Genomic DNA, 55,360 nt, shown 5'->3' with positions numbered 1-55,360 from the left:
AGAATACAAATATCAAATTCAGAATAAATACGTAATTGAGAGCTCATCTTCCCATTATGACACAAGTTTCAGTTTTAAAAGTCAGCACACTCACACAACAGGAAACACAAAAAAATTACCGAAATCAAGAATAGATAGTTCAAACTTATACAATTTCAAAATGCAAAGTCATACCGTATTCAAATAATGATACTGACGTACCAAAACTAGGTTCTTTATAAAACAGATCACAAATCACCCCATATCAACGTTATTAATAGTTAAAATATTAAAACTAGGTCCTTTATAAAACAACATACCAAAACCTTTATCCTTGGCACTTTTATAAACAAAACATACTGAAATCCAGGTCCTTAAGAATAATCCAGTTCAAAATCTAAACAATTAAGATGATATTACAATTTCTAGTTGTTCGCAACATATCACCGTCAATCAACGTTACTGATAGTTAAAATATTGATACAGACATACAAAAACTAGGTCCTTTATAAAATAAAATTCATACCAGAATCTGAGACCTTTATAAAACAAAAAACATCACCAAATCAGGTCCTTAAGAATAATCCAGTTCAAAATTCTACACACACACACGATGTCATCACAATTTCAAGCCATATTCTACCTGTCATTCAACGTTGAATCCTACATGCTATCACCGTTAATCAATTGACAACGTTACTGATTGTTAAAATATTAATAATATCTGAAGAGCTGTCTGGTCACAGTGTCATTCTATTATACTCTACTGGTTGATAAACTTCACCTTTTAACTACCTAGCTACCCATACTGCCATCAGCATCTAGTTAAAGTAGCACTGGCAGGTTTCAATAACAGACAAAAACAGTCACTGCCATCAGCATCTAGTTAAAGTAGCACTGACAGGTTTTAATAACAGACAAAAATAATCACTGTCAGCATCTAGTAAAAGTAGCACTCACAGGTTTTACTAACATACCAAACATAATCACTGCCATCAGCATCTAGTTAAAGTAGCACTGACAAATTTTAATAACAGACAAATACAATCACTGCCGTAAGGATCTAGTAAAAGTAGCACTGACAGGTTTTAATAACAGACAAAAATAATCAATGCCATTAGGATCTAGTTAAAGTAGCACTGACAGGTTTCAATAACAGATAAAAATAATCACTGCCATCAGCATCTGGTAAAAGTAGCACTGACAGGTTTTACTAACATACCAAAACTATCACTGACATCAGCAACTAGTTAAAGTAGCACTGACAAATTTTAATAACAGACAAATACAATCACTGCCATCAGCATCTAGTAAAAGTAGCACTGACAGGTTTTAATAACAGACAAAAATAATCACTGCCATCAGCATCTACTTAAAGTAGCACTCACAGGTTTTAATAACAGACAAACATAATCATTGCCATCAGCATCTAGTTAAAGTAGCACTGACAAATTTTAATAACAGACAAATACAATCACTGCCATCAGGATCTAGTAAAAGTAGCACTGACAGGTTTTAATAACAGACAAAAATAATCAATGCCATTAGCATCTAGTTAAAGTAGCACTGACAGGTTTCAATAACAGACAAAAATAATCACTGCCATCTAGCTAAAGTATCACTGACTGGTTTTAATAACAGACAAAAACAATCACTGCCATCAGCATCTAGTTTAAGTAGCACTAAAAGGTTCTAATAACAGAAAAAAAAAACAATCACTGCCAGCAGCATCTAGATAAAGTAGCACTGACAGGTTTAACTAACAGACAAAAATAATCAATGCCATCAGCAACTAGTAAAAGTAGCACTGACAAATTTTAATAACAGACAAAAATAATCACTGCCATCAGTATCTAGTTAAAGTAGCACTGACTGGTTTCAATAACAGACAAAAATAATCACTGTCATCTAGTTAAAGTAGCACTGACTGGTTTTATTAACAGACAAAAATAATCACTGCCATCAGTATCTAGTTAAAGTAGCACTGACTGGTTTTAATAACAGACAAAAACAATCACTGCCATCAGTATCTAGTTAAAGTAGCACTGACTGGTTTTAATAACAGACAAAAACAATCACTGCCATCAGTATCTAGTTAAAGTAGCACTGACTGGTTTTAATAACAGGCAAAAATAATCACTGCCATCAGCATCTAGTAAAAGTAGCACTGACTGGTTTTAATAACAGACAAAAACAATCACTGCCATCAGCATCTAGTTAAAGTAGCACTGACTGGTTTTAATAACAGACAAAAATAATCACTGCCATCAGTATCTAGTTAAAGTAGCACTGACTGGTTTCAATAACAGACAAAAATAATCACTGTCATCTAGTTAAAGTAGCACTGACTGGTTTTAATAACAGACAAAAATAATCACTGCCATCAGTATCTAGTTAAAGTAGCACTGACTGGTTTTAATAACAGACAAAAACAATCACTGCCATCAGTATCTAGTTAAAGTAGCACTGACTGGTTTTAATAACAGACAAAAACAATCACTGCCATCAGTATCTAGTTAAAGTAGCACTGACTGGTTTTAATAACAGGCAAAAATAATCACTGCCATCAGCATCTAGTAAAAGTAGCACTGACTGGTTTTAATAACAGACAAAAACAATCACTGCCATCAGCATCTAGTTAAAGTAGCACTGACTGGTTTTAATAACAGACAAAAACAATCACTGCCATCAGTATCTAGTTAAAGTAGCACTGACTGGTTTTAATAACAGGCAAAAATAATCACTGCCATCAGCATCTAGTTAAAGTAGCACTCGCAGGTTTTAATAACAGACAGACATAATCACTGCCATCAGCATCTAGTTAAAGTAGCAATCACAGGTTTTAATAACAGACAAACATAATCACTGCCATCTAGTTAAAGTAGCACTGACAGGTTTCAATAACAGCCAAAAATAATCACTGTCATCTAGTTAAAGTAGCACTCGCAGGTTTTAATAACAGACAGACATAATCACTGCCATCAGCATCTAGTTAAAGTAGCAATCACAGGTTTTAATAACAGACAAACATAATCACTGCCATCTAGTTAAAGTAGCACTGACAGGTTTCAATAACAGCCAAAAATAATCACTGTCATCTAGTTAAAGTAGCACTCGCAGGTTTTAATAACAGACAGACATAATCACTGCCATCAGCATCTAGTTAAAGTAGCAATCACAGGTTTTAATAACAGACAAACATAATCACTGCCATCTAGTTAAAGTAGCACTGACAGGTTTCAATAACAGCCAAAAATAATCACTGTCATCTAGTTAAAGTAGCACTGACAGGTTTCAATAACAGCCAAAAATAATCACTGCCATCAGCATCTAGTTAAAGTAGCAATGATTGGTTTTAATAACAGACAAAAATAATCACTGCCATCTAGTTAAAGTAGCAATGACTGGTTTTAATAACAGACAAAAACACTAGTTAAAGCGGCACAGGCTGGTTTATGTTTCCACACCGTTTAAGGACTCCCTTGGAGAGGTTACTAATATAGTGTCATTTTTCCCTCCATGACTTGATATGTTTTGTCTAAAATATATTCCTGGCAATACTACTTTAATTATATTTATATGTCAAAATGACAATATAACCTAAAGCCATTGACAAATACAGAAGCTAGACTATTTATAGGTCTGAGTTGCATATAGACATTATCAATATAATATTATTCTGTATCAGATCCAGGGATAAAGAACTTTATTACCAGTCCTGTCTCATAGAACCTTGAGAATGTCCGGCTATGAATTTGTCTCTAGGACATCTTTTATCATTTTGTTATTATTATTTTAAGAATTTTTGGTAAGGTAAATTACTTTAATTTAAAGTACCTCACTCACAGAGACAACCTTAGGCCCCTTGATTCCTAATGAAATTAAGGTTTAAAATATTGACATTTTCCTTTGTTTGAATCTCAAATTGACATTTTAACAAATGAAAAGTAAATAAGAAAATCAGAGTTGTCAGAAAATCTACAAGGCAACAGGTGGCTAGTGTCTAGTTTACACTATTATTAATCAATTTATCAAATATTTCATTAATTACATCAATTATACAAGCAAGGGCTTCTGATCAAGATGAATTTACCAGTCATGCTTGACTTCAGCTATAGGAATTAGTCTACCTTTATTTGTTCATTTCACTATTATTTTGTCAGTCATATCCGAATTCAGCTCTAGACTGTTAATTTGTTGTATCTACTACTCATGGTTGAATAGAGCTCTAGACTTAATTTTGTTGTATCTACCAGTCATGGTTGAATAGAGCTCTAGACTTAATTTTGTTGTATCTACCAGTCATGCTTTAATAGAGCTCTAGAATTAATTTTGTTGTATCTACCAGTCATGCTTTAATATAGCTCTAGACTTTTAATGTTGTATATACCAGTCATGCTTTATTAGAGCTCTAGACTGTTAATTTTGTTGTATCTACAGTCATGTTTTAATAGAGCTCTAGACCTTATTTTGTTGTATCTACCAGTCATGCTTTAATAGAGCTCTAGACTTAACTTTGTTGTATCTACCAGCCATGCTTTAATAGAGCTCTAGACTTAACTTTGTTGTATCTACCAGTCATGCTTTAATAGAGCTCTAGACTGTTAATTTTGTTGTATATACCAGCCATGCTTTAATAGAGCTCACATAACTTTGTTGTATCTACAGTCATGTTTTAATAGAGCTCTAGACTGTTAATTTTGTTGTATCTACAGTCATGTTTTAATAGAGCTCTAGACTGATAATATTGTTGTATCTACCAGTCGTGCTTTAATAGAGCTCTAGACTGTTAATTTTGTTGTATGAACCAGTCATGGTTGAATAGAGCTCTAGACTGTTAATTTTGTTGTATGTACCAGTCATGCGAGAAAGAGCTCTATACTGTTAATTTGCCTATTTCACCAGTCATGAATGACAATCTCTATACTGTTGATATGACTATATTTTACCAGTCCTATCTGACTAGAGCTCTAGATTCTTGATTTGGTTATATTTACCAGTCATGTCTAACTAGATCTCTTACCGGTAACTCCTGATTTAATAGTACAGTAAAAACTGTATTAACTCTTACTGGAGGTGGTCTCTGGAGAATTGAGTCGGCTGAAACAATTTCATTCATTTCCTCTATTTCATTCTATGTATTAGAAATCCTCGCGTTCAACACTCATAGCACCAAAAACAATGTTATTCCTTTAACAATGGTCCATTTACTACACCATTCTGGGAGCATCTCACCAATGTGTGAAAGAACGAGATGTTTAATCAAGGGAGTTAATAAGTGTCATGGTCGCTTAATTGACTCAATATGATTACACGGGAGTGTAAATACATGGTCGCTGGTTGTGTAATGAAGGTGGTCGCTTATCAGTCGTTAATTATATTGAAAACTCGTAGGGGGGATTTTATTGTAGTCGCATATTGAAGGTGATTGCTTAATAAAGGTGGTCGCGTGAGCAGGATATACTGTATTTAACAGTCATGTAGAACTAGCTTTGGACTATCGAATTGATTATTGAACTGATCTACATTTATATTTCAATGAGATTGTAGAAATGGTCTATCCTCTGCCCCATGTTAACTATTGTTTGTGTGTATCAGTTAAAAAGTCCACATTTACTGCAGGTGTATAAATATTGACAATCAATGACACCATATAAGAGAGACAAATTATTCTTAAAATAATCAATATAATAAAATAATATTGTTATAATATCTTGGCAAATCTGATTACCTAAACCTTCCAGATATATTCTAAACTTATATACCACTTTACACAGATCATCAACTAATTAGGGGGAAGGGTATGGGTGCTGTCTTTTTAAAATATTATCTTGGCAAATTTAATCACCTACTGTCTGACTAATGCCATGTCTGAATCGCAATATTTCGATTTTGAGCTATTTAGTACTTGATAATTTTGACAGTGCATTCAACTAACCCCAAATACCTTCCAGTCCAATAAAATTGGCTCTGGAAGCTCAGTTTTATCTTGTAAAATAATTTCTTCACTTGAAACTTCACTAACACAGAATGGTTACTCTCTTAAATTGCCTGCATGGAAAATGGCAATCTTTCATTTCCAGTGGAAAATGATACTTTTCATTATTATTATGTAGTCAGTGGTGTATTATTTAGTGAAAATTAAACTCTCTCAATGCTCAAAGTCTTTCTCAGGCCATCTGAATTCTGTGGGACTTTTGAGAGATTCCTCATTTTTTGCCCCCTTCCCCTCAGGCATTTTCTAGATAAGAATATGCTAGTACTATACATTGCTGTCAAAATCATTTAAAAACTATTAATTCTAGAGTGTTTTACAAGGGCAGGTGGATGAGGATTGGTGCTTTTGATTTTAATTTGAAAGAATCTAAGTTTCAGGATTTTATAAATATTTGGCTCGCATAAAGTAATCTACTCACTTATAATTCTAGGTCTGTCTCTCTTTTCTCTCAGAACATATCAGTCATGTTCTAGACACATCATCCCAGCTTTTTCTGTAGAAATTTATAATGGAATCAAACTTACCTGGAAAATGAAATGAAATTTTACATTCTACTTTTCATTATAACATAAGCCTACTTCATTTATATTTTTAATTTTGCAAAATCTTTGGGATGTAGAACTCAGTGCGGTTTTCAAAGTTCTAGATTTTTCGGCTGACATTCTGATTTCAGAACTGGGAAGATTTACTTTCAAAATGTTGAGTAGGCTAATCCTAACTTACTTTTAATTGCTCAAAGGAGTAGATCTATTTTTTACTGCAGGTAGAATGGAGCGAGAATGTAGAAAAACTCTCTCCCGCCATTTTGAAATGCAGTGGTCCAAGATCACTCACATTTCATTGTGATTTCGAAATTTTGCTGAGCATGCTTTGACAGTGAATTCAAGGTCAATTCAGTGAGTAGTTATCAGAAATAGCCGAAGGGAAGAAACTCTTCTTTTTCCACAACATTTACTAGCATACGAACACATTTAATTAAATTAGACCTGGAAAGGAGAGATCGGGTGGGTGTGCACAAATTTTAGTCAGTGGAATGGGGAATGAACCTTGGCGCAGAAAAGTATACAGGAACTAGTTCCCGTCCTCAAAATGAATACGGGCAGCGGTTGAGAAAAATCTTTTTAAAGGGACGACAGACCCTCTAAACGTTTGGCTTATACGCCCATGCATATATTCATTCTTCTTGGATAAGAAGGGCAGATGTGAATTCTTAAAAAACATTCTAGCCCTTACGCGTATAGGAATGAAAGGCACTCACCTTCAATATAATCATCGCCACGCTCATCACAAACTAACTGCTTCAGATCAAAATTATCGTCTTCCTTCTGTACAGCGTTTTGCAACAAAACATAGTTGGGAGTGTCACCGTTCCCAGATGTACCCCCAGTATGTCCTAGTCCGGAATCTGGAGAACCTATAAAAGGCTCCGGGGAATTCACAATCGCTGATGCGGGATTTAGTTGATTCAGTTCTGGAGAATTTGAAACACAGTTCCTAGATGATAATTTGGTTTCCGATAGTCTTGGACTGCTAGTTGTCCCAGAAACAGGTTTAGGAACATTCTTGGACGATTCGGAAATGGTGATGATCGGGTTGTGACCAGACGATTTGGAACTGGTGGCCCCCGTCAGGTTGTTGCTGGAGGCACACGTCCCCATTTTAGCTTTTTACCTCGTCTGAAAAGAAAAAGGGGAGAATGTGCTCAATCAAGAGAAACCTGGATTTCTTTTCGATATCTTAGTACTGTTGACAAAATGACTTGAGAATAGTATTCTCAAATAAGCACTGACCTAGGTCATGAAGTAGGAAACAAAGCATGTGAACAATTGTTGTCCTACTTTTTTCACCTTATTGAGCTAAAGAACATGGGAAACAAAACCAGACGCACGAGTCTCTAGCGTATGATGCGTTTCCAACCTGGCAACTATAGCGTTTGTTCTCTCCGATTTAAAACGAGAACCTATTTAAATAACGAACACAGTTTCATGGTATACAAATCCTGAAATATATAGTAAACAACGTTTCAACAATATACATTGTTATCATCAGGTGAAATAAGGAAATATAAGACAAGAAACAATTTTATTCAACGATTTGAAATTTGAGAGATTGATCAAAATAGAATTTACATGTTATATATTCGATTTGAAATTATCGCGAGTAGACGAATAAACAAGCGGGGACCGATAATTACCAAGCGACAGAAACCAAACATAGTCATGATTTATCTGAAATCTAATTAAATTAATTAGCTCCATGTTTTTAATCGTCTATCGTTGTCATCTTACGGATATATCCAATTGTTGTTGTTCTATTGTTCTATACATGGACAGTATTCTGTCTGGAAACGATAAATTACTTAACTAGCTGACATAATACTAATAAGGGCGTATGCAGGAAGATGATTCTGAGTTCCAATATACAGAATGATCACCACTGGTATACTGGAACTCATCTATTTATTACCAAATCTATCATGAACAGATAGGCTCAGTTTTTACTCCCAAAGTTTCTTAACACTTTTATTTCATTTATATCAAAGTAATGTTACAAGTTTCACTGCAGAGAACATCTTTTCCCCTTTATCTTTGTTGAAAGCTAAAATAGAGGTCGTTGAAACACTCAAAGACAAAGACTCTGCTCAACTTTTTTTACTCCACTTTCATTTGAATAATTCAAAATATATTTCGCCTTTCTGGTTCTACAAGAAATATATTATTTAATTCATTACCAGACTACGTCCTTGAGATGAAGGCAGAAGGTTGATAGCAAGTTTTAGCTTTCCCAGTCAATGTTTTAGGAGGTAGTTCTACAAGACCCGTCGACCCGTCGCGGATGGGTTTTGGAGTAGTTATGAAAGATTGTATTTTTCGGCCAATATAAAAATCCGTGACAAATATCTCTCCCCGACCCTTCCACCAAATATCTGAGATCTTGTTGATTGATGAATATGCTGTGCACAATGAGGGAAGTATTTTACGGACCAAGTTTGAAACTAATTACGCCTCTGCACATAAGATTATGCTCCCAACTGAAAATGAAAGGAGATCCTCCCTACGGACCTGCCTTTCTTGTCCAATTACATGTAGGTTTATTATTGAAATCTGGAGCCTTTGTTCCTGATTATTACAGAACAATGGACTAGCAGGATTCCTGAAAGTTCAAATACCGGCTAAACAAAGACAATTCCGTGTGGAATCTAGGTTTATCGATGATTTATGTTTGTTTATGACATTAAACATGGAATTTTTGATGCAATCATGTCTAGTGTAATATTACGATATATCAAAATAGCTTCATTCATTCATCAGTCCATTCTTTCTCTCTGTCTATCCCCACAGTATATCAGGAACTACGTGAGTAAACTCATATCATGTTTTTGTGACTGTTTTGTTGCAACATGCTTATATAAATGCAAAGTTACAAGTTACAACCTCTATTCCCTACAGCTATTAAATTTTGATAATAAGGATTCTCTTCCAAATAACCAGTTAATTAAGCTGGCGATAATAATGGGGTTCTATCCCAATCCACTTTTCTATCTGCTCCCCTACTTCTCTCCGACTTTTTTATTCACCCGTAAGATAGAGAGAAAGAAACAATAGCGTGCTTATCTGGCAGAACAGGCTGAATTAAGTGAAAATCACCCTACACTACATCTTTACTGTAGAGTATCCATTTATTCATTTCCCTGAGGCCTTTATTCGTCCATTGAATGAGAGAAGGAGTCGGTACCGTACTTATCTCACACAAATTCCAAACCAAATAAGAGTAAAAGCAAATATCACCAAACTCCACATAAACATATTCCGCTACATAATAGTCAGATATACCCTCGTATCCATTTATTCATTCATCCCAAGATAGAAAGAAAGTAACAGTTTCGTGCTTACCTGGCAGAACTATCCAAATCAAATGAAGGCCAATGATAGAATTATATAAAGGATAATCAATAATACACTAATTAGATCTCATTTTCCTCAATTTCTATAATTTGCTCTATTTTTAACATGATTGTTATGACGGTGCCTCAGAATGATACTCTCAGAGGTAGTGAGAGTAATCCACGTATCATAGGCTATCATAGGCCGAGCTCTCCTTTTTGTCATCATAAAGCTTACGAATACGTTTGTATTTGATAATAAGATTTGATGTCCTATGACGGTGCTATGACAAATTGGTCTGACAAAGGTAATCGTGTATTCCTCGTATGGGGCGTAACTCTTGATATCGCAACTTAAAGGGATTGTAAAGTGGCATCAATTGGCACTATTCCGATTTTTGATCAGACGTCTGTGGTTCTTGCAATTCCAACTATGTGTATGATGACGTCACAAATCACAAAAAATGTTTTATCACATAAGGCCCTTTGCGATTAAAGTGATATCAAATATTTAGTTTTAGTGGAATTATAGGAACCACAGACGTCTGATTGAAAATAGTAATGGTGCAAATTGATGATATCAGTGTCTCCTATCCAAATAAAAAAAGTATTATAAACCCTACCGCTTTACAATTCCTTCAACTTCCCCGTTTTTAGTCAATTGCATTTTCTAGATCTCAGTTTTCGTGTGGAAATAACACTAAATTGAATATAGGCCATAAAAAATAAACTAAAAGGTCTCTGTAAGACACGGTCGGTATAAGGGATATACATGTGAAACTCCACGCTCTTGCAAGTCCGTGCTCGATTGGTGCCCTATGCCAATACCCCAAACCGATGATACATCGATGATTTCGAAATTGTCCAGTTAAACACACCCAGCTTTAACACGTCTAAAACTATTGTTACTGCCACATGGAAACCTCAAATTTATTTAAGTATTCATGAGGTCGAGTGATTTTCAAAACGGCCAATCAACACGACACGTCGCCATTTCTACGTTTTGTTTTGTAAATATGAACACACGGAAAATGTCTTCTTTTGAGCTCTTGTCTCAAATCCAGCACGTCCTTGTCCCTTAAACCAGTTCCTATCATTACTAGGACTTATAGTGCACCAAATAATTTGAAAGTGTCAGTAAAAACATTAAAAGTATCTTTGCCCTGGTAATCAGATTAGTATGTCGTAAATTGAATTGCCATGGCTTTTAACATCTCTTATAGACAGCTTACAACGACGGGAAACATAAAAACAGTCCGTCCTACTTTTCTGCTCCTGTTTTGACTACTTCTTTTGTTATACGTCTTATATTTCTGATGGGATACTGGAATGAAATAGAGTTTTATATCCTACTGGTCAGTACTTTACTGGAGTAAAGAAATGAATGGGGTTTTATATACTTCTGTTCTCTACCCTTAATGAAACGAGATGAAATTTTGATTTATGTCCTACAGCTTATGAAATAAAATGGAGTTTTATATCCTGCGGCTTTGTACCTTACTAGATTAATGAAATGAAATGGAGTTTTATATCCTACTCTTCTTTAAATTTATTAAACTAATGATATAACGAACTTACCTTACTCAGTCAATGAAATTGAGTTTTATATCCTACTGTTCTGAAAATGAAATGAAATTTTGAATTATTTACTATAGCTCAGTACCTTAATTAGTCAATGAATTGAAATTGAGTTTTATATCCTACTGTTCAGTATCTTTAATGAAATGGATTTTTAATTATTTACTATTGATCAGTAGCCTACCTTAGTAAGTTAATGAAACGGAATGGGGATTAATGTCCTGCTATTCTGTACCTTATTGAGCTAATATCATACTTTTCTGTACATAATTGGACTAATGACTTGAAATGTAGTTTTATGACCTACTGTTCTGTACCAATTGGGCTCGTGCAATGGAGTTTTTTAGATCTTACTTTTCTACCGTATTTAATGAAACTAATGAATTGAAATGTAGTTTTACACACTATTCTTTTTGTGTGATTGGACCTATTATAATCATCGCCACGCAGTGTGCATTGAGGGAAATTTTGCTAGGAAAACCCTCTCTTTTTTATTGTCGGGTTATTCAAAACTAAAAAAAAACTGTTTAGAGACCGATTGCGGCAAATATAGTTTTATATTATAATTACCGGCAAATATAGTTTTATATTATATTTACCTTAAAGCGAATACTCTCCAAATATTAATGTTCACATACAGTATATTATACGGTAACTTGACGCAGTGGGTGGCAGAGTGGCAATCAGATTGCCAAGGATACTAAATTCCAACACAAACTATTGTAGTTTCCAAGACTAGAGAGCAATCCATTCACGATAAAAAAAACTAATCGCTAGTTCTAAAATTACATTACATGAAGACAATTATTGTTCCGTATAAGTTGTATATGGGCTCAATAGTTGGAATAGTCTGCAAATTTGCAGGAAGGTTCCAAACACATAGAGCAATGCATTCACAACAAAATACTCGCTTTCTTTCACTTATCCCTGAGTATTTAGTTCCGTCCTCGTGTATACAAAGCCCCAGGAACTTCTCGTGGAGAAAGCAATGAAATCAACTTAGATATAATGGAGTAGAGAGGTCATCTAATAAGCCTTTATAACGCTGTTTTACATCACACATATAAGGCATACATCCGTCTAAATATTGACTATACTGCGCTACAGAGCTCCGTGTCAGATTTCAAAATATAGGGTGTTCATATTTAAACAGATAAATTCATTTAAATATATGGTTAACTGAAAACCAATTTCAGCATAATATAGTAAATGTAATTTAATTAAAAAAATATTACTGTGACATACCTTCGAGGCCTTAATAGTCGTCTTAAAATTATCCTTATCACTTTTCAAAATGAAAATTTTATACCCTTGGTAAGTATTGTCCAATAGGTTTTTTTTATATATATTTTGGCCGTTTTCCAAAATCTCGGATAATCATTTTGTGAGATTAAAGATTAGAGAAACAATGTTAATACTTTGGCTGGTCTAAAAGTGAATATCAACAAATGTATGAGTGTTTAGAGGAGATGGGGTGATTTGGATGGAAGAACACGGAAATGAACTGGTTTAACTGTGTGATCTGAAAGACACGCATGTGGGGGTTGAAAGGGAACTCTCAAGTCGAATGAACTGGTAAATAAAATCAGAAGAGTAGACCTGTCGGGATTGAGAAAGTGTTTGTGTGTGGATAAATAGGGGTGTGAAGAACAGGGGGAAGCCCAATAGTGTGTATGGTCACCAGCAAACTTGTTATTTTCAGTCAAAAATCCATACCCTGCCTGTACAGCTTGAGATCCTGTCTACTTCAGCAGTCTTTTCATAAATGACTCTATTACTTTTTCAATATTGTTTGAGAGTTGTTTTCTGAACGACGGGGATACCCACTAAAAAATTATTAGGTATTTAACATTAATATTAAATAATACACGATTGACCAGAGCTACTTGATAATCAAGACATATTACCTCAATACCTTATTGACAAGTCTACGAGCGGGTCTGCTTATTGCTGTAACTATATCTGTTCATTACTATATATATAAAAGCATTGAAATCATAAACACAAGAGAGTTCATAGTTGAGAACCCTTTTCCCTAAGTCTTGGGTCTTATTGCTATAATTTATAGGAGCATGAAGATCATTAAGACAAAAGAGTTCACACTTGAAATCACTATTTGTACATTACAAGTTATACTCACTCTTTCAGAACATTGAGGTCACATATCAGGATCAAAGACAAAGAATTAGTGTCAAAGTCTAGAAATGGGTCATGAAGGCAGACAAGTTAGTCTTACCTGCATAGAGTTTTTCATAATACTGGATTATCTACTGAAGTATAATGATAATGGTATGGTGATAATGAGAGAAAAAAAAAGATAGGGTTTTGAGTATATGCAATAGGTGAAAGGAAGGAAATTCATGTCTCATCTGAATGAAAATGTCAAACCACTTTTTTTTCATGTTGGTCCCAACAATCTGTATCACTAATGAACCTGTATCACATATGGAGAAAAACCATATGAAAACAAGTGTTGATCATCAAGCTAAGTGAGAAAACATGTATCCTGCTGCCTGCAACAGCTTCTGTCTAGAGCCATAAAAAAAAAGACATTATATAAAAAAATATGTTTATAAAACAAAACACTACATGATACATCATAATAATAGGTACAGTAGTTAATAAATGAATACATTTCTATTAACCTCAAAAAACCCTAAAAGAAAATTTGAATAAGGGCTCCTATATAAACCTGAAAAATCTTATAAAAATTTCCAATTTTCTTGGTCCAGTTAGATCACGTCATAGAACATAGAGTTTTGCTCAACTCATAACTTAAGCCACTGACAGAGACATTCTAATACTTTTCAATTTGGAAATTAACATTCAAAAGTTCCAAACAATTTTACTAATATCACAAATAATATTCATCAAATAATATATCAAATAAAACACTCAGCTCTTTTGGAGTAACAATACTTAGTACCGGTATAGCAGATAACAAAACATAACAAATAATCTATAGTGTAATGAAAAACAACAAAAAAATGCACCAATTTTTTCAGTTTCACTATGAAAATAGTAAATTCTGAATATTAATGTTTAGATATTCGACACAAATACAGTGAAATGCACATAATTATAATCTCATTTATCTTACATAGGCAAAGAAAATTCTTCTGTAAAATTAAACATGAGCACATGATAGAAAACTCCATTACATTATTAATATGTACATACATTATATCAAACATTTCTATATACAGCAGAATTATTTATCATAAGATTATTTAACATCTGGACAAATGAGAATTTATTGGAACTTTGTAATTGATTCCATACATAATTAATATGCACATATACAACATATTAGTCTATAATAGAACATAACAGATTCTTATAACCTATTCATATGCACATAAATAATCATAATCGTATTCTTAATTTATGCAGACCATGTCTAAATTACAACTAAATGTAATATGTTAAAATATAACAGAAACAAAAATTGAATCAGATCAGTGAAAAGGATAAGAACACAAATTAATGCCTAGAAAAAAGTTTCCTGATTGTATTGTATAAAAATTTGCTAAGTTAAACTCTTACTCTAATTCCACTATAACATCATCTTCACTGACAGTTTCCCCAGTTTTAAAATTTACCTTCTTTACGACACCACTTTTGCCTGCGACAAGACTGTTCTGCATCTTCATGGCTTCCAGGACACAAACTTCTTGGCCTTCTCCCACTTTCTGTCCAGGTTCTACATTTACAGACTTAAGCATTCCAGGCATAGGTGCCAAAATCATAGTGCTGATGTCAATTTCCTTCTTTTCTGGCATCAATTTCATCATTTCAGCTGCGAAAGTGGTCAGAACTTGGACTGGAAAAACAGTACCAAGGAATCGTAAACTATAACTACCAGCCCCTTGTCGTTTGCTCAGTTGAAATTGACTGTCAACACCATTTAAGGTTGTATTTATTAATTGAGAATGAAATTGAATTTGTCCATTAATATCCAATGTGTCACCATTAAGATGAACTCGGAAACCCTCAGCAACTTTTTCTACTGTGGTGTTGTAGATATTATTCATAGCTTTCACCACCAATTCAAATTTTGCTGGCATATCCATATTCTTAGTACCATTTTCAAAATCGTTACTACGTAGCTCATCAGAGACATAGAGAGCACTTGATAATGCCACTAGTTCATTTGTTTCCTTTTCTGACAATTTCTTGCCTTGGAATCCATCTGGATAAACTTCCTGAAGATACTTGGTTGTGATGTCACCAGATACGAATTTAGATTCTGTGATGATATCTCGCAATAAAGGAATATTATGGGTTACCCCTCTTATAACATACGAATCCAATGCATGTTTCATTGTCTCTAATGCATCCGTTCTGTTTTTTCCATAAGTTACAAGTTTACAAATCATAGGATCATAGTAAATGCTGATTTCACTTCCCTCCTGAATGCCACTGTCACATCGAACATTCTCCAGATGCAACGGTTCTTGATATCGAGATAGACGCCCAATTGAAGGCATGCCAAAATTTTTGTAAGGATCTTCTGCATAGACACGACACTCCAATGCCCAGCCATCAACAGGGATGTCTTTTTGTTCATGTAAAAGTTTATGTCCTTTCGCTGATCGTATCATTTGATGCACAATGTCGATTCCAGTGATACATTCTGTAATTGGATGTTCAACCTGCAATCTAGTGTTCATCTCCAAAAAGAAGAAATTTTTCTTGGAATCCACAAGAAACTCCACAGTTCCTGCAGAATCATACCCTACAGCCTTCGCCATCATACAAGCCTGATCACCCATTGCTTTTCTCATTTCAGGATCAACAAAGGTGCTTGGAGCTTCTTCTATAACTTTCTGATTTCGTCTCTGGATCGAACATTCTCGTTCGTTTAACCACAGGGCATTACCATGCTTGTCACAGAGAACTTGAACTTCAATATGTCGTGGATTGTCGATAAATTTCTCAATTAGCATTCGATCATCACCAAAACTTGACTTTGCTTCTTGAGAAGATAATCTGAAAGCTTGTTTGGCTTCTTTGTCATTCCATGCAATCCTCATTCCCTTTCCTCCTCCACCGGCAGAGGCTTTGATCATTACCGGATAACCAATTTCATTGGCTAGCTTCACACAATGGTCACCATCTTGAACGACACCATCAAACCCTGGGATCATGTTCACGCCTGCTTTGGTTGCAATTCGTTTACTCTCTATCTTATCACCCATGTCATAAATACTTTTACTGTTAGGCCCAATAAACTGAACCCCCATCTTTTCCAGCTCACCAGCAAACTTGGTATTTTCAGACAAAAATCCATACCCTGGATGTACAGCTTGAGATCCTGTCTGCTTCACAGCATCTAAAATCTTTTCCATTTGCAGATAGCTCTGACTAGTAGGTGCTGGACCAATACAGATTCTTTCATCTGCCATTCTAGCATGTACTGACAGGGAATCAACATCGCTGTGCACTGCTACAGTTTTAATTCCTAACCGCTGGCAGGTTTTGATAACACGACAAGCAATTTCACCTCGATTTGCAATCAGAATTTTTTCAAATTGTTGCTCCCCTTCATTGAAACGATCGTTCCAATACAAATCTTTGCTGGCAACATGTGCTGTAGTATAAAAACTTCTGGTAATGGGCAACGAATCTGTTAAAATCTTCCAACTGCGACCAGTTCGCAAAGAAGAACACCTTGCCGGTAAGGATAATGCCAGGAGGGAAGCCATGTTTGTTTAAATGACCTCCAATTATCTGCCCTTGTTGACAGGGCCTTCACCTTGAAGCAGGTGCGACTAATCTGGATTCCACTCAAATTAATATATTAGGCCTTTTAACATACAAAAATCTGTCTTTGAAATAACATGTACTAGAATTCCTGAATATAATTCTAATGATGAGAATTTCGAGTCAAACTAAAGGTTATATATTGACAAATTTAGGTACATTTTAAATTTTTTGAGTTTATTTGAGTTAATAGTCACATCTAATCAATGTCAAGGTCTCTCCATAATGAAGAAAGGAAAATAAAAATGGAATTAGAATTCGAAATCAAACAAGAAGATGTTTATCACGAATGTAGAATTTGTGATGAAAGATTCCCAACTTATTCTGGTCTTGAGATTCATTCCAAAATACACTGTTCAAGTTTAGGTTAGTCCAAACATTCCTACGATAAGATTGAACAACAGTAAATCATTGGTTTTGTATTTAATTAAAAAATCAGTTTTATTGCATAGATTTTGATTTGTGTGTTTGGGAATCGGTGTCTGTCATGAGGATCATATACCCATTTTCTTCAACAATGTGGAGTTTCAGTTTACGCCCACCCTAGTACCAAATTTTGTTTACCAGAACTAGGACTGCAAGATAAGCTTGATGATGAAAACTTGTTAATTAATTATGTTTGATTAAATATTAAATGTCCTGTGTCAAGTTAAATTTGTCTTTTTTCTTCTAGATGCTATTCAAAGTACGGAACTAAATAGGAATGGTGAGAACAGTTTTAAAAGCTCTCCAGACCAAGTTTCTGTCATAATTGGAACAGCTGTAGCAACTCAAATCATTAAAGAAGAACCTAAGGAAGTCACCATAGGGAAATGTGAAAGCAATGGCAACTTTGATGTCAAGCAAGTTCATCATCACAAAGATCCACACGAAATTAATATCAATGGCGACAAAAATTATGTGGAAACTTTGGCTAAAGTTTTTCCCCTCCCAAAAATCAGTCCAGAGCAAAAAACAGACACTTCTAAGGTAAACACTGGAAAAGGCTATTCCCGAGCAGAAACAATTGGAAGTCTGAGGAAAAAGATGGCTCCTAAGGCTACACCAGAGATGCTAGAAAACCCATTCCGTTGCGGTGTTTGTTGGCAGATTTTTAATGAAGGCAAACTGTTAACAGAACATGTGAAATCTCATGAAGAACGCCCAGATAAACCCTCTGGAATAAAATGTATGTTTTGTTATGACATGATAGCAGATGAAAGAGAATTTCAGATACACCTGATGACCCATTCTGGTAATTTGCCTTATGTCTGTAATAATTGTCAGATGCAATTTTTAAGTAAGGCTGAACTTGACAAGCATAGAAGAACTCAGAGGCACGAGACATTCAAATGTGAGTTTTGTTCTAGGACGTTTAGTAACGTTCAAAATCTCAAATCTCATATTCCACAGCATGAACAAGAGGGCAAGCTAGAGTGCAACGTTTGTGATAAAAAATTTACTCGCCTAGGTCAATTGAAAGTTCATGTTCGTCTCCACGTAGGCGATCTACCATACAAATGTAGACTTTGTGACAAAGCTTTTAATAGTAATAACCATTTGGCAATTCATATACGTTCCCATACAGGAGAGAAACCATATAAATGTGATGATTGTGAAGAATGTTTTACAAGTATGAGTCGATTACAGACTCACAAAAAGCGAGTACATGAAAAACATAAAGCCTACAGTTGTGATGTTTGTGGAAAATCCTTTTTCTTATCTTATGCCCTGGTGAAACATATGACTACACATACTGGTGAGAAGCCTTTTAAATGTTCAGAATGCCCAAAATCTTTCGCTCGTATTGAAGGACTAGATTTACATCTGCGAACACATAGTGGCGAGAAACCTTACAAATGTAACTATTGTGATAAATCATTTACTGTTCAAAGTGCAGTTAATGCCCATTTGAAATGGCATACAGGTGAGAAAAATTATAAATGTGACGTATGTGATGCTACCTTTATTCAAAGCAGTCAATTATGGTCGCACAAACGTGTTCATTTCGGAGAAAAAAATAACAAATGTGATGTTTGTGGGAAGAGTTTTGTTCATGTTTCCAGTTTAAAGCGCCATGTCATTACCCACAATGAAGAACGTCCTTTTAATTGTGACATCTGCAAACATGGTTGCAAAACTCGAGGAGACTTCAACAGGCATGTGAAAATACATTCTGGTGATAAACCATATAAATGTGGCATTTGTGATAAATCATTTAGTAATACTAGTCACATAAAGAGGCACATAACTTCTGTACACAAAATGGAGTCTGTGAAAAGCAACATCAAAATCAATGAAGAAATCAAAAAAGCTAAAAATGAAACAGAAATGTCTGAATCTGAAACGAGTTCCAATTCTAAGAAACGTTCAGCCACTCCTGTGGAACCAACTCGCAGATCATCTAGAAGGAAGTCTTTAAAACTCTCAAGTATGGCTGATTATTTATATTCAGATGATAATGATGATGATACCAAAAATGAAGTGAATACTGATGTCATGATTTCTACTGCTGATAATGATATTGAAAATGGAGCTGATAATGATGCCAAGATTTCTATTGCTTATGATAATACCAAGAATAAAAATGTTGATGGCATTGATGATGCTGAAAATTATGCTGATGATAACAGCATTGATAATGGACATACAGAGAATTTGGATTTTGAAATTCAGATAAATTCATAACATTTTATTATCAATATTCCAATCTCATCAAAAATGGTGATAATAATTTATCACTGGCAGGCGATAATCTGTTTTTTGAAGCACCTTATTATGTTTTTATTGTTGAATTATATTTGACTTAACATTTCAGTGTTCAAATGTCAAGCTTATTTATGATCAATAGAAAAAGTATGAATTATATTTTTATTTTTAAGTTTATGTTTGCACCCTCACCATTTTGCATTTGCTTCATTGATTGTGGCTGGCAAGATTTTTGTTGAAAAGCAGAAAAATAAATATACCAACTTACTTATCTGTGAATAATTTCTGTTTGTTTCTTTGACAGCAAAAACATCTTTTCTGTAACTGCTTCAGAGAAAAATTACTAAACAAAGTGCAGACGTCGTTTGGAGTTGTGTTAACAAAAAAACGGTAAAAGGGAGACTACTACATTTGGTCATTTCAGACAACAACTAATTTCTCCAATAGACTATGTGAGCACAAGAAGTTTTTTTTAACAGAGGGAATGCAAACAACTCGTCAATGGTCCCGATGTAGACTACAACCAAGCCAGACTACAAATAATTCAAAGGGTCTACAATTTAGATGACTAGTAAATTGTGGTCACACTCTGAACAGGATTTAACTCAAGACACTTTGACATCTCATTATTCTACATTTTCAATTCAACTCTAAGCTTAAGTATAAGACCAATGTAGGTCCTGAAATACCAACTAGAAATAATGACAGACAGATTGACAGGATGTGGGAGATTAAAACCCAGTGTTGGTTATATTATATAACAAAACCTTAATAACCCTGATACCACTCTAAAATTGACATACAATATCTGAAAACAATTATTCAATTTTATTTTCCTTTTTACATCCATCTATCAAACTTCACTCGGTTTTCATCAGATTCATAATCAACAGAATGGAAATGCAGTCATCAGATGAAAAATGCTTTAGTGACAAAAACATACATTGACTTTTATAAATGGCAAACATGAAACTTTAACTTTCAAACCAAAACTATTACTAGAAAAAAATTCAATGTGTATGCACAGAGTTGTTCATGAGGATCATGAAGTTGCTTGATTATTAACAAATAATTTAAAGATTGTGGCAAACCATATATTCTAACGTATTGTCAAAATTTATGGGTCTTTTTCTGGGATACGTTCAAATTTGAGAATATTTTGCTACTTCAGCTAACAATAACACTTAACAATTCCAGTGTTAGTTTTGGTGTAAAAGTATGTCTATGAAGTGACAATGAGAACAGTTGTTGATGTAATAAATATACACAATAATCATAATATCTTCTCTTTCCATTATTTCCACTGTTTCTTGATGGACATATTCTTCTCAGAGTCTTTCAACATAATCTATAAAAAACAAATATTAAATGAAAATAAGTTTAATATTCAGGGCTGAAATGAAAGTAATATGTACTTTTCTGCATCAGATATATTGATAAGTTGATGGAGAAGATGTTTTCATGAAAAAATTGTTCAGTAAGTGTTCAGATAAGGGTTGTGTTACCAAATCATGAAATCATGTGGACATAATTATCGCTTCAATATTTGAAGTTTCAAATCAGTCGACCTGATAAGGATCATATATTCTAAACAGACTGAGAGTATGAACTTTACTAGTCCATCACCTTTAAACCTACCTTGGCAACAGCTAATTCGAAATCTTCCTGTGTAACATGAACTCTTCGTTCTCGTAAAGCGTACATTCCAGCTTCTGTACATACTCCCTGCAAGAACAATTACCATTTAAAATCAGGAGTTCTGATTACCCTCCACATTACCATCAGCCACCAGATGTGTCAAGTGTGAAAATTTTGTTGTTGAAAATATGAATTAAAAATGAATACTTATCAAATGTTCAAGATTATAATGAGGTAGGGTGTGTGTGTGTATGTGTGTTCCTATTCACAAAACAAAACATAATAATGACTATGTTGAAACATAGTTTGGTTTGAAAATCAAGTGACATCATGAATATATATTAGCTCATTATTATAATACTTACATACATGTTGAAGAAATAATAATCTTAACAGTACAAAAGAAACGCTACCTAAAATTTCTGCATGAAATTTCTTACCTTCACCTCGGCACCAGAAGCACCTGGCATCATTTCTGCAATTTTACGTAGATTTATACCTCGTGTTAAATTCATTTTTCTAGAATGGATTTTCAGGATGTCTTGTCGAGCCTCCTCATTAGGGGGAGGGAATTCTATTTTTCTATCTATACGTCCTGGACGGAGTAGAGCAGAATCTAAAATATCAATACGATTGGTTGCCATGATAACCTGAAAAATGAAAAATATCAATCCATTTTAATATCTACATTCATTTTATAAACCAAATATATTTCATGGCTATTGATATTACTGTGTTTTGCCAGTCACGTCTGATAAAGATCAAAAAGTACTGTTGACATGTTAGCTTTTATGACATTTCTACTTGTATCGGCCATTTGTTTTTATTTTGATGTGTCATCATATTGGTCAAAATGAAATGAAATGAGTTCTATGTCCTACTTTTTGAACAATTGCATGAAGATGCCATTTGGTGCCGATGAGGGAAATTTTGCCAAGACAGTAGTATTAGCCTACTCTTTAATGTTTTCCAATGTCCGTCGAGAGATCTTTCATCTGCACAGCCTTTAGCACAAAGGACCTCCGTTTATTTCCAATCTTAACGCTTGAAAAAAACAAAGCTGATGTCTTACCTTGATATTCTGTTTGGGTTCAAATCCATCCAATTGATTTAATAATTCTAACATAGTTCTTTGTACCTCACTATCACCTGTAAATAAAGTACCAACATATCAAGATATCTTTCCATTAGCTATTTAGATAGCTATTCAGAATGAAGGCCTTGTGTTAGTGTGTATTGAGATGATTCTCATTGAAAGCACTAGCCTAGGTCACAGAGTGTTAGGTTTATCTACAATTTAATGAAAATGCATCAGTAGAAGTGACTACAGTCTAAATTTGATGGCCACTTTATACTTCAACTACCACAATTTTATTTGATTGTAGCCAAAACAAAAGTTAGATTTGTATTTTGAGATGAGTAACAACTTTATAGACTGCAAAAATGTATCATAACAATGGAAAAATTGCTCAGATTATTCAAGCACACCATCTATATTAAATATAGTTTACCTCCAGACCCACTTTCTAATCGTGATGATCCAATAGAATCAATTTCATCCATAAATATAATAGAGGGGGCGTGTTCTCTGGAATATAAAGAAATATTAATTTTGTAGAAGACATCATATATAATAAAATCATGAAATTCATCATTTTAGAATCAAATGTATTAGTTTATGTAAAGATTAGCCCATCTAAACTGACTTCTGTTAAAGACATAAAGAAATATAGGGATGTCAAAAAAAGTCACATAAAATGCAGTTCTAAAAGTTAAAGAAACATATCAAAGAGAAAACAGACAACAAATACTTAAAGTGAATCAAATTAAAATTGAAGTTACCTGGCCATTACAAAGAGTTCTCTAACCATTCTCGAACCTTCACCAATAAATTTCTGTACCAATTCTGAACCAGAAACTCTGATAAAGGTACATTCTGTATGGTGAGCTACAGCACGAGCTAGCAGAGTTTTACCAGTACCAGGTGGTCCATAGAGTAGCACACCCTAAAAATGTTCACAAGATTATTCAATTAATTTGAAAGAAGTTCTCTGGTCTTGACCAGATTATGAAATACCATTGCAAATACCATTTGATTTTATCAGTTTAAAGTTATAAGGACATGTTTCTCATCATCCTGAAAACATGTGTTTGGGATTTAAAATCCTCATCAAGACAGCTAGTTTCAGAGAACTTTAGACATCTCCGAGACATATTCAAAATAATCCCTCCGATCAAGATATCTTACCTTAGGTTGTGCAATACCTAGAGCTTCGAATAACTCTGGATGTTTGACTGGCAATTCAATAACTTCTTTAATTTCTTTAATTTGTTTGTCTAGACCTCCCACCATTTCATATGTAGAATCAGGGACCTTTTCCACCATCATTAAACTAACTAGAGGGTCCACCTACAGTTCAATATTTTATAAATGAGGTTTTAGATAGATTTAAAAATGAATGGAGATCCTAAAAGGCTACTGACACTATGTAATTCATTAGACAACAAATTGAAGCAAAATCTGAAAGCAGTATTTTTGTCAAACATGACTCTTTTTTTCTTTCTTTTCACCATGCAGTCAATTTGTTCTCAACAATTTTTCTTAATTAGTTTGTTGCCACCCAAATAGTGGAAAAGTTGAATTGTTAATGTATTTTAAGATCAAGTTACTCTTCTATACGGTGGCTAATGCACATTTAGAACTGGTGAATTTGTCAAGGTCACAATGTGATCAAGGTGAAGTTTGTCTACTTACTTTATTAGGTAATATTTTGTGTAAAACATAACTATCATTGCGTAGAGCTACTCGACAATTAGGTGTCACAGAATTTATATCTATATTCTTATCTATATCAACTACAAACTTTCCTTCTGGATGAACCTGGAATTGGAAAAAAAAATGGTGTTATAACATTATGACTGCCAAGTAACCAACACAACTACTAATCAAAAAAAAAACTTAGCTAACTTTAAAGTGAAATTAACATATTTAGTTGCATCAAGTGGTATAAAAGTGTAAGCACGCCCCACTTAGTTAGCATTTAAAACATCTTTTTAACGAATAACAATGAAATTATTTATGTTAGCCAAGTAACAAGAAGATGTTACTTGTACAAACCTTAACAAGCACTTTCTTTTTATCCATGGGCTTTACGACCTCTCCAACATAGGAGCCTTGTTCCTGTAGTAGCTGAAGTTCTTCGCGTAACATGCGTACTGAAATATAAAGTCAAAATATATCTCCAATTTGGTTTAAAAATGTGGTATTGCAAGCAACATTTAGTACATGAGCATAATCTTTTAATTAGTAGTTTTTTTGTTTGTTAATAATTTCAACAAAAGTATTCAAGTACCATAAAATTGTACCTGGTCTTAATAATCTGAAAAAATACTATGAAATATGGTAAGCTATGCAATTTTCAAAATTAACTTTCCTATCAATGTTCAACTTAAAAAATGTTTAACGTATGTAAACATTTTGATGGGAAAAGATATCTCATTAGGTCCAATTAATGCAACTGTAAAAAGACTATAATATAACGTACCTTTGGCATTTAATTCATTTCGCTGAGCTTCTAAACGGCGTAAATTCTGTGTTTTTTCTGTGACTATAAGTTGTTGTTCTTCTATTTTACTGACATAATATTGTTTAATTCCTTCATGGTTACTTTCATCTACCTCCATTTTCCTATCCTGGAACAGTGAATAAATATCTATGTCATAACTAAAAATTTACTACAAAGATAGTCTTCAGTAACTTCAGTTCAGATTTAAAATAATGTATTTATGTATTTAAAGATAAAAGATATGTCTGGCTCACATAATGTCCAGTACTTATGGACTTCACAAAGGTAAGTTTAAGTATTTTATTTGTCTTTGAATGCCCGTACATTTTGCTTTTATACAGTGGTGTAACCTATTTTCGTGGATATAAGGATTCAACTTCAAATTTCGTCAAAGTTAAAAAAATGAAAAAAGTGTTTTTTATGTCTTAGATTTTTCCTCAGATATTCTACAAAATAATTAAAATTAGTTTATTTCGATTTTCTTAATGAATCCTTCACTTTGACCCATATTTCATGACAAACCAACTTGGCAACGGCGACAGAATGTGTCACCTATTTTCGTTTACAATGTTTGATCTATAAATAAGTCTAGAAAAACACGTTGTATAGATACCGGGTGGTATAATTAACTTCTCTTAGTATTTATCTTCAATATCAATTCATTATAACTAGTGACAAATCCTTCAAAGAACCACGATTTTAAAAAAAAATAGTGACTGACAAAATAAGATATGTAGCGTGATTTATTGCTAAAAGTCACTGAAACAACATAAGAATATGGTCCACTTTGTGTTCCATTGAAATTTTCTGCTGACACGGAATCCACTAGTTGATCACGTGACTTCATTTGTTGGACTACATTCTAGCAGATGACACTTGGAATTCCGATTACAGCGTAGGATTATAATGAAATTTGGCCGATAAAAAATTTAGACGTTTGGTAATAACTGAAATCCGCCATTGTGTATTTGTCAAAGTATACATTAATACATTTTACCTTGATTGAAACTACTGGATTTATTCTACTAGCTGATATTGTAGGGAAAACCCATGTTTATCAAAACAAACTAATGCAGAGGTCGCGCAAGGTCACTCATGTAAATTATCAATCGTTTCCGGAAATCCACGAATAATAGGTTTCCACGAAATTAGGTTACTTGACTGTACTACTGAGCCTAATATGTTTCAACAGTGAGCTACCCACTATTTTGACACCATCATTTGACTGATAACTGAAAAAGGGTTAGGGTTAGGATTAGGGTGAGTTTGGGGGGAGTGGGTAGAATCGCAAGTTCATTCATTATCGTTCATAAGTAGATTTTATTAGGAATTTAGGAACGAATGAATTTGATTATTTGGCTCATGGTGATAACAAAGAGACTAGATCTACACAGAATAGCAATGCCAAACTCTTTAAGGATTATTGGAAATGCTAATAGACGACTCGTCAATCAAGAGAAAGCTTATTAAAAGATTTTATTTAACAAAACTGATAAAATGAGAAGAGTGACTTTTCAGATTTACCTGTTCTGCCATCTTGAATTTAAATAACGTGATATCTCGCGTTTTCCTGTAGGCTGCGTTCGTGATGGGTACTCTTCATGGAGTTATAAATTATTTCAACTACATCTCTCTCCATCCAGTCATAGAACTGTATGATCCAGTTGAATAATTGTCAGCTATCGATGACTCTCCATTAAAATAAGTTCTTAAATTAAGTACAATCTTTACAAAATTAAAAAAGATTTGCAAATTTTTGTCGACGTACGATAAAGAAAATGAAAATTCGTGGCTAAGTACTTGATCGAATGCAGCTTGATTCTAAGAAAAATAAATAAAAGAATTAGGCCATATCCAGCAAGACATTGTTCAATACATTGTTTGGACAAAATGTCACCAAAATGGCAGAAAAGAGGTATTTTATCGAAATATTTCTTTCCCAAAGTTAATATCTAGTTATCACTTAAAAATATGGGAAAGGAAATAAATGTTAAACAGTAAATTACTGCCAATCAGCTAAGCACTTGACCTTAAGTCTAAGCAGTTAGCCTTGTTAAAACAAAACCAGCCCTACCCAAATTAATAACACAGATTATCGTATTACGTAAATGTTGGTCACATACACCCTAACACCCTTCATTCTACTTAATCATGGTCACTTACACTTTTGGTATAATTTAACTGAATTTGATATTCATTACATTAGCTATATAACTATTTAAAACTATTAGTATAATCTTTGTATGACATAAAAGTAGGAAGGTAAAATGTTACTTGATAACGTTACATGTATGTGTTTCAAAATCAAAACGTAGTATGTAATAAACTTAATAGGTTGTATTTCCATATATCTTGTGTTCTTAATATAGGTATAGGTTAGTAAAAGACCAGTAAGTGTAAGTAGCCTAGATTTCATTTGATTTCTACTTCCTCTGAGTTATTTGGGTATCACTATCTTTTTACTATTACTATCATCAATTTTACAACATTATTTGTGAAAGAATTAACATTTGATAGTGAAAGCTTGTAAAAGAGTTACAAGCTTGTCCTTGGCTAGATGGTCCTTAGGCTACTTTGAATTTAAAAGTCGTAAAAGATGTTTTATGCAGACAAGGAGTTTGATTATGATCATATTTTGGGCAGCAGTAAACTAAATTTCAGGGAACGCACAGGTATTTTTGGCTCTCTTGATATAAATGTGATTTTTTCCACAGCCAAACAATTCTCTAATAAAAATTTTAGGCTTTTATGGCAATCTTCTGTGAGATAAAAATACAATACGCTGTTCTCATATTATAAAGTGTATTATTGACTAGAGATGGTGTACATGTCACAGTTTTTAACTTTGAATTAATAAGATATTGGTTGTATGCTTTTACATAAGTTCGAAAATTATTTGATAAATTTATTGATACGAATGACAATGTTTTACAGTTTGAAAAATGGAGTGCTTTTAGCTACATCAAGTGGAGTGTGTCCCAACTTGATCAAAACTAGAGTGTGACTAAATCTATTCTGCGGGTATTTTATAATATCCATACTGCATACAACAGTGATGAGAATTTCAACCACGCTTTAGTCTTGTTATACCAGTTCTTTTTGTACAGTTCGTGGTTCAAATAGAAAATAACGTTTCAATTACCATACAGATAAAAATATTCAGTTAATTATATCTATTTCAGACATTGTTTTAGTCAACTAAATGTATTTAAATAGATTGTAATCATATAATGCCAAGGGTCTTGTGTAACAAATTAAAAGGATATATTGCGATTAGTGATCTTGATGTCATCAAACACTTATGTTTAGTGGAATCGCAGGAAAAACAGACATCTGATTGAAAATTATAATGGTGCAAATTGATATCAGTGTCCCCAATTCACATAGAAAATGTAGAAAACCTCTTAATAATCCTTTTAAGGTTTAAAATAATTATGTACATTCTTTGATTTTTTAGAGACCATACTATCCACTATTCCACTATTTCACAAATTTTTGAATCATAATGAAAAGTGTACTTAATTAAATAAATGTTTTTTTCAGATTGTTTCTACCTAGTTTGAAATCAATGGTATCAATTTCATAGAGTCGACTAATTGGAATTTGGAATATTATTTATGACCACCTATGAATTGAGATTCTTAAAAGTTTTTAAAAGATTTTAAAGATGGGTCGTCACAATATAACCCTTCTTCAGTGTTACAACACCATAAACGTTATCATTGACCCGAAATGTTGCCGTCTGCTTCTTCCCGCTATTATTGGAGTCAGTTTAGGTATCGCTATGAGTATGATGTATGTTCCATTCAGCGAAGACAGTTGTGAGACATTTGTCGCTAGACAGGACCCACAAGAAATGATAAACATTCGCGAAACGAAATCTCTAAATCATGAAGAAAAATTCGAACCAAGAATCAGAACTCAAAATAATCACATTGAGCCAAAAGGTGGACCTGTGAAAAAATTAATACGTCCAAGGTATGCTTCTACTGAGTTAGGTATCAGAGAACGTTTATTCATTGGTGTGATAACGTCAAAAAATACTATTGACACTCTGGGAGTGGCTATTAACAAAACCGTCCATCAACATGCAACAAAAATTGTATTTTTTATGGAAGAAAAAGGTCAGACCCTACCTCCAGGGATGTCCGTTGTGAGTTTTTCTGACAAATATCCACATCTTGTGCCTATCCATGTATTGAAGTATGTTTCTGAACATTATCCAGAGACCTATGATTATTATCTATTTGTGTCTGACCGTGCATACATCCGTGGAGAAAAGTTGGCAGATCTCATCAACCATATTAGTGTGAGTCAACATGTTTATATGGGATTCCCTCAAGCTTTAAATGGAGCTAGTGGTAACTACTGCCCTCTTGAAGGAGGTGTCCTACTCTCTCAGGTATGTTAATGTAGTTTATATCATCATATGCTGAACCCATGTTTCAGATATAAAATCCTAATCAGGACAGCTAGTTTGGAAATGGGGATTAACTTTCCATTATTCAAACTCACAGCCTATCAATCCAAAATTTGATTTTGATTTAATTGATTAAAAGGGAATTAACAACCTGGCTGTGATGATAATTATAACAAACTGAATATGAATATGCTGCAGATCACAAGCATAACTTTTATAGTAGTAGTTTTGAATAATTTATTTAATTCAATTCAATTCAATTGAATAATTTAAATGAATTATATATTTCAGTCTATATTGTCAAGGATATTAAATGAATTAGATTGGTGTAACACTAATTGTCACTCATCAGATCCTAGCTTAAATCTGGGCAAATGTATTCAACATTCTACTGAACTTAGTTGTCAAGATCATACTGGGGTACGTATAAAATACGATAATGGTTTACCATTTCTTATCTCCTATTCTGTATTTCTAACCATGTATAAGACAGAAATGGAGATTCAACTTCAACAGCCAAATAATATGTGAAATTGGGAAAGTTGTGAATAGGCCAATGAGAAAGGGAAATTCATGGACTTTATAAGGTTTAGAATGAAAGGTAATATTATGCACAACAATGTGAAAATGGATAAAATTATATGTTTTTTATCATTTCAGAATAAAGTTTATACAACTCATAAAGTGACAGATTTTGATTTTGATGATGAAATCGCCAAGTTGAAAATTAAAGAAGAATTCAACAATTCTATTACAGTTTTTCCCATGCCAGATGACATCAACCATTACAAACTTCACAGGTATGCTATCCTACTCTGTGATTGAGAAAGTCAACTCTGTATCGTAGCTATAGAAGAATCAAGGTATTGGACTGTGTTTGAATATTAAACTGAACAATACTCAAGTTCTAATAAGTATGTTATAAATTGATCTGTTTATAATTGTAGATATTATTGCCAGTATGAACTAAATCAAACTAGACAGGAAATTGAGAAGACCAAGGATAATATTATGTATATGAGTCAGTTTGCCCCTGGTGGTCGAGAAAGTGTTAGTTGGCCTATAGGTAAGAGTAAAAGTTAATTCACTCTCTTAGGGTAAACTAGAGCTAGATAGAATAGTGGACTAGTTTATCTGATAGGGCTAAGTGATATACCAGTATCATGATAAATAGTGGTTTAGCAATTCATATCAATAATTTCACCTCATTTAAATATCTAAAATATCATATTTCAATATACAGTAATTATCAGATAATCTACAATTTTAACAAATAACGTAATATTTGAAACATGGTTTTTTTTCATGGTATTAATGGCTGGGTTGTTTTTTGATAGACATTTGTGGTTTCCTTTTACATTAAATGTTTTTGATTGAACGAAACAATATTGTATTTTAAAAACCAGTAAAAGCCATTCTTAGAAAATATCTCTATTTATACACCTATACTGTATATTAATGCTAAATATTGTGATATCCACTTGAACCTATATTGCCTGCCCTAAACTCTCTACATGGTACTAGTTATTTGGGGAAGGAATATCGGGCATTTCATATTTCATGATAACTAGTGGTTAAACTTTTTAATTTTATTTCAGGTGTACCTGAGCCATATAAACCTAAAAGTAGATTTGACGTCATCCGCTGGGACTATTTCACTGAGACACATATTTATTTTAAAGATGACTTTACAAATCTGGTTGAACTGAAAGGTAAGAACTTTGGAATTGAAAAATGAAATGAATGGAATTCATGTCCTACTTTCTGCATATGAATGAGCTAAGTTTTTTCATTGCTATGCGATGTGCAATTAAGGAAAGGTACCAGCTCAACCTATGCTGGGATCGAATGTCTGAATCGAAATCGAAAAACCCCAAAAGTCCAGATTATTGGACATATTGTGTTCTATTGTAGGAGAAGATAAACTAGATGTTCAAGATGTGATAAAGATCTCAGTAGATCGTCTGAACCAAAAATACGGAAACATCTATCTATATTCTAAATTATTGAATGGATATCGTCGGTTTGACCCTCAACGAGGAATGGAGTACACCATGGATTTGATACTACGGGATATATCCCATCAAAATACTGAGGTAGAGAAGAGAGTTCATCTGGTACGACCTTTAGGTCGTGTAGAAATCGTTCCGATGCCATACGTCACTGAAAATACCCGCGTCAACATGGTGTTGCCAGTAACAGAAGATGAAATAGATGGTGTTGCAAATTTTCTAGATGCTTACGCTAAAACTTGTTTGGATTCAGGTGAAGATACTTATTTATTAATTGTGTTTATTTATAAACATCAAGTCCAGGATGGACCAGATGACATTTACAACGTATTAAAAAGTTTAGTAGCATATTATGAAAAGAAATACCACAATGGCGGAAAAATCTCCTGGGTAAGCCTGCTACATCAAGAGGCATACATATCAGATCTTTTTGTCATGGACGAAGTCATTGGTCGATTTTCTACCAGTTCACTCATGCTATTGTGTAGTGTAGGTATGGAACTGGCTTCAGACTACTTTAACCGAGTGCGTATGAATACAATTGAAGGTTGGCAAGTATTTTTTCCCATTGGATTTTGGCAATACAAACCAAATTTGATTTACGATAAAAAGCCTTACCCTAATACCATTGATATTAATAGCCGAACAGGACACTATGACCCAAATTCTTACGAACATAGTAGTTTCTATGTTTCTGATTTTAACGAAATGCGTAAACAAATTACAGCAGAGGAAGCGCAAGAATACGACATTTACGATATGTTTATCAAAACTCAAAAACTTCATGTTTTCCGAGCCATCGAACCTGCCTTTAAACATAGATACAAGAGTTTCTCTTGTCCTTCATCTGCTCCATCAAAAAAATTTCAACGCTGTTTGACCCGAAGGTCGTTAGGATTAGCCAATCGTGGACAGCTTGCTAAATTAGTATATGAACACATGGAAAAGTTAGGGGCTAATTCACAATCAGATGCTGGTAGAATTGAAATCCTGAAAAATATTAATTAGTCTGTCTAAAACCCCTGCTGCCACTTTGCTAAACTATTAGTAGTATATTTATTGGTTGAAGCCATCAACATGGCCACTAAAGTATTGGTAAAGGTTTCAAAACAATATATTTATGGGTATGGTAGCTTGCTTTTTGCTTTGCATTTTCATTCATCCAATTTCAATTAATTTCATAACTTGTGCTTTTACAACATATTATGTAAATTATTTTCATAGTCAAATTTTTATTCCATTTCTCAATTCATATTGCCAGAATCTATTTTATTTTTTCTCTGTATTTTAGACTACCAATGTCATTAATTTTCACTTTTTATACTTCGAATACAATTCTGACAATTTTAGTTTGAAAAAGAAACAAAGCACATCTTATTCAAGTTTATACTTTGTCAAGACAAAAATTTATTCATTTTAGCAAAATTTGTCACAGTACGAAATTTTCATTCTGTACACTGGAAGTTAATGTTATTTTATTCCTGTGTTTTATTTATTATTTAGGTCTTCATTTCATGTATACCAGGGTACTAATATCATTTTTTACATGTAGCCATTTTCATTTTTTACCTTTTGTGGGTTTTTCATATATAAAACTAACATTATTTTGTTTTGTCTTAACTAACAAACCTTTCCTTGTAGTTTTTGTCATTGGGCATAGTCATGTGTGTTTTCTACCAGAGTGCTAAATGTTGATTTATAAGCACTGTCACTGTCACTCTGAGCAAAGTTTTTTAAATTTTTACTATTATTTTTATGAGAATTAGATATTGGCCTCAAAACAGTACTGATAGTCTCAAAATGTCTTTGCAATTATGTCTTCAAAATTTGTTTTTGCAGAAGAAAATTAACAGCCTAAATTTTGTCACTTTTTCAGGTTGAAATTTCTAGGAAGGAAATGTGTTTCTTTTCAATGTAAACTTACAAAAAATTACATTTTTATTAATGCAAAGACATTCTAAGACTATTAGTACTATTTTGAGACTGATATTCTGATTCTCTTGAAAAATATTGAAAAAATTCGAGAAAATTTTTGATGTGCTCAGACAATAAGCCATGTAACAGTTTGAGTCAAGCAAGGATATTGTGCACATTTAGGATGAAAACAGCATTGAAAAACTATGAAGACTAAATTTATATAGTGTTTGACCCTGTATGTACATATATCTTTAATCATCTCTACTGCATAGGATTATAACTTAACTTCATTTAATTATTACAATGATGGTGCAATCTATATATTATTTTAGTTTATTTCATCTGAAAATTATGTTAATTATAAGAAATCCAATCATGCTTTTATTCATATAGAACTAACTGAAACATGCTTGCAGAAAATCTTTCTCCAATTTCTCTAAATTATATAGTTTCATTTCCTATTCACTAGCACAAATTATCATTTTAATCTTTAAAACAAAGAGAGTGAAGCCATTAAGTGTATCAAATGTGCAAACAATGACTTTAAATATGTTTAACTTTTGGCATCTATTATGCCTATATATTACTGTGATAAAAAAAAAAAAAATAATGTAGAATTTCATTTTATGAATTTTTTTCATTTCAATATTTTATGTGATGCAAAAAAAATTGAACAAATTTTGTAATATATAAAGAACAAACTTGTATATTTGGGGGTTTTAATGAATTTCTAAATTGAAATTTTTTTTGTCCATTTTTACTATGCAATATTTCATTCAACCACAGAATATTTTGTCTTTTAGGACTCTGAATTATACATTGTGGGATTATATATTAGAAATAAAAATTTTATTTACTTATTTTGTTATTTTTGAAGTTTGATTATGGTTACTAATATTATTTTAGTATTCTAGCAACCATTTTTGGTAAGGGACATTTACAGGCACCTTGTAATAATGTGGCCAGTAGAGCAACCGCTAGTTTTTGAAAGATAAAGGTACATGGTTAAGTAAAATATTGACTCGCCCAGTTATTATATAGCCAAGAGTTATTTGAGTACTCTGGTTTAGTAAATATAATGAATACAAGATAACTAAGTAAATGGCATCGTGTAAAGACTGTGCATCAGATGGTAGAAAAGCAATGTGCTACTTGTTCCATTAAAGACCAGCATTTTCTTTTTTTTCTTAACAGGTCAAGAAAAAGACATCTGTCTCAAAAGATATATAATTTATTAAAACTCCATAAAATTTATAATAAACACAAGAGTAAATATAATATCATAATGCTTAAAGATCTATTTCTTTAACCCTTGGGTTTTTAAATTCCATAGTCTACACACCCATTCTGGAGGATTCATTTTATCAGCTGGTGTTTCGGTAATCAAGGATAACAACTTAGGTTCTCAAAAATCTTGTCTACATCCATTTTACAAGGATAACATCTTGGGGTTTAGGGATCTTGTCAACCAGCTGGTGCTTGGTCAAACGTACACATTTTACAAAGATTACAAAACTAAGGTTCCAACAGCTGATTCTTGGTCTAACCTCCATATTTTATAAGGATACTTAGGTTCCATGGACTCTTTTCTGTACAACTTAGTTTGTTGACCAAATCTTTCTAGAATTTAACAGTAAGGCACTCTAGGTCTTACCAAACAGTCATTATAAAAAATCTTTTAAAACATATAATAAGGCTAGTTTATAGAGTACCAGATTAGTAGTTACGAAGTTTTACCATTCAGTTTTTCAAATCACTTCCATTAATTTTACCATTTTAAAATATAGTTTCTACAGAAGATATAAAAACTTCCCAAATTCACTACAACCATAATAAAAAAACAAATTTTCAACAATAAAACTTCGTAATAAAAAATTCAAACTTGTGGAGGAAAATATACAAAAAACAAATCACAATAAAAAAACACGAAAACTCTATATAAAGACAAAATATAACTATCAAATATTATTCAACAACAATAATCCACAGACTTTACAATTACTGACACTCTACAGCATGAGATGAACTTTTTTCAAATACTGAATAAAAAAAAATATCATTCTGAACTACAGTCTTTTTTTTTTTAGATGATCCATATCTATTTATTACTAGATTGACTAGAATAATGAGGAACAAACATTTTATCAGGATAACAACTAAGGTTCTCCAAAGATCCCTTCTACCAGCATGTTCATTTAGCAACAGTAGATATTTTCCATCTATCTATCCGTTGCTTTCACGATCCCATATTCTTGTCATTACTAATAACACTCCTTAGCATTTCAAATAAATATGAATATTCTGATGAGGTTTAAAGATTATAGAAGAAATTCTTCCCTTTCATTTTCTGAAAACTATATAATAGCTGTTTGGCAATGGGCATTTTATGAAAAGAACTCAACCGTGAACTTTAAGACTCAATTATCAGGAAAAAGTATTTTGTACTAAAAAGTGTGCATCTGGATATTCAAATATTTTCCCGCAATATTTTGTTTGAAGGAATCTAATTGATCGAGAAGGAATTCTGTCTACTAGCTGGTCCTTGGTCAATCATTTAAAAGATAACAAATAAGGATACCAGCTTGTCATTGGTCAATCATTACTGATTTTGAAGTGCAGCTATTTTTTTATTATAATGTTCAACTTCAATTCCTTCCCAGTTTAAATTATTCAGAGGCTTCATAAATCTACAAAAAACAAGAAACATTTTTAACAACTTTTTTACATGAACAAATTAGAAAGAAAAAAAAGTACAAAATACGCCCATTTTATGTGTGGACGTATAAAAATCTTCAGACTTTTCATAAATCTACAAAAAATTCTTGATTTTTAAGGCAAGATTTAAATTATTTTTTTTGGTAATAATCATGCTCCCCATGATGGTTTTTGTCTATGTACAGTCATTTGTGGAAGCTGCAGATTTTAATAAAAACAATCTATTATAAATGAACATAAAATAAAAATGTTGACCTACTTATTGATAACATCATTATAAATCTGTCTCTCATGTTCTGTTAAATCTGTTTTTCTGATTATAAAATTCTTCTCTACTACTTCACATCTACAGTAAAATTCAAAATTACAAACTAAATTATCTATAATTGATTTTTTATTCATTTATTTAATTATTATTCATTGAACACAGGCTGAAATAACTCAGTTGGCTGATGACCACACAGCATGAAACTCTGTTCTGTTTTAATATTTCTATATCACTCTACATGTATTGAGAATTATTTTAACAATGAAAATATTTAATATAACTATTTATTATTTATGTATTTAATATCATTTTTTTTATTTATGTACGGTATCTATATATTTATTTACATTTTTAATTATTTATTTACGAAGTGTCAGAAATGTTTCAGGACTGGTGTCAATATTTATTTTGAGACTATAACTAATAACTACTAGTTTTCTAAGTAATCCCGCTGGACTCTAACACATTTTTCCATCCCTCTCTGCCATGTTTGGAAGGAGATTTCTCTGATTCTCTGCAGCCATAACATAAAGGCAAGACACATACCTTTCCATGCCCACTATAGTGGTATCAACACCTTGTAAGTTTAAACTATGTTTCATAGCTAGTCTACATATATCTACCTCATTATCCTAGAAAATTGCCAATAAATATATATAAACTCAAACAATCCACCTCTACTAAAATGAAAATGCATGCCGATGGACTTGTTATCCAAATTTGTGTTAAAGATGGGTTCCCTTACTTTTATGAAAATGAAAATGCTAATACTTATATTAATAGAAAGTAGAGGTGTTCTAATGACTTGGAAAAATACCAGCTTGTCTCACATGTCCATAATTAATTCATAATTTGTTAAATTAGAAGAGATTTACCAGAAGTATTCTAATGAGTGACCGATCAAGAAACGTCGTTTTTTGTTTATCCAGACTGTACATACATGTACATTTATGATTGGTCAAAACTCTTAATTATATGCAATAATAACATCATTACATGATTAAGAATACATGATAATTCATTAGAAACACTAATTAATCAAATAGTTTGCCATCATTAAGAAAGAAAGAAACTTTTACTTTTGATCAAAATTAAACTTTTACTTTTGATCAAAATTTTTCATAAGATAAATCTTGACACTCTCTTCTTGAGCTGGCAACGTATTTTTAGTTGACTACATTTCAACATTTCACTCTATAAAAATTTTACAGTGTAATACCTTACATCACAAAGTAAAAACTTTGGAATATAAATGAATAAAGATGGTTTTATCAACCAGCGCTACTGATGATTGGTTGCTTATCCAAAATATGCATTGGGAGCTTTAATATGAGTATAATATTATAGTTACTTGAAAGAATTATAAATCCTGTTACTACTACCTGACAATATTGGGCTGCTTGTTGACACGCCTCTTTGGTTTCTGGTTTGCCTGGGTGCCATTTAGGTGGTCCTTGATTGGACAATAATCCCATTCCAATTGGAGCAGCGTTTATTATTCCAACACCCTTGCTCTGAAATGGAAAACTATAAAGAAATATAGTCGTCTAAATATTCGTTTTACCAACTGTGTGCCAGGTGGCACTGGCTTTAGTCTGCTCCTAAAACAAAGCATCTCATTCTAAGATTATCAGTACTATTGAAGCTGATATGTCTGTTTTCATGAAATTTATCTATAAAATCTGATTTACTAATGAAAGTAGTAAGAGAGTAGGACATTAGCAAGGAAATGTAAATATATAATTATCACCTTTGTTAAAAGCTGATATTCCAATTCAAATAAAAAAAATTCTGCAACTTTAATGTACTGACAAGAGTGCAAAGATAAGATTATAAGTTCTATAAAAAAATGCAGGAATTAATTTTTGGACCTTCAGGTAAGTTTGCAAGCACCAGTTAAAAAGAGTAAGCATACCTTTAAATAAGGTATAATCTCAGTGATAGAATCATCATACATTGCTCCATGACAATAACTTAATACTATATCTATCTTGACTGAACTTCTCTCTAAAACCTTCCTGCAAATTAAATCAAAAATCAAATACAAGAGGAATATACATGCCATGAAGACAATTTCCAAAATACAGCCTCGGATATTTAACATGTAGATGTGTGCTTGTTATTCAATATCAAAATACACGAACATGACAGAAAACTAATAATATTCTGTATTTTAATTGCAATCAGCAGCAATAGTAACAATAGCCTACTCTTTTCAAATTTCCAAAATCTTCACAGTACAATTTTCATACCATGCCCTGGCCAGGGTTTCTGACACTCAGCGCAGTGTTGTCTTTCACTCTCTAGTCTAGACAAAACTTACTTAAAATTTCCAAGAGGATAGCCTGTTATTCCAATAAACTTGGCTTTACCACTTTTCCTGATTTCATCTAACACTGGCAAGGTTTCATTAATAATAATATCTAAATCAGGCGCAAATTCCATATCATGGACCTGAAATCAAGAAAGAATTGAGAGATACAGTCAAAAATTTGTTTTACCAGCAGATTTCATTTATCTGTGTTACTTTTCAGAATTAAAATAATGCATCTTGTTTCCTTACAATGAAACAACTGTTGAAACACATTATTTAATAAAATTATTTACGATGACATAATGACATTATAACATACAGTGTGCAATGAGGAAAATAGAGTCAGTAACATACCTGTATGACATCAATATAATCTAAACCAAGTCGTTGTAAACTATCATCGAAACTCTTCCTAGTTTTTTCAGCACTAAAATCAAACATTTTATCCCACTGTAACTCATAGCGACCGACTTTCGTTGCTAGGTAATAGGATTCTCGAGGTATATCTTGTAGTGCCTTGAAAAATAGAATTCATGTATCAAAACTAAAAAATAGACTGGAGCTTATTAGAGAACAGAAGACCTTGCTAATTTGTTTATCATGTGTGTTGCTTCAATGTCAATCTAGTCAACTTTTGGGCTTGGGATTGTGATTTATACAGTCAAGTAACCTAATTTCGTAGAAACCTATTATTCATGGATTTTCGGAAATGATTAATAATTTACGTGAGCGACCTTTGCATTAGTTTGTTTTAATAAACATGGGTTTTCTGTACAATATCAGCTAGTAGAATGAATCCAGTAATTTCAAGCAAGGTAAAATGTATTAATGTATACTTTGACAAATACAAAAGTCGTGGTTCTTTGAAGGAATTGTCACTGGTTATAATGAATTGATATTAAAGATAAATACTAAGAGAAGTTAATTATACCACTGGGTATCCATACAACATGTTTTTCTAGACTTATTTATAGATCAAACATTGTACACGAAAATAGGTGACACATTCTGCCGCCGTTGCCGAGTTGGTTGCTCATGAAATATGGGTCAAAGTGAAGGACTCATTAAGAAAATTGAAATAAACCAATTTTAATTATTTTGTAGAATATCTGAGGAAACATCTAAGACATAAAAATTTGTTTTCGTTTTTTTAACTTTGACGAAATTCGATGTTGAATCCTTATATCCACGAAAATAGGTTACACCACTGTATATTATTTAGATCAGCCTTGTTCTATGTATTGTATATATACCAATTGATCAGGTTTTTGTGATTATCAATTAAACCCAACAATGTCAAGCTCTATCATGTTTGATTCTGATTCTGCAGTTGGACTGTCAAGTATATTTTGTTATATCATTCATACCTTTCCCAGCACTGATTCAGACTTGCCCTGACCATACCAAGGTGCTGTGTCAATATAATTGATTCCATGTTTCAAGGCCTCTCGTACTGTTTTGATGGATTCCACTTCCTCTGTAGGCATAAAAACTCCCGCCAAAGGAGACGCACCTGAAATATACAAAAAAATTATCATTCATTAAATTTTTGAACATGGTGTACATCTCATTTAATTATGTTGGTGGTATTACTATTGTTGAAAGGGTTAGCATTTTACCATGAAATCCTACCAACTGACATCATATTGGCCATATTTGGAAGACTATTCAGAAATATAATATCAGATAGACAATTTTAACTTACAACTGGTTAAATTTAGATCTATATTTTACAATACAGAAGATCCTCTCAACCATCTCTGAGCTGGCATCTCTTGGCATCTTCTCAATTATCTGACTTGATTAATATGTGGCAGGTGAACCTTGATTAGTACAGTGGTGTAACCTATTTTCGTGCATATAACAATTCGACATCCCGACTGCAGTCAAGTAACCTAATTTCGTGGAAACCTATTATTCGTGGATTTCCGGAAATGTTTAATAATTTACATGAGCGACCTTGAGCGACCTTGCGAGACCTCCGCATTTGTTTATTTTGATAGACATGGGTTTTCTGTACAATATCGGCTAGTAGAATGAATTCAGTAGTTTCAAGCATGGTAAATATATTAATGTGTACTTTGACAAATACAAAATGGCGGATTACACTTATTACCAAACGTCACCATTTTCTATCGGTCGAATTTCCTTATAATCCCTAGCTGTAATCGGAATTCCAAGTGTCGTCTGCTAGAATGTAGTCCAACGAATGAAGTCAAGCGATCAACTAGCGGATTCCGTGTCAGCAGAAAATTTCTATGGAACACAAAGTGGACCATATTCTTATGTTGTTTCAGTGACTTTTAGCAATAAATCACACTACGTATCTTATTTTGTCAGTCACTATTTTTTTTTAAATCGTGGTTCTTTGAAGGAATTGTCACTAGTTATAATGAATTGATATTAAAGACAAATACTAAGAGAAGTTAATTATACCACATGGTATTCATACAACGTGTTTTTCTCGACTTATTTATAGTTCAAACATTGTACACGAAAATAGGTGACGCATTCTGCCGCCGTTGCCGAGTTGGTTGCTCATGAAATATGGGTCAAAGTGAAGGATTCATAAAGAAAATCGAAATAAACCAATTTTAATTATTTTGTAGAATATCTGAGGAAACTTCTAAGACATGAAAAAAAAAATTCGTTTTTTTAACTTTGACGAAATTCGGTGTGGAATCCTTATATCCACGAAAATAGGTTACACCACTGTATACATTAATACATTTTACCTTGCTTGAAACTACTGGATTCATTTTACTAGCTGACATTGTACAGATAACCCATGTTTATCAAAACAAGCAAATGCAGAGGTCACACAGGTAAATTATTAATCCTTTCCGGAAATGCACGAAAAAAAAAAGGTTAGCACGAAATTAGGTTACTTGACTGTACTAATGGTAGGTTATACAAAAAGGGTAACAGGCTTCTGAATCAATGGTTACATTATAAAACTGACTTACAACTCTTCAGATAGATCATCCAATACTAACAGCTTTGTTTAACTCACCAAAACTTATATCTGAAACTTGAATACCAGTGTTCCCCAGTGAATTATATTTCATGTCCCTCACAGAATCCTCATCGTGAAAATCTTTCACAAAAGTTTTAACTTCACACATTGTTTCGAATTATAACATTGTCAGGACCCAATTATATGACAATCTTGTTCTAGAAAACTAACTTAACCTAAACTGTCGAAAGTTTTGAAACAACAACCATTGCATGAAAAAAAGACGGATATCTACAAACTCGTAGGCTAATTAATAAAAAAAAATCAATCATTTTTCCGAGTAGCCTCCCTTTGATGGCCTTGACCTTTCAAAGGATTATTATCGTCTAAAATATCATTTTGGATAATGTGATATACATTGGCGTCTAAACGTTCATTTTGGATTTATGACATTAGGTCTAGTACTGATCTGAATTTCCCCCTATTTGTTCCTGGAGTCTGGAGCCGACACTGGACATTCACCCATAGTCGAGTTCTATTAGCTCAAATAGACAAATTCAGACTTTAGTTGTGTTGGACAGAATAAGCATGGTATGGTATTTATAAAGATTTAATTTTAGTAAAAACATAAATTGTCCCAGGAGCATTATCGAGGTAAGATTTCACAGGTGTTTTGCTGCGTCTTTTCCACAAACCCGAGTCTTCATACTGCACCAGACGGGGTTCGAACCTGTCCCTGTACTCTTCACACGCTGTGTATATATAATCTGGTACGCTGAAACATATCATACCACCTGAAATAAAGGTCAAACTATACACAGAGTTCATATTTAAACGAATACGATACTTCTGACCGACGCAAATTGTCATAATCCATAATAATCTCCGTGTCTATAGTCTTTTCGTAGTCTACAAGCTGTTCCTATCCAAATGGACACCAATAGCGCTCCAAGAGAAACAGAGAAAATCTTTCCTGTTTAAGACACAGTAGCTAAGACTGACAAGTCCATTTTTACCTATTTTAGCAACTCTAATGAATTCCTTTATGGCACTACAAGGCATCAATCCTGCAGCAAATCCTCCTGTAGATGCTACACAATCATAAGACTCTATAAATAAACAAAATGCAAATGAATTAAGTTTTACGCCATTTTCATGACCCAAAATTACCGCCTAAATACGCCAATATCATTAATTCCCTACGCTATACACCGCACCTCGACTATCCGAGGTTGGAATCAGCCTTCGGCTTCGGCTTCAGATGCGATGTAGGGGAGACCGGGGCAAGCCCTGGTGGATAATCCTACAGAAACAGCACACCCACATCCATATTGCATTACTTTTTAGATTAAGCTTCCAGTATATTATGTTCAAAAATGTTTGCTTGTGCATTGACCTTGTTTCTAAAATTAGACCTTTACCTGATTGAATATCAAGATCATGCTCATCAACAAAATCTACCACATATCTATCATATAGACCATCTTTCATTGCCAATTCTTTTGATTTCTCGCTGGGATCAACACCGTCAATATTCTTAAATCCATATTTTCTTAGCTGAAAAAGTGAACCCAATGTTCATCCTCTATAAAAACCAAAATATCAGTCAATTATATAAAGCTTGGTACGCTTCGACAACTTTGATTAACTGAATGTCATATGAGCTCTATCCGTCGGATAGATCAAATTTGGATGTAACTGACATCCAGACAACAGAAAACAAACATTTGAAAACCATTTAACTGTATATAGATAAAGACCACGTGACGCATGTCAATAGGTCATCATTAATTATGCACGTGCTTTGACCTACCTCTCGCGATAGCAAGCCAGTACCAGCAGCAACGTCGAGTATTTTAATACGTTCACGCTGAACATCGTCATAAAGTTTAGAGACGGTTTCGGCTGTGACCTGGGGTCCGACATAGCCCAGCCTTGATGTGTCCTACAATGAAATATTAGGTTAGTCTGTCACTGCATGTTCGGTGTGTTTCAAGAATAAACTAGAACAGACCTTTTGATTTTTGAAACATACAATAGCAACTGAAAGTACATGCTAGTAAGCTATGACTCAATTTACACCTCATGTTACAGACAGGGGTTTCGGATATAACATCCTCATCTTGAATTCCAGTTTAGATAGTGACTAGAGCTCATAAAATGCTGCCGACATTTATAATTTCGGATATAAAATGTTCCATCAGAAGCTTGGGTAGGTTTGAAAAGGGAGGTAATAGGTGAACAGTGCTTGCGAACTCACTGAACAGGAGAAACAGGAGATGAACCTTACCGATTCGTACTTTCCTTTATCAACCCAAGCGTCAAAGGTTTTTGCTATTTCCTCTTTCGTCAGACCTTCTCTAGCTTTAATGGCGTCCTGATAGTGCAGTTGTCCATCGGGCGATGTTTTGTAAAATTTCTTAAAATTTTTATCTTCGGATAATGCCATTTTTAATCTGAAATAGACTGATATATCTTTATAACAGAACTTATGTATGCAGTGAAATTGAGTATACATCATATTGTTCTATATTACACAATAATTACATCACAATGAAGTGTTCAATAAGGAAAAATTTACAAGCACAACTGCATTAGCCTGTTTTTCATGTAGCGCGCAGAGCCTCAGATCCATGTCCCATCCGAAAGACTGGGGAATTTTTCAATGTCAGTCTATCCAATCTGCATCACTGGTTGAAGAAAGGTATTATCTTGGCCTATGTCGGGATGAAAACAGAAAGCGTCAAGGAGTAAAATTGTTTGGGTGTCAGATGGGATTCTTATCAATTTTATGAATAATAATAATAATATAATATTAATTAGAGCGAAAAATAAAGAGTATCAGTTATGATATGGTATTGGTTGAAATGTTAATTATGTGGATAAAATTGCATAGATATAGATAACATACAAGTAGTCCCATATAAGTATTTCTAGAACTGTCTGTGGATAACGGATGTTTATAAACCAACAACCTCAAATGGTGGAGCAGTAGTCAATGTGGGATTGAAAATGAGCTTAATAAAATTTCATAGGTTGGGAGATAGAAGAGGTTTAATCTTGTTTATTTGAAGTAATATCTTTTTTAAAATTTTACATGTTTATTCCAAGTAAAACTCTGAATAAATAGTTAAAATTCTGTCACATAATTTCCAGCTGTAATGATATGGTTTAGTATTTCTTATATGCAACAGACACACAGCATGTTTTGCTGTACAGAAATTGCTTATGTATAGGTTAAGTTCAAATGGCCAAACGTCATATCCGGTTTGTGTAAAAGTTATTAAGATTCAGATGTCAAGTGCGAATATAATATACTTCGTGTTCCCGATACCCTAATCACAATGTAAAACTATTACGAAGTTCGTCTGATACCTTGACTGCAATAGCCACCTTTTTTGTATCACGAATACTTATAAATGCAGTGATTTGGTTGTATCTTGTCAGTGTTAATACAACAATACAATCCAATACAACAAAGGTTAGAATATTACTCATACTAAATGTGAAAAGTGATATACCTATATAGTCTAATCCCCTTTCTGTTCATGGTTCATCACAACGTTCAAACTAACATCTTGTAGTGTGCAATGAGGGAAATGTAATGTATATAAAAACTAAAGCATACATACCTGGTTGTTTAAAGGGTAAAGAATATCGTTACAATTACAACTGTTTTTTGTTATAATGGTAACAGCTTCACACTAAGTGTAGAGAAGGTTACTATTCAGTAGGCTACATTATATATATATATATTGTAGGCTATTGGGGTCAATAGCTGTCTACAAGTCATTAAGTGACGGCCTTAATTTAACGTTTTAAAGAGATTTTTTTGCACTAACGTACGAAATATCATAAAAAACTACATGACAGAAAGTGTTGGCAAAATGTTATTTTCTATGGTACAATTGGCCTTTGTATGCATATCATATCAAGCTTCTTTTTTTTTTTAGGTCAAATGGTATTTGTGAGAGTGACGTCATGATCTGTTTTTTTGTTACAAATGTAAGACAGGAGATCAAAATGATGCAAATAGGAGCCTTTAAATTCAATAAACCTTCATTTCCAACCAACAACCTATTCCTCTTTAATTTCAAGGTCAGTTTCGGCCTCGAAAATCAAGGCTTTTAATCCTGTTTAGTAAATTTTGATAAGTAAAGGATTACAAGTTTCCCGACCAATTAGATTTACAGAACATAGCGCACAGATGATTCTACTTTTTGTTATCTTAGGATTTAAATTAGAAATCACGTGGATCATCTGGATCAAATTACAAGGGGAAATATATTTCTTGGTCTCAAGATCTACCGGTCTTTAAAATTCATTATGTGTCACTACGCTTGAGAGATCATAAAATGAAATAAGTCATAGTAATCCGTGGGTTATTTATCTATTTTAAATTTTTTATGGATTTACAACTTAGGCCTACTGTCCCATCTAAACGTCTCTTCCACGTCAGCTACTTCGATGTGCATCAGTGACAAAGGTGAAATTGGGTTTAAAAATCCGAAGGTATCATCTTAAATTGACATATGACCCCTTGACCATCAGGTTAACTGAGCCACTCGGTTCCGAGGTGTAATAACAACCTTGCGTGAATTAGCAAACTGATTCTCACTCTTTCGTTGTATTCCACCGAACGACTCTTGTCATATCAAACATTGATTTTTCCTTTTAATTCAGCACATTGGCAATGATGGCCCTTTCCGCATCTTCTCTGCATGTTGCCAAATGCCAAAACGGACAACAATTCAACTTCCTGCCCTCTTATGCATTGCATTAGTTTTAAATGTCCTCTATCACTCAGTCCGTCTTTGTCTACGTACAGCTTGGACGAAAGATACTAGTCAATGACAGGTATACAATTAAAGTCGCCTGCGCCAAAGGGCCAAAAATTGTTTTTAATGGGTTTTTCCTTTTTCCAAACAATTTGGCCTGGTCAGAATGGATAAATATATCGGTTGAAATAGACAAATAAAGACTCTAGGTGTGTTGGAAAGATTAAACACCATATTTATAAAGATTTTATTTTAGTAAAAACATAAATTATTCCAGGAGCATTGTCGTAATAGGATTTCACATGAGTTTTACTGAGTCTTTGCCAAACACCCGAGTCCTCATACTGCACCAGACAAGGTTCGAACCTGTCCATGTACTTTTCACCAGCAGTTACAACATAATTTGTCAAACTGAAACATATTATACCACCTGAAACAAAGGTACAAGTTTTAAACAGCGTGTTATTATTCTAATTGGTATGGGATTCGTTCAACTAATTAATTCCACATAGAATAAAGGAATAATGAAATCTTTCAATATGCGTGTGCATGGACCTACCTCACGCGATAATAATCCAGTACTGGACGAGTAACGTTGTTAAGTTTAGATTCCGTATTGGAAAAAGGTACAAGCAGTGGCGGATCCAAAGGGGGGGGGGGGGGGGGCAAAAATCTCATAACTAGGTTAGAAATTCGGGCAATCTCAGATATTTCGGCACCTCTCGGACGCAAACCTGGCTCCGCCACTGGGTAAAAGACCAATTTTACCTATTTTAGCAACTCGGATGAATTCCTTTATTGAACTACAAGACATTAATCCTATAGAAAATCCTCCTGAAGATGTTACACAATCATAATACTCTGTAAAAAAAACGAAAAGGTAAGTAGAAGATATTTTACGCCATACTTTTCAGTTCCTATTCGGGCACACGGCATTTGGCCCCTTAGAAAAATGGTTTGCACCCCCTCTTGATTTCTAAAAAATCTGAAAATATCGTATTTATATGTGTTTCCACTAAAATATGAGCTGCCAGAGTTTGAATCTCGACCAACTTAGTTGTCCCCCATAAAGTCAGTATGCCCCCTAGTTGTACCCAAGTCTCGGGAGTTTGACGAGATTTTAGATCCAGAAGAAAATTTAATGATCCGAATCGCTGAAAATAGTCATCTGATGCGCCGTAAATAACCTCTGTCAATATACTAGAACCAATCAACACTTAATATCATGCTTCCAATATATTTTGTTCAAAATTCTATTCAAGTTCTTACACGACCTGCACCAGTCCTTAAAGAAAGACAATCGGTGTTCATGAACTACTGTGACAGCCAATTGGAATACTGATGGCCTATAAGAACATGGCTGGGGAAATACCAAAATGTTCACTACTCGCTGATAAATAAACAGGTGTTTATATTAAAGGATTTTAATGGAGGTATTGTTCTTTGAGTGACGTGTAAATTTGATCGATTTCAAAGCAATTTGACCATAATTTTTTCTTCAAAGTGCAGACAAAGTACCGACAGTAGCGTTGTAAGACTAAAAGAAAACGGTAGGTTGATATCGCAGCCGTCTACCGATTTAACTAACTTAGTTTCTAAAATTAGACCTTTACCTGATTGAATATCAAGATCATGCTCATCAACAAAATCTACCACATATCTATCATATAGACCATCTTTCATTGCCAATTCTTTTGATTTCTCGCTGGGATCAACACCGTCAATATTCTTAAATCCATATTTTCTTAGCTGAAAAAGTGAACCCAATGTTCATCCTCTATAAAAGCCAAAATATCAGTCAATTATATAAAGCTTGGTACGCTTCGACAACTTTGATTAACTGAATGTCATATGAGCTCTATCCGTCGGATAAATCAAATTTGGATATAACTGACATCCAGACAACAGAAATCAAACATTTGAAAACCATTTAACTGTATATAGATAAAGACCGCGTAACGCATATCAATAGGTCATCATTAATTATGCACGTGCTTTGACCTACCTCTCGCGATAGCAAGCCAGTACCAGCAGCAACGTCGAGTATTTTAATACGTTCACGCTGAACATCGTCATAAAGTTTAGAGACGGTTTCGGCTGTGACCTGGGGTCCGACATAGCCCAGCCTTGATGTGTCCTACAAGAAAAAATTAATATAGTTCGTAGTCGGTTACAAACATAAACTAGAGTTGTCTATTTAGTTTGGCGCTAAAACAAAAAGCAATTGAAAGAATTCCCAAAATTTAACTATCTTGTTATACCGATAGTGGCTCAACTACCATTAAAACTGGTTGATCAGGTCCACGGGCCCCCACCCCTAAGGCGGCTACAGATCCCCAGAAAAAAAGAATAATAGAAAATTAAAAGAGCAAGAAATGAATTCTCGAAACAGGAGTGAGAAACCTTACCGATTCGTAAGTTCCTTTAACAACCCAAGCGTCAAAAGTTTTTGCTATTTCCTCTTTCGTCAGACCATCTCTAGCTTTAATGAGGTCCCGACAGTGCGTAAGTCCATCCGATGATGTCTTAAAATTTGGATCTTCTGATACATCCATTTTCAACCTGAAAAAGAGCTCTACGCCTAGACTGCATCAACCTAATCTTTTTCGATTTCCGACTGTCAAAGTCTACTTCATTGCATAGCTTGAAGTGCACAGGGCCTCAGATCATTGTCCTTTGTGTAAGTCTCTCCGATCTACATCACTTGACAGGGAAACCGAGTTGAAGAATGCGAATATCGAGTCAAAGAATTGCGTGACGAGAGTGTCTTATTTAAACCGGTCTTTCTTGTCTTACATGTATGATGGTATATATTATCGTGATAATAACATCTTTGTGAGAGATGAAAATTATTTTTGAAACGTGAAATATATCTAGGGCCCATAGCCAGACATGATTGTGTGTGGAAAATGAAATAAAATCCAATTGTCTGCTTACATATGTCCTCAAACGACTTAACATCTCCGTAAGCGCAACGGATGGCTCGTTGAGCTACGGACAGTTTTATCCCCTTTACTGTAGGGGATTTTCCTCTTGTCTTTTGTTCACAGTTTTGCAGAATTTTGCAGGATAGAATATATGTTATATCTAGAGCCTATAGTCTGTGCAGGCTGAGGAGAGTATGAACATTATTCCACACAGTCGATCAGAATCATAAAATGAATGAACGGGCATCACGTAGTGTGCAATGAGTGAAATATATAAAAACTAAAGCATGCAAAAGTTTCACCCACGGTTAAGAATAACAACAAATTTCAGTATGTTATCATGTATACAGGATAGCAAACAGCCTAGCGTGAAAGCAAAACGCTTACCATAAAAGTTCAGATTCAGCTTTATGGAAACTGCCGACGATTACCGTTGAAGTTCTTCTAGCGCTCTGCTTTGCGAAAACTGCCGAGGATTGCCGAATGGAAGGTCAGTGGAGTCAATAGCAGTCTCTGTCGAGCTCTATTGTGTGAATAACAATGTGTTCATTCAACTGTGCCCTTTGAATAGGACGATTAAATACGTTTTAAATGAAATGAAAGCGTAGACTAATGACGTCATGCAATGTGCATTGAAGGAAATCTCTTTCAGTGGTGTCAGCCAACACATCTTGGATTTCCAACTGTATAGGGATTTTTTTCGTGCACAGCCTGTGGCACGCGGGGTCTCGGTTTATTGTCCCACCCGAAGGACTAGACGCTTTTTCCATGTCAGCCCGTCCGACCTGCACCACTAACAGGGGGAAATCGGATTGAAAAAAGATATTATCGCAAACTATGTCAGGGTTGAACCCTGGAACCCAGCGCCTAAAAGCTCACTGCGGCTAAAAAAAAAACATTGAAGAGATTTGAATGTTTTCTAGCATTTTATCCACGTAACTTTGTGATTTCTGTAGTCAGATCCAGATTGGCCCTTGTAGGTATATTATGTATCAAATCTTCTATATGAACACAAACAATTGTGATTGACTAAGTTTTCAGCAAACCTAAACTTCGGCTTATGTTTTCTAAACATTTTGAACGCCATTCAGTGTGCAGAGAGAAATATTGCCAGATCTTTAGAGCACAATGTATGGATGTGTCTATGAAAGCAAAGAATGTCTGCGAGATCAGCATTTGCTGGACGCGGCCGTCATCTACCAATCAACAAACGTATTGGGCAGACCAAGGGACACAACTCAAATTGGGTTTCTAAAAATTTGTAAAGAAATATGCTTTCTAAAGTATAATACATGTACATGAAATCTATTAGAAGAACAGAGACAGTGATCTTTTTTATCCACATTTACTGACAGACTAGTGTACCAACAATATAATCCACACAGAAAGCTGTTGACTGATAAACATTTAAGAAATATTTTACTCTTTTCAAGAATTTAATAACATTTATTATTTCATCATAGAAAAAGTAAAAAAAAAAGTATGCTTTCATAAGACCAAAATCTATATCATGAACAAATTTATGAAAAATTATGAAAAAAATTAACAAGAAGCACTTTAACCATTTAAAAAGAAAATAAATTTCCAACATCATGATTGACTGATTTGCCCTTAAGAGAAACGATTGTCTGTTCACTATATTAGCTTGCAGAGTAAATTTCAGTTAGCTCTGTCACTTTGTAAAATTAAATTTGGGCATCATGTTCGACTACAATTTAACATGTACTGGCAAAGTTTAGACGTTATGCATTGCTGACATTCAGCTCTATCAGCTTTTTACGCAAATTTTTGGACAAATGTTTCTCTATCACAATACTAAAGGGACTGTACCACATACATTGTTTAATTTTCAAACTGGGATGAACCTTTTACCTTTTTAAAATTACATCCTTGTAATGATATAATTGATATTTTAATCGATCATTATGATTATGATTAAAAAAAAAATGAACAAAAAATAAATAGGGTGAAATAAAAAAAAGATGACATGCGGAAAAATCATTTGAACTTGACTAAACCAAGATCTTCAGTTATTCTGAAATTTAAAAAAAATATTTTGATTACAGGTTTTCCATTTGTTTGAGCAATCATACTTTAGTCTCAGAAACAGATAATCAGTAATAGAGTTTACAGCTCAACGTGGAAATTTGGGCCTTCAAATTCAAGTGTATTCAAGATTTATCTGTGATTGAGGCAATTTTTGTACATTTTTAGTACTTCTGAAGACTATTTAGAGGACAAGACGATAGGCAAAAAAGATGTGCTTCTAAATTTCCTTCCTGTTGTTTTGTAGTGTATTCTTCTGATTAAAACAACTTTATGTGCATAGAAAACAAAATTGTTATTTCAGCACAAAATTACATGGATGTGTTGTAACAACCATGCTTCAGTCGGAATTCCTGTAACTTTTTGCAAACTGTACTTACTCATTCCATATTTTCCTTTTAATTCAGCTACCTTGGCAATGTAGGCCTTTTCTGCATCTTCTTTACTTGTTCCTGTCAACAAGTCAAGATATTAGATTTGAAGTAAAATATATGTATTGTTCTCCATGGCAAGGAAGATGTACATCATCACAGTTTGCAATGTGCAAAATTTGGACACATCAATAACATTAACCTACTATTTTTAATTTTCCAATTGTAAATGGATCTATAATATGCATAACATAAACACATACACTTTTTCCATGTCAATCCTAGACCTTAATCACTGACAGGGTAAACCTGGTTCAAAAATCTTAAGTAACTTTTTCAACCCATGTCAAATTCAAAGCTTAGTTCTCAAGATTAGAGAGGGAGTGTCTTACTCTATGAGTCACCCTAACTGCTAAAGTCCAATTGAGATAAACCTTACCTTTTTTAGCCTCCCATGCATCCCATTTAGCTTTACCAGTGAAATCTAACATGCCTGGTCGTGCTGAAATAAACCAGAATTGTCAAACATCATCAATATTCTTTGCATACTTGCCATAAAGAGTCATTTTTTTTTTTTTTTTTAAAAGGGGCCTTATCTAATTTTTTTGCGGGGTAAAAGAAATACACTGCACAGAAAGAAAAAATTTGAACCTATTTAACCAACTGCAATGGACTTTGCCCCATACACAGTTTTCCTTTGAAATGCTAGGTGAAGAAAGAATGTAGACATATATTATCAAAATTAAATCAAAATGACCCACATTAATAAATTGATAGAGAAGATTAGGTCATGTTGAACCTTTAAGTACAATAACCTATATAGATCACTCTCAATATAACTTGATATCTAACAGGTGGTGAGTCTCTAACCCTTGATACAGCAACTACCTTTATAGTGCTTCTTTTTATCAAGCAATGTGGATTCACAACAATCCAACCACACTTACTATATATTTAATGATGGTGGTTCTACTAGGCTATTAGCAAATATCTTGTTAACATTTTGTCAAAGGCATTGGTCATGGCATCATAATTATGTCTAGACTAGAGGACCTTGTTACTTACTGGTATTAACATCTCCTACTGTAGCCTGTTTATATAGAGCATAAATTTCCAACATTTCTGCATCTGCTGGTTTTTCTTTTAAATTCTTCACCTCTTCTGCTGCTGTTGTGAACTAAGTAAAAAGCAAGAAGATTATTTGAAAAGTTTTTGCACAGGACAGCCAATGAAGACGAGCTACAATAACTACAAATGTGCAATGAATGAGGGAATATTTTTCTCATTTCAGATTCCCAATGTAAAAGGTTCTTTGATGAATTTTTAGGCAAGTTTCTTTAATGAAACTTTTGACAACTATCAGTATCATAACAATAAAATAGATCTAAATTCTTTCGGTGGTAAAAAGACATTTGAAATTATCGTGCGATCATAAAAATGAAATCAAAAATAAGAAATGGAAATGGCTGACACAGAATCAGACAACACTATAAAATAGTTCCAAAATATTAAACCGATGATCATACTCACTTCTGCCGACATTTTGACAAAGTAGAAAAGTACAACCAAGATCAAGTAGAAAAGCTCCCGGTGTCCGCAAGCGACGTGTTCTGATTTGTATGGCGTGGTTTTTAACTACAACCTTTGACCTGTAATGTGAGTTATTTCCCTTGAATAGTCATAGGCGTTCGATAAATAACTCCATTCAAATCAGGGGCGTTCGATTTGTAAAAAACTTAGAACTACTAGGTGATAAGTAAAATGTAAGTAAATAAATAAACGTGTAGGTACGAGATAAGATTTAGCCAATTAAAGACTTATGTGTATAAGATTTGATAACCGTTTCCAGATTTAGATTTAGATAAAACCATACTGTTTGCAATGGGGGAAAAAAAACAGGATATATTTTTCCATGTCCGGGAATCTTTAACATGCATCTCTATACCATGAGCACTCCAATTAAAAAATATGGGTTTGTGCTAAATTTATCTCTACCTTACCCATTGACAAGGCCATATTTTATTCCTTATCAGTGAAATTTGGAACATATTTATTATCAAGAAGACATTAAAAAGTATATTTGACCTTCAGACCCACACTCTAATACATGAAGAGACGATGAACGGAGTAACTGTAGCACTGCTAATTACAGGTAGGCTACGCAGTAAATCTTTTCTGTAAATTTTAAAATTTTTTTTTTGGTAAATTGAAACAATTACTTAAAATTACTGTAAAATTGATATAATAATGGACTTGTGTGGTTTTAAAAGAAATGAAATGAAATGAATGGAGTTTTACGACTTATTTTTCTACACCATGTGGGCTAATGAAGACTGGCGACGCCATTCAAGGTGCAATGAGGAAAGTTTTGCCAGGACAGCGGCATTATCCTGCTCTTTTTCGATTTCCAACTGTCCAGGGATCTTTAACGTGCACAGCCTATAGCACACGGGGCCTCGGTTTATTGTCCCATCCGAACGACTAGACTCTTTTTCCATGTCAGCCCCTCTTACCTGCATCACTGACAGGGCTGGTTTTAAAAGAGAAATTAAATTGACAGGGAGGACAAGAAATGGGGGGATCTCGAATTTTTCTTAAATCGTCATTTTTTTAATCGTTCTTTTCTAGGACTGGCTGCTTATGTGGCAGAAACGAGCGCTGGTAGGTGTACCTACGATCGTCATCAATATCTGATAGGAGAAAAATGGACGACGATCGAGGGGTGTAACTACTGTCGGTGTACGGAACAAGGCATGGTCTGTACTGCTCACGAATGTAACATTAAGAAATTTGGTAAGTTATCACATTTCACTACAGCGATGATTAGGTTATCAAAATAACATGATCAATATGTGGACTTTCTAAAAGGGAAATTGACTTCACAAACCAAAACCACCAGTGGCATCAAGGGGTTGATTTTCCAACCTGCATCATAAACTTAATGTAAAATAGTTGTATTTTAATTTATTAACGTTATAGTCGGAAAATTGCTTAAACTTTGTTGCACCTGTTCTATATTTTCACCTTTTGGCATTTAAAAGCGAATGTTTTCGTACACCATGGGCTTATCCAATCCACGAATGGTTCATAGGAGATTTCATTGAACAAAAGAAGGATTACAGACCACAGTAATTAACGTTCACTTTTTGAATATCGGGTTGTGTCCCCTTGACCGTATGGCAAACCTGAGAAAAAAGGAAATTTAAGTTAAGGTGTTGAAGTTAAATTTGCTTGAAAAGAGTATTTGATTGGGTGAATATCTCAATGACTTTCAAGTGTTTCAATACAATTTCGTCAGATCACAACATCAAGATTTGAATACTAATTTGATTGACTATGACATATTTTCCAGCTAAACCAAATCACGGAGCATGGAATTGTAATTCCGAAGGAGACTGGTATGACGTCCAGGATTTCTGGAAGCTCAAGGACGGGTGCAACACGTGTTATTGTAAAATGCCTGGAAATTTCCGAGGTTATCCAGTCTGTACGACCACTGATTGTTCTCTGGTTAATTAATCAAATAATAAAACTACTTCC

General features: G+C 33.6%; 10 protein-coding genes across 10 annotated transcripts; 3 read left to right on the top strand and 7 right to left on the bottom strand.

The window, feature by feature from the left end:
• Positions 1–6,439: 6,439 nt before the first annotated feature.
• Positions 6,440–7,635, bottom strand: LOTGIDRAFT_172253 (hypothetical protein; the record flags this gene model as incomplete). Its single annotated transcript, XM_009048832.1, has 2 exons — positions 6,440–6,501; positions 7,236–7,635. The coding sequence occupies 2 exons, from the start codon at positions 7,633–7,635 to the stop codon at positions 6,440–6,442; spliced, it is 462 nt and encodes a 153-aa protein (XP_009047080.1).
• A 7,345-nt stretch (positions 7,636–14,980) lies between these two features.
• On the bottom strand, positions 14,981–17,146 carry LOTGIDRAFT_138757 (hypothetical protein; the record flags this gene model as incomplete). Its single annotated transcript, XM_009048831.1, has 1 exon — positions 14,981–17,146. One exon carries the CDS (start codon positions 17,144–17,146, stop codon positions 14,981–14,983), a length of 2,166 nt encoding a protein of 721 aa, XP_009047079.1.
• Positions 17,147–17,449: 303 nt separating this feature from the next.
• LOTGIDRAFT_172250 (hypothetical protein) lies at positions 17,450–18,173 on the top strand (the record flags this gene model as incomplete). Its single annotated transcript, XM_009048830.1, has 2 exons — positions 17,450–17,570; positions 17,878–18,173. Coding segments are annotated over 2 exons (417 nt in total), but the record flags the coding sequence as incomplete, so codon positions are not given.
• A 357-nt stretch (positions 18,174–18,530) lies between these two features.
• LOTGIDRAFT_96178 (hypothetical protein) lies at positions 18,531–19,445 on the top strand (the record flags this gene model as incomplete). The annotated part of the gene is made up of 2 exons (XM_009048829.1): positions 18,531–18,881; positions 18,948–19,445. Coding segments are annotated over 2 exons (849 nt in total), but the record flags the coding sequence as incomplete, so codon positions are not given.
• A 1,741-nt stretch (positions 19,446–21,186) lies between these two features.
• LOTGIDRAFT_138721 (hypothetical protein) lies at positions 21,187–25,214 on the bottom strand (the record flags this gene model as incomplete). Its single annotated transcript, XM_009048828.1, has 10 exons — positions 21,187–21,240; positions 21,531–21,617; positions 21,971–22,180; positions 22,603–22,679; positions 23,042–23,118; positions 23,373–23,536; positions 23,779–23,940; positions 24,286–24,411; positions 24,649–24,746; positions 25,076–25,214. 10 exons carry the CDS (start codon positions 25,212–25,214, stop codon positions 21,187–21,189), a joined length of 1,194 nt encoding a protein of 397 aa, XP_009047076.1.
• Positions 25,215–28,952: 3,738 nt separating this feature from the next.
• On the top strand, positions 28,953–32,536 carry LOTGIDRAFT_138772 (hypothetical protein; the record flags this gene model as incomplete). Its single annotated transcript, XM_009048827.1, has 6 exons — positions 28,953–29,498; positions 29,808–29,958; positions 30,208–30,316; positions 30,464–30,588; positions 31,115–31,228; positions 31,431–32,536. The coding sequence occupies 6 exons, from the start codon at positions 28,953–28,955 to the stop codon at positions 32,534–32,536; spliced, it is 2,151 nt and encodes a 716-aa protein (XP_009047075.1).
• Positions 32,537–35,688: 3,152 nt separating this feature from the next.
• Positions 35,689–42,042, bottom strand: LOTGIDRAFT_199898 (hypothetical protein). The gene is made up of 9 exons (XM_009048826.1): positions 41,756–42,042; positions 40,110–40,255; positions 39,097–39,258; positions 38,752–38,882; positions 38,344–38,446; positions 37,808–37,942; positions 36,975–37,060; positions 36,420–36,506; positions 35,689–36,132 (listed from the first exon to the last, which is right to left on the bottom strand). The coding sequence occupies exons 1-9, from the start codon at positions 41,865–41,867 to the stop codon at positions 36,045–36,047; spliced, it is 1,050 nt and encodes a 349-aa protein (XP_009047074.1). The 5' UTR covers positions 41,868–42,042; the 3' UTR covers positions 35,689–36,044.
• Positions 42,043–42,298: 256 nt separating this feature from the next.
• LOTGIDRAFT_172244 (hypothetical protein) lies at positions 42,299–44,147 on the bottom strand (the record flags this gene model as incomplete). The annotated part of the gene is made up of 5 exons (XM_009048825.1): positions 42,299–42,492; positions 42,715–42,807; positions 43,120–43,255; positions 43,512–43,643; positions 43,989–44,147. The coding sequence occupies 5 exons, from the start codon at positions 44,145–44,147 to the stop codon at positions 42,299–42,301; spliced, it is 714 nt and encodes a 237-aa protein (XP_009047073.1).
• A 2,544-nt stretch (positions 44,148–46,691) lies between these two features.
• On the bottom strand, positions 46,692–49,877 carry LOTGIDRAFT_238072 (hypothetical protein). The gene is made up of 6 exons (XM_009048824.1): positions 49,791–49,877; positions 48,885–49,038; positions 48,482–48,613; positions 48,090–48,225; positions 47,245–47,337; positions 46,692–46,906 (listed from the first exon to the last, which is right to left on the bottom strand). The coding sequence occupies exons 2-6, from the start codon at positions 49,029–49,031 to the stop codon at positions 46,713–46,715; spliced, it is 702 nt and encodes a 233-aa protein (XP_009047072.1). The 5' UTR covers positions 49,032–49,038; positions 49,791–49,877; the 3' UTR covers positions 46,692–46,712.
• A 799-nt stretch (positions 49,878–50,676) lies between these two features.
• On the bottom strand, positions 50,677–53,460 carry LOTGIDRAFT_205113 (hypothetical protein). The gene is made up of 5 exons (XM_009048823.1): positions 53,351–53,460; positions 52,886–52,997; positions 52,260–52,322; positions 51,830–51,901; positions 50,677–51,438 (listed from the first exon to the last, which is right to left on the bottom strand). The coding sequence occupies exons 1-5, from the start codon at positions 53,360–53,362 to the stop codon at positions 51,434–51,436; spliced, it is 264 nt and encodes an 87-aa protein (XP_009047071.1). The 5' UTR covers positions 53,363–53,460; the 3' UTR covers positions 50,677–51,433.
• Positions 53,461–55,360: the final 1,900 nt, after the last annotated feature.

Source organism: Lottia gigantea (genome assembly GCF_000327385.1).
Source record: "Lottia gigantea unplaced genomic scaffold LOTGIsca_129, whole genome shotgun sequence".
In the NCBI taxonomy this organism is placed as follows: domain Eukaryota; kingdom Metazoa; phylum Mollusca; class Gastropoda; family Lottiidae; genus Lottia; species Lottia gigantea.
This window is presented reverse-complemented; position numbering and strand designations above follow the sequence as displayed.

Coding starts and splice junctions, on each gene's coding strand:
- LOTGIDRAFT_238072 (XM_009048824.1), bottom strand. CDS start 49,031: ATGGATGTATCAGAAGATCCAAATTTTAAGACATCATCGGATGGACTT. Junction 48,614..48,884: donor TTAAAGGAACTTACGAATCG/GTAAGGTTTCTC, acceptor TTTTTCTTGTAG/GACACATCAAGGCTGGGCTA. Junction 46,907..47,244: donor CATCCGAGTTGCTAAAATAG/GTAAAATTGGTC, acceptor CCTTTGTTTCAG/GTGGTATAATATGTTTCAGT.
- LOTGIDRAFT_199898 (XM_009048826.1), bottom strand. CDS start 41,867: ATGTGTGAAGTTAAAACTTTTGTGAAAGATTTTCACGATGAGGATTCT. Junction 37,061..37,807: donor CAGCCCAATATTGTCAGGTA/GTAGTAACAGGA, acceptor GCAATTTTCTAG/GATAATGAGGTAGATATATG. Junction 36,507..36,974: donor ACTATAGTGGGCATGGAAAG/GTATGTGTCTTG, acceptor ATTTTACTGTAG/ATGTGAAGTAGTAGAGAAGA.
- LOTGIDRAFT_205113 (XM_009048823.1), bottom strand. Junction 52,323..52,885: donor AGTAGGAGATGTTAATACCA/GTAAGTAACAAG, acceptor GGTTTATTTCAG/CACGACCAGGCATGTTAGAT. Junction 51,902..52,259: donor TGCATGGGAGGCTAAAAAAG/GTAAGGTTTATC, acceptor ACTTGTTGACAG/GAACAAGTAAAGAAGATGCA.